The sequence below is a fragment of the Lytechinus pictus genome, chromosome 7 (genome assembly GCF_037042905.1).
Source record: "Lytechinus pictus isolate F3 Inbred chromosome 7, Lp3.0, whole genome shotgun sequence".
NCBI classification, from domain to species: domain Eukaryota; kingdom Metazoa; phylum Echinodermata; class Echinoidea; order Temnopleuroida; family Toxopneustidae; genus Lytechinus; species Lytechinus pictus.
The window spans coordinates 48,683,176-48,755,264 of NC_087251.1; the positions used below are offsets into that span (position 1 = coordinate 48,683,176).

Sequence of the window (72,089 nt, forward strand, 5' to 3'; positions counted from 1 at the left end):
AAGACGTAGTAGAAGTAGTAGTAGTAGTAGTAGTAGTAGAAGTAGTATTGTAATAGTATCAGTAGTAGTAGTTGTAGTAGTATAGTAGTAGTAGTAGTAGTAGTAGTAGTAGTAGTAGTAGTAGTAGTAGTAGTAGTAGTAGTAGTGTAGTAGTAGTAGTAGTAGTAGTAGAGTGGTAGTGGAGGTGGTAGTCATAGTTACAGATACTGATTTGAATGTGCATTGTTACAAGGACTCACTGCAAAATGGCAATATCGTGTAGCCCTTACACACTCTCGGATTTTTTTTGTTTACCACACCTATATGTTCGTTAAAATATGAACCTACCAACTCTTGTAAAAAACAAATTTGCATTCAAAATGAATTGGGATTTTTTTTCTAACCAACGGTTGGTCGGTTCATATTAAAGCAATCTTTGGGTTGGTTAAAAAAAAATATGAGAGTGTATGGTCCATCAAAGATAAAAACAAATATGCAAAGCTTCGTACCGTGCCGTTGTCCACCGAATAAAATGCCCGACGTGAAGTTGTAAAAAGTGACGAAAACAACCGTCCATGTTGTAAAAATTGTTACAAGAAGTAGAAATAATTTTTTCGTTGACATCATTCTCTCTGTGGTACTTTCCTGCATTTTCCTACTAGTTTCAGCTGTAGTCCTGAAAGTGATTTCTGCATACCACACTGGTATGGTTAGTATGTATTTGCATACCAATATTTCTATAGAAGTAAGGTGTGTACATAGCTTACGTGTCAAGCAAACTTGAGTATTCAATATTTGCATTTCGATATTCCACGAGACGAAAGGAAGAGAGACCCCACAAACAGCATTCGCTTTAACCCTAAAAATACTGGGCTATATTGAAGCCCAAGAAGACGGGGGAGGGCTGATTCAGCCCCCCCCCCCAACCCCACTCCCCTTCAGCGGCGTAACAGGGGTCGGTGGCCAGGGGGGGGGGCAAGAACAAAAAATTTCCCGGTCATATCATGGTATGAACAGACGTGATGGTGATGAGGTGACGATTTTGAGAGAGCCAGACATTGCGTATCATGCAGAATTTATCTTTTTAAAAAAAAGTTGCGAGCGAGCAAAAATTTTGACATTTTTAATACAAAAATCAAAATTTGTGATAGATTTTGACATGATATCCAGATAATGATTTATTTAACTCTTCTCTCTTTCCATTCCTTTTTTGTGGTCTGTACGCCACTGTCTTGACTGTGAACAGGATTCTTTGCGGCAGTAGCATGAATAGTAAAAAAAAAAACGAGGGGCGCAGTATGGCGCATGTGCTAAAAAGCTGCTTAATATAATATAAGTCCCGAGCGAGCGAAGCGAGCGAGAAAAAATCACCTTTTTATGAGAATCTATCTTTGAGATATTTTTTGACATTATATTCAGTAGATAAAATCATATCCTACACTTTTCCTTTGCTTTTCTTTCCTCCTTTTTTTCTTGGTTATAGAACTTTTGGGGACCAAGGCTCAACCCTTCCTTACTCATGTACGGCAGTGCTATGCGGTTGGGGTCCGGGGCGGAGTCCCGAGAACTTCTTGATATCAACCTCGCAGATTGCCGCTATTTTAATCAAATCGCGGGTAAATACAGAATATAGCTTTTATACAACACATTTATTCAACCCAGTTAAACCAAGTAGGTTATTTTGAGGGGGCAAAACAAAGCAATGTGGGAAAATTTGTAAAAAGTCGCCAGCGAGCAAAAGAAGCTGGAAAAAGGTTGCCTATTGAAATAATTAAATTCCAATTATGTGATAGATTTTTCCATTATATTCAGCAAATAACAAAATTCATTGTTTCCATTCATTTCATTATACGTTGTCTCCTACAATTTATTTATTTTCTCTTGGATGTGGAACCAAGACCCCCCCCCCCGCGCCTGTACGCCAGTAATTGAACGTAAAGCTTAATGTAGGAAGGGTCCCTACAGGGGGGGGGGCGTTATAGAGCCATTTGAATGTTATAGATGAAAAGCCCCTACTGCATGGGGTCTGGGGCAAAGCCCCGGTAGCTTATTTGCATAAATTTAGCAAGCTTATGGCACAATGTTGTATGCAGTCCATCTTTCTTCCAGCTCTTTATTTTCAATCCTCGGCAGCCCGGTCGTGTTATTTAGGTTTTGCTTGTCAATTTTCTTTGTTTTCCAATGTAGCTTTTGCTTTCCATTCTACCTTCATTTCCCGCTATTGTTTGCCATTTTGTCATCTTTTAATTTATTTCCCTTCATGCTATTGCATTACATATGCCTATTTCGGAATGATTTGTTCTTTCTTAAATGTTCTTCTCTCGTTCCTTTTCCCGCTTTCCCTCCTTTTCCATTTAAAAAAATCTTCGTTTTCTTTTCCCTTTCCCTTTTCTTTTCCCCTTTCCTCCCCCTTTCTTTCTCCCTCCCTTTTCTTTCCCCCCCCCCGTTTTTTCCCCCGGTGAAATCCGCTAGGGGAGGCAGCTTGCCCCCCTGCCTGTTACGCCACTGCTCCCCTTACGTTCTCAGCCATCAACCGAGCAATCGCGACGCTAAACGTGGCAAACGCGTACCCATGGCATAATCTACAAAACTGTAAGATCAAATTCTACGAAAAATCTCATACTAAGTAACTGTGTTAATTTATGCCTAAAATAAGAAGGTTGCTCTAATTCACTAGAATAAAGCCCCAAAACTGCTATTTTTTTATCAAGTTCACACAAGTGTGTATCAAATCAACTCTATAGTCAGTACTGTGTCTGAAATTATACATGATACATCCATACACTTCGGCACAGTATTTCATCTTTCATCGTTTTTTAATAGTTACGTTTCCTATTCCTCTTAATTTTTTCATTTTTTTTCCTGCGTCCTCTATAATTTATAATTTGTGGTTGATAACCTTCTTTTTTTTTTTGCTTGTCAAAAAAATGGGTGTGGTGGTCCCCCCTAAAATGTTGGCTTCCGTCGCCAACGCTCTTCATTCACCTTACCATTGATCTCGAGTTTAAAGAATTTTGCTTTATTATTTTGAAAGTTTGTGGGCATGTTGATAATTGTGATAAGAATATGATTATTGATCATGTATTTATTCAAACGGCATCTGTTTTAAGGACTTTTATGGTGACTTTATCTTACTTTTCCCTCAGAGAATTTGCTCATGTGTCTTCCATACGCGAATCGATAATCTGATTAAATGGATAATATATGATTTCCTATACATCCTCTTTCTACCATTAAGGCCAGGCACGGATCCAAGGGGTGGAGGGTAGGGGCGAACCTAATGGAGCTGCATGTAAAATGGGCGATTACCGAGAACGAGATGTCCATCATTTTAATGACCTTTTTGATTGTTTGTCATTTTTTTCACACACATTCGAATCCCGTTAAAGTTCGACTCTGGATACACGCCTGAAGTCAGTATGATGTATTTTCATGCCCTTCTTTCTCTGTAACCCCCTCCTCTCTCTCTCTCTCCCTCTCTGCATGTCTGCCTCTCTCTGACTCTCATTTTATATCTTTCCCCGTCCCCTCTCTCCCTCCCTCCCTCACACACACACACACACACACACCCTCACACATTTCCCTGCCCTCTCGGTCCCCTGACATTTTGCTCTGAAACAATTGCTTCTAATGAAGTTCGTAACACAAATGTTAGCGGTTAATCGTAAATTTGAAAGAAGAATTCTGATTGGTTCTTGGTCAGTCTATTGAGCAAAACGCGCATGCAAAAATGATCTTGATAGGCTATTTCATTTAGCGATTTAGCGCTGAGATCTCACCTCACGAGCCATTCAGAGTCTGCATAGCAGACTAGATCCGACAGTGAATACATCAACATAATCCGAAACAATCTAGAAAATAAAATGTCCGAAATTGCATTAACATCTTTATTTTCCACACTTACAATTCCAAAAAGAACAAGTTAGACATATATTAATTATCATTAAATATCATGCTTGATATAATATGTTCGGGATTTTTGCCTTTTGTACAAGATTTGTTTTACACTTTCTAGAAGACATCATTTCCATTTATCAATTTGGTGATTTGTTTTTTTACTTTTTTACTCCCACAACACAGTAATTCATCTCAAAATCATGACATTGATGTCACTTCTACATAGCATTACTTTACTCAATGGCAAATGTTACTAGTAGGCATTGAAATGCATTTTTTTTTAAATATCGTATGCAGTTTGCATGCAGAATAGGTTCACTTACCAGATTACATTACTATCATCATCGTTATAATCATTATCTTTATTATCATAATTATCATAATTACTGTATTTCATCACCATTATTATCATTATTATCAATCATCATCATCGTCATCATTATGACCATCATTATTGTTATCATAATCATCATCGTCAATATCATTGATAATCTAGTAATCTTTTTCTTACCTTTTTATCATCACAATCACCATTCATTTATAATTGCATAGTGATGTCACGGGTTGTGTTTATCATAAACTCATGTAAAAATAGTGGTGCATTCACATTCATCTCGATTCCCCTTTTTACCAAAAATATAACGACAATAGAACAAAGTTTGAAAGGTAGACATTTATGACAAATTGATTTTGCCTCATTCACAATAAGGATATAGTTGCATGAATACTCTTCTCACAAGTGTTACATATAAGAAGAATTGTAAGAAAAATCACATTCATTCATTTAGTTTTTTTCTCTCTAAGGATAATATGATTAAAGAATATTCCAGAATGTCTCAGTTAACCTTTGGTATGCATGTAGGCATGAGACAGAATTTTTGGTATTTTTGTAATGTATAAACGATCTTGGTAGACAATAGAGACTGCTGGCGACGAAAGGGACAATATGATTAGCTGTATTGTTTACATTGTTGAATTCACTGAGGTTATTCAAGAGTCTTCAAGAAAGAAGCAGATGCAGAAGCTTCAAGTATATTGGACATTTATATAAAAAGGCTGGCAGTTTCTTCAAGGATCATAACTCAGTTTCGAGTCAGTCTTCATGACAGTGCATACATGTAGTTCACCTCTACGCGGAATGTTCATATCATCAATGAACGGTTTGCAACTATTCTAGTGAGAGGAATTCTCAGTTCTCATCAAGATCATCAACCTGTTCTAGAGTACATTTTTCAACCCATGTATTGCTGAAATCGACTGTTTATCTTCATCAACTTCGTCTTCACAGAAGTTTTAACTCATTAAAATGACTTTAATTATCCATCGCATTTCAACATCAATTTCATCATCGCCAGCATTGAGGACTTTAACATAAGAACTCATTACAAGCCAATTTGCATTGTTTGGATAATCATATTTTTGGACTGACCAGAACTGACTCTTCAGGATATGTAAGATTACTTAAAGATAACTTATTATTTTGTTTTATTTGTGCTCTATTTCATGTTGATAAAAACTAAATTCTTTTTGTTATTTTTTTAAATATTTGTTTAATATCGTAACACAATAAATGATCACATTCAGAGGTAAAATCATAATCACGCATGCGCTCAATCACTGTTTTTATAATTTTGTAGAGTCAATGGATCTAATATTGTTTACCTACAAACAAAACTGCGGCAATAAGAACGCATATTTATTAATCTGAAATTTAATGTCCAAAAGAAGAGATCTTAAATAAGAAAAAATGACCTTGAAATTAGTTCACCACCGACGTTGAAAACTAGACTGAACATGCTAAATGGAAAGTAAGCTATTTCCAATCAGGTGAACAAAGCATGTAAACATTTTACAAGACCCAATCAGAGGAGGCGTACAGAGGGGCGGGTGCTTGGGGGCTCTTGCCCTCCCAATTTTTTCACGACCAAGAACAAAAATATAGAAAAGAAAGATAGAAGGGTGAAATATATTATTTCCTGAATATTATGTCAAAATTAATCTATCACAAAATTTAGTTTTTTTAATGAAAATGTCGAAATTTTACTCGCTCGTTTCGCTCGCTCGCAACTTTTTATAATTTTGCCCGATATGCTATATCTAGCCCCCTCAAAAGTTTTGGCTCATTACGCCACTGGCAAGACCCTATAAATTAACTTTCTGTTTTGTTGTGACACCTTTAAGTTTTCTATTTCTATTTAGAACGCACCCAATCAGTCGTCACCTTCATGTGAAAACATTTAAAAAATGTATCGTATCGTATATATAAATAATACATCGATGAGTAATATTGATATTATCATGTACAAAGAATAGATAATAGAAACGAATCTGGGATCGAGCCATGTGAAACATCGGCATTAGATATCTAAAAAGTAAGACACGATGAGTTTCTTATATACACAAATTAGCTCTATTTAAACCATCCCAGCAAAATATTTAAAAACAACGACTATTTCAAACATACTGCAAAGGTAAACTTTTCTAATGCCTCATGCAATTACAGAAAAGAAAAAATTCAGCTAAAAACAAAAGTCAATACTGCGAAGCCATTTAATCATCCAATTTAGCTCTTAAGTGTATAAGGGTGACAGAATTCAGAGAAGCGCGCTCTGAATAATATACTTTCGATTAATCTCCACGGATGATTACATTTAAGGAAATTGACAAAGGGTGAGATGATACTATTACATTAATTGATCTAATGCGAGTATTGATAGATTCAGGACACAAAATAAATTTACACTTGAAAGAAAGGAACCCATCTCGATTGGAAGTGCGCCTCATTTAGAAATAAGCTAATCTAAATAGCTAAATGTAAAGATATGTTTCAGTGCGACCCACTTGCCTCTATGAGAGCGATAGCTCTCATTTCCTGAGACTGTCAGAACGTGTTTTTTTTCTAACTATTTGGGATTTAAGTTTATTCAATTGAATTCCCAGCCTCCCCCCCCCCCCATTTTCAGATTTTCAGGGGTGGATAGTGTTTTGGTTCTCTTGTTGCAAGAATTATAGAAAGTACTTTGACATGAAGAAAGCCAGAAAACACATTGATAAATACTTTTGATATCATAGGCCCATATAATTAGTAAATAGAAATGACCGTAAAATTGAGCCCTTTGGAACATCGTATCAAATACCTATAAATGTAAGACACACATTTCCTGTATGTACAGATTTGGTATTGCTTAGTTGACTGACTCTCAACCTAAACCGGGCGCAAAACATTTAACTATATAAAGCACGTATGTTAAGGTCAAGCTGCAAGGTTCAACTTTTCGAACGCCTAGCGAAGTTAATCAAAACTTTTTAAGCTGACAAAGACAAAAGCCTCATTATGCGAAGCCATTAGTCATCTTATCAAAATGATTACAATAACCGGTAAAAGTGTGCCTTGCGATAATAGTCACGTGATTAATCTCCGTGGATGACAGCAATCATTAGCAAATTAACAAAGGGTGAAATTTTGTTATTACATTAAGTGATCTTTTGCCAGAAATGATGCACTCAGAACACAAAATAAATGTTTATTTGAAGGTAGAGAAATGATCTAATCTCAAAGCATCTAGTCAGGCTCATATACAATCACTTGCATTTACAATGTATACAAAGGTGTCAAGACGATCAACTGATCGTTTCTATGATGAACCCTGCTGTTTATGTTAATAGGTTTCATTTTCAGGTAGCAAATATTTGCCTGAGGCTGTTTCCGTATTTTTTTTTTGGGGGGGGACAGGGGAGGGGTAAATTATGATTTGCTTTTTTGTATTTTAATTGCAATATAGATAGTGCTCTGAAACAAAGTGAGTGAAAAAATACATTTGACTAATGGCCAATGAGATTTTGTTCAAGCGTTCCCAGGAGCAATTTGTATTAATTTTGAAAAGTGCATCCGGCGCTGAGGAAAGAACTTCTTTTTTTTTTAGAATATATTGTTTTGATGATAAGACTAAAAGTTGTTAAACTGTAATGGGTATCAAGCATAAATCTAGGTGTAGAAGAAAATCAAATAACTCTGTGATACATGATGCCGCAATTATACAACTCCCAGGAATGTTCTGTAATATGATTGGTCCAAATCGGACCACATGATATCCAGCGAATTTCATTATGGCATCCAAAATGCACTATCCTGCACTCTGACGTCATACCAAATGTACTATCCTGCACTCTGACGTCATATCAAATGCACTATCCTGCACTCTGACGTCAGAGTGCAGGATAGTGCGAGGTCATGAATTATCTAGAATTATCTAGAATTTAGATCAAATATAGCATTCGGAGCTACCCAGTAACAAGAGGGGGGTGTATAAAACAAACGATGTACGCATTCTTGTGCATAGAGGACCTAAATAATGAACTATGTGCTCGACTCGCCAGATGGAAATACAGCAGTCGGTCCTGCAGACCTCCGTCGGTGCGGTATATCCATTCCCGACCTTTCGTTGGAGAACGCGGACGCTTATTTGCGACGGTAGTTGATTTTGGAAGAAACTTTTGGGCCCGTCGTCATGGTCGTAAAACTCTGTCCTGCAATGCAAATTGTGTGACATGAGATTTTTTTTTCGTTTCGCATCTGGAACGGAAACATTCAATCTGCGTTTCGTGTGCAAAATTCTGGTTGCTACTATGGTAACAGCGATATATCCGATTTAGGACGACTTTCCAAACCAACATTTGGTTCCTCCCAGAGCTCGAGAGGCCGCCCGGGGGGCCCACTTCCATATACCAGGCGCGACCACGCGTAAAAAGGGAAAGAGTCGGCAAGTACGTTACGTATAGGCCTATGTTACGTTATAAGGGTGTCAAAAACGATGTTTAAAATACTGAAAAGGAGGGATATGTTTTCAATACTTAGGGTTTCACATGCTAAATACTTGTTAAGAGATGCATTTTCATAATCTGGAAAATCCTTGCTTCCCTTGTTTAGGGTGCTTTTTGAAACCGCATGGTCGTGCCTGGAATCCACTCATCAATGGAAGTGGTCCCCCCGGGAATTCGAATCTAATCCCCTTTTCTGGGGAAAGTAAAACATAATGCCCATTACATTGTGTGCTAGAGGCACATCGTTTGTGTAGGAGTAAACGAAATAAAAAATTCGGCTGGTACGTGTCCAACGTATACATGCTGTGTACATAATCAACGCATGCGAAATGGTTCCGGCTGGAGAGGTGATTTGACCCATGGAATCAATTGCCAGAGATCCAAAAATAATCCACATTAAATGCAATATCGATTCGATGGACTTTAATGATCTATATCTAAGCCTTATTTCAGTAACTTTTTCCTCACTCAATATGTACTCGATTTGTTAAAAAAAACACTTTCTTATCAATGTCATAATCTATTTTAGGTCCTGCATTTCGAATATCTCCAGCCATCAATCGTAATGTACAACATGTATGGTGCGGGTGTCGCGGGAAAGAATTTTGCACACGAAAAGCAGATCTGTAGGGCCTGTTACCCCCCTGTAACACAAAGCTTAGCATTGATTGTAGAGCAGTTTTCTACGTTTGATTCTATTGACTATAATGTACAATCAATCGTAAAAATCAAGTGTATGATTAAGCGTTAACTTTTGTGTTAGGGGACTTTAATATTAGCGTCCGTGAGGATTGCGAAAGGTGGCAAATGGCTCTTTTCGCACATCGTGCATTATTTGGCCCTGCATGCACTCACTTACGTGCATTATTTGCATACTATCTGATGCCATCAAATCAACTCAGACCAAACAAATATGGATTTTCAAGACTTGTTGATAATAATAATGAAAATAATAATAATAAAAGTTTTTTTACAGTGCGCGTTAGGAAAAAGAAAGAACAAAAGATTAGAGAAAGCTGCTGGTAATGCTATGATGATATTATTTTCAGTGAAATAAATATGTTTTCAATGCAGATCTAAATTGCCCGATTGTATCAACTTGCCCTTAATTGTGTGGGATACTGTTCCACAGTTCCGGCGCTGCGTGCGCAAACCCCGTTCACCATGAAATTTTGTCTTAACAACTTTATGTCAATACATAAAGATTATAATAATGAGCTAATGGTTACACTATAGTCCAGTCAATCTAGCCAGAATAGGGGGGTAACCCACCACTAATTGCAACACGAGATATTCCACTGAAATGCTTTCCAGGAAGGTCCCCTAAACAACATACTAAAAGTCCCAAGAAATCCGAGCAGTGGAAATTTATGAAATTTGCATATTATGCAAATTAGCCATGAAAAATGATATAAAGAAGGGAAATAATCCAAAGATTACAAATTAAATGTCCAAAATAATTTGATTTGAATGGAAATTCATGATAAATAACTGAATTCAATGTTTTCAATCAAAAGTGCAAAAATTTCTACCTCATTTGCATATTATGCAAATAAGCATCCTTATATGGAAAAAATGTCAAGATATTGTGATTTTTCTCATATAGACTGCTTGAAAACATTTCATTAATGTTGACATCAATATGATACTATATCACTAAGCACGAGAATTCATCCCAATGCCTGAAAATTAATTTGCATATTATGCAAATTAGCCATTTAAAAAAATAGAAAATGAGGAAATTAATCCAAAGATTACAAATTAAATGTCCACAGCAAGTAATTTTGAACATTATGAATAAAATAAGTTCAATGTCTTTATTTAAAAAAGCTAGCAAATCTGCCTCATTTGCATATTATGCAAATAAGTATCCTTATATGGAAAATGTCAAGAAATTTAGATTTTTATCACATTGACTGCAGTGAAAACATTTCAGTTTTTCAAATTAATATGCTGCTATCACTAAGCATTCAAATGTATCCTAATATGATTTATATTCAAGGAAAAATACTGGAAATATGTTCTTCGCTTCCTAAGCGTTTGTCTGACAAGATGATGGGATTGGCAAGAACAAAGCACAGTATTTGAATTGGTGTGTAGTTTGTTTGAGTTGACAACCCTTTCTTATATGGATTGTGGGAACGACTTAGACTTTCTTGAAATTTCAGCGCATAAACATGATAAAGGGAGGCCAGGAAAAGCAAACTTATGGCAGGTAAAATCTGATGAGTAGTATCATTAAAAAGTGCAGCAGAGATTCCGTCTGGCCTAGTAGCTTCATGCAGGTTGTTTTCTTTAACAATTTCTTCAGTAGTCTGGCTACACCTGCTTGACTAAACAATATGTTATCTGGCCATATCTGGGTCAGGACTGGGTCCCAGGACTTCAGCTTCATCATCATCATGATCAGTGGTGAATACTAAGACTAAAAATCTTCGCCTTCCTTTAATAATGATATTCCAATGTAGTCATAGCTATTGATATTAAGGGCTCCAAACATGCTAATTGTTACAGCCTGGATCATTGTCAATCCGGTCAACAAATTATGTATTATAGGCTTGTCTACAAACCCTCTTATGGTCCTCTTTAATGCATTGTAGCAATTCTGAGCTTTACCTTACTGATGCTTTTGGAGCTCTAAAATGTGCAAGCCTTCCTAGCCTTTCTCTAAAACTCTTGACATCTTCCGACACAACTTATGTCCATTCTCTCATTGAGACAACTTGTGTCGGAAGAAGACATGGTTAACGGTGTGTTCTTGTTAAAGTCCTCTTGATTGGCATTCAGTCTCCTATGCTCGACTTGTCAGATTTCAGTACAGATCTGTATGATTGTCCAAAGTACATCTGCATGACACTATTAAAGTCAGCATTCCTCCAGAAGTACATCCTTAGTCGTGCCATAAAATTTTATTCCTCTGGATAACCTCACAGTATACCCATGAGTAGCACATTGTGGCAAATAAATCTTGGAAGTGGTACACACTGTCTAATCAATGTTGGATGGTATTTGATGGTGATGTTAAGGGTGTTCCAAGCAAGTACTCATGTTCACCACCAAGACAAGTGATGATGATGATGGGTTCTTGTAAAGCGTCGGTATCCGCCTCAGCTGGGCGCTCATGGCGCTTGCTCAAAATAGGAAATATCTCACAAATTTCAATGTCTTCAAACAGTGCTTAGGATCACCATTCAGTTCAAATACTGTCCTAGTAATGCTACAATTGAGTTATTCTTGTCTTGGGATAATGTTGGAGTGGGGAACAGAAAGGTCTTCAGGTAAGACTCAAAAGTTTATTGGGTCTCTGCTCTCCTGATAAATTGGGGAAGGCTATTCCACAGCTTTGGTCCAGAGATGTAGAAGGCTCTGTCACCCCAGGTTGTGTGGCTGAGAGATTCCCTCAGCAATGCTTGAGCTGCTGATCTGAGACTGCGTGTTGGTCTATGCTGAGATAAGAGCTCTGAGATGTAGGGTGGAGATTTATCATTAAGCGCTTTAAATACAAGGACCCCAAGTTTATAAGCTAATTGGTGTGCTACAAGGACCAAATATTCAAAGCTAATGTGCTTTTATTTGTACGGGTGTGACATCTTGTGCTGATCACTTGGCAATCCAGGAGTTGCTAGCGTGGACTATACTCTCAAGAAACGCAAAGTCTCTATACAAAGTCAAGAAGAGAGCAAGACTTGGATGGAAATAATGAAACATTCAAGCAGTGGGATTCATGTAGAATGGACTCATCATTGTACAATATGAGTGGGGTAACTGCTCGTGACAAAACTCAATATCAACCAAGCAAGAAGTATAGGGAAGGCCATCATGGTTAATACACATAATCTACATGGAATTTTAGAGGAAAGTATCACTTATGTGTTTCCTTGAATATTTATAACATGTCGGATGCTTATTTGCATAATATGTAAATTACACTTCAGATATTAAGCTGATTATTAATTTATTTGCCATTCTTAGTGATCACATCATATTGATCTAGACTGAAATGTTTTCATAACTGTTTTTGTGAGAAAAATCAAAATTTCTGGATTTTTTTCCATATAAAGATGCTCATCATGCAAATGAGGTAGATTTATTTACGATTTTTTATATAAAACATAAATAAATTTGTAAAACTTATCATGGGCTTCAGTTCAATTCGTATTGATTGCATTTGATTTCCAATATTTGGATTATTTTCCTTATTTGTAATTTATTATGGCTAATTTGCATAAAATGCAAATTTTGTGATTTTCCTATATGCTTGTATATTTAAGGACTTTTAATATGGTGTTTAGGAAACCTTCCTGTAAGGTATTGCCATATTCCAATTTCAATAGATAATCTACTTGCATTTTTTTAGGGATGTATCACCAGTGTGTTTTCTTGAATATTTATAACATGTTAGATACTTTTATTTGCATAATATGCAAATTACACTACAGACACTAAGCTGAATACAAATGTATTCAACGTCCTTAGTGATAGCAGCATGTAAATTCCAACATTAATGAAATTTTCAAGCAGATAATGAGAGAATAATCACAATACCTTGACATTTTTCCATATAAGGATGCTTATTTGCATATTATGCAAATGAGGTAGATTTTTTGCACTTTTGACAAAAAACATTGAATACCGTTACTTATCATGAATTTTCGCTCAAATTGAATTGTTTTGGACACTCAATTTGTAATATTTGGGCTATTTTCCTTATTTTTCTAACTTGTTATGGCTAATTTGCATAATATGCAAATTTCATAAATTTCCACTGCTTGGATTTCTTGGGACTTTTAGTGTGTTGTTTAGGGGACATTCCTTGAAAGCATTGCAGTGGAATATCTCGTGTTGCAATTAGTGGTGGGTCAAACCCTATATTGACTGGACTACTAATTAGAACATACATGATGATCCCCTTACCCACCCTTTTCCAATTCCACCCCCTATCCCGGCATTCATGATAACAAAGTATTTAAAGTCCCTAATGTATTCATATGATTTATATAGTTTTCTTCTCTGCTCTTTGGCGATCCATCCTGAAACTTATCAAAAGCAGCATTTATGCTCTCATTATTCCAACACTTCTATTGTCTGGTCTTGAAGTTCAGCAAATTGTACACATTGGAGCAGTATAAACACGACTATTTCATTTTCGTATCTCGTTTATCTCTGATAGTTACGGTTGTCGTCCCTGTTCAATGTTTTCAGTTTTCCAAATATCTTATGTATTATATCATGACTTGTCTGAATCGTTTCATACACAGAATTATCTTGACATTATAATGAATGTCATACGTTGCAACATACACGTATTTACATATATTTGAGCAGGTTTATTGCATTTCGATTCGGATTTACCGGACTCCAACGTCACCGTTGCCATGATTTCCATTTGCTGTTGGTATTGGCTGGATAGAGAAAACGCTACCATTCCGTGGTCGACGACCATAGAGATCATGTGATCGCATGTCCATGGGCATCGATTGCCGTCTCCTCATCGAAATCGCATGGGCTTTCTTCGTCTCCGAGATGATGACGAAAAGCCTATAAAACTGAAGCAAGAGCAGCAGGGCGTTTTTACAAGTAAAGAAGATCATAGACTGGTCGAAAATGCGAAACTTGATGATGAGATAAAGTCGGATGAAAAGATAAGGGCCGTCTTGGAGTATGACGCTGGTCATTAGCGCCCACGTCTCCGTGCCGCAGCAGAAGATGTTCATCGCCGTCTGTTGCAACTTTAACCGCATCTTGACGTCATCGTCAGGTTTTGACACCTTTCCGAAGACGCGACGTTTCCTAGCCTTGGTGGCGGTCAGGCCAAGCGTGAACTGCAGAAGACTCCATGACCAGATTCCAAGGATGACGTAAAACATATCCGGGTGGCAAGCGATGGCGTCGAGTTTCAATGTCTCCAATGAAAATTCCAACATGTCGGCGGCCATACCGATGTAGACCAATAGGAGCTGAGAGAGCTGATCACGTGTTAGTTGCCCGCGAGGCATCATCCAGCGGCCAACAATGAGAATCAACATAAGAGTTTGTTGCAACGTTGTTGAGAAGAGTTGCTGCATGCCGTATACTTGCTGTAAGCAAAAAAAAAAATGGACCAAATAAACAAAAAATAGGAAGGGAAATCATATTAGCATGGTTGAATAAGATAACTGTTTAAAAGGAACACCCAACAATATAACTAGAAAAATGAATTCCCCCAAACTCTAATGGTTTACCGGATGTTAACAATTAAAGCTCTTTTCTATTTTACGTTGGCTATAGAAAAAATACTTTCGTAAAAATGAGACTTGTCTTTCTTATACTCTTCCTTCTTTTATCTTCTCATTTTCTCTACTTAAAATATAAAAAGATGGGGTATCCCCCCTCTCCTTGTAGCAGCGCGTTTGCATGATTCTTTTAATATGGCTAGTAAGTACTTTTTGGCACATTTTAGATGACAATAGGGAGTTTTCGCATCACGGCGCAAAACGAATTTAAGAATAGCGTAAATATAATAAAAATGGCTGTCAAATGACAATGAACAGCTGAGATCTTTGTCGAAATTTGGTGAACCGGAACAGCACTTTTGTCTTAAAGGAATGCTCCGGGCTGAAATAATATGGTATAAACAGATAAAGAAAAATCAGACGAACATAACACTAAAAATTTTATCAAGATCGGAAAATAAATAACAAGGTTATGGCATTATAAAGATTTGCATTATTTCGGTGAAACAGTTCTAGGCATGTATTCATGAATATTCAATGAGCAATTGATGTCATATCCCCACTTGTTCTTTTGTATTTTATTATATGAAAATAGGTTTACTCAATTTTTTTCTACCAAGAACTGAAAAAAATGGACTGGCAACTGATTTAATGCATCAGATATTCATTGCTGCAATTTATTTCATTATAAAGGAGGCATATTGTTCACAATGTATGAAAAAAATGAAACAATTATGATTTCACGTAATAACATAAGAAAAAGGAAAGTGACATCATCAGCTTACCAAATAAATATTCATGATGACATGCATATAACTATTTTCACAAAATATTGGTAAACTTTGAAATTCAATAACTTCGTTATTTTGTTATCCGATTTTGATAAAATTTTCAGCATTTTGCTCAGAGAATTTACTCTATTTATTTAGATATAAATATATTTTGCCCGGAGCATCCCCTTAAGTTTCGGAGCTGACGAAACATTGCTAATTTTTCGTTTGTCCAGAGTCCAGGACGAAGCCGCTGTTTTGATTCTCCAATTTTCGACAAAGACTTCTTGGTTGCTCTTTGTCATGATGGGCAATTCAAATAGATTTTCTGTGTTTTTGAAGGCGTTCTGCGTCGCAGTGCAAAAACTCCTGCACCGAACTATTACAATGATACCATACCTCGTCGAGGGGTGAGACAACGTCGGCAGCTGATGAAGAATCGTTATTAAGGCATAGAAACCCACTGATCTCTCTTGATGAGATGCTGGTTGGACAGCCAATACCGAGTCCGAGACGCTCTTTGACTTCCAGACGAAGTTTTAAAGAGCCCAATTCCATGAACCACACCACCGGCACCACTACAGCCATGTAAATGAGTGAAGACGGAACGAACCTGTAGAGAGTTGAAATTAGGGAAGAACTGATTCTAAAGCCATTCAAATTAGAGTTCAAGCCTGATTTATTGTCGTCAATACCTTATTCCTGTGAAACAGGAACGTTCATCATCCTTATCACCTTCAACAAAAGGTTTGGACTCTTCATATACCGATAAAAAGGGTTGGTATAGATTTACAGTACCTCGAGAGATTGGATAATACGTGATGCACCTTTGAAGGTGGGGTTAGCTTCATTATGCACTCTTAAGGGTGAAGAGATTTGAAACATTTTCGTGTAAAATGCCATCCCCATTAAAAAGGGCAACGTTGCACCTTTTTATGGCGCAAATGAGCATTTTTGGGTGCTAACAATAGGCCAACTCGGATGTCCATTCAGCGCATGATCAGAAAAAGGTAATTTGTACTAAAATGACATGGCGGTTTAATATCTAATGAGATAAGCACCAACTTTGATGTCTTGATTATTCTTTTGAATTCGGTTTTTTTTTATTAGATCCACCAAAAATAACAACAATGCGTCCATTAGCGACTGTCATTTCCCAGTTGGTCAAGTACATTGATATAACAACATGCTAATGCATTCATAGCAGAAATGCAACAAATACCTTCATAGAGTGTTCATTGTGTGCTATTTTAGTCACCTGGTCTATGCAATTTCTGCATTCTGCTATGTAAGGCATGCTTACATAATATCTTGCTTTGAAATCTGCTTATCATAATGAAATAAATGAAGGGTCATTTGACCAAAATTGCCCATGAGGTAACTCCGAACTGGTCTTTTCCAAAAAGGTACCATCAAATTTAAAGGAGAATCCAACCCAAATAAAAACTTGTTTTTATAAGAAAAAGAAAAATCAGACAAGTCGATAGGTGAAAGTTTGAACAATCTTGGACAAACAACAAGAAAGTTATGAATTTTTAAAAGTTGTAAATATCGGTAATCACTATACCCATGGAGACTTCAAAGTGGCCACATATGTGATGTCATAGTGACGTAAGGCAAGGACTACTCTTCCATGTACTCCAATACATATTATGGCTAAAATGTGATTTTTTTCCAAAAGTTTTATTTAAAATTACATTTTTCTTTCATGAGGACATAAAACAATATACTACCTGGGTTATATTTAGATTACTGCCCCAGGGGGATGGGTACTTAGGAGAAAACCACAAATCCCTGATAATAAAGTACATGGCCTATGGAAAAGTTGTCCTTGCCCCTTGTCATAATTTACTTACCCAGTTGCCAATTTGAAATCTACATAGTATTAGTGATCTAAATTTTAAAGCAGCTATAACTTTCTTATTGCTTGTCCGATTTCTTTCAAACTTTCACCACTCTGTTTAATTTATTTTTATCCTTCCCAACACAACATTTAATGGCCAAGGCTGGATTCCCCTTTAAGCTTTTACGTTGGTTTTACTTGATTCAAATAACGCCAAGACACTCTAAATTTTACATAATTATTTCAGCATTTTAACTCATAATTTATCATAGGAGAGCCTTAAACCTACAACTTAACTTTACTCTTTTATTCCAATCAATTTTAATTTACATGTAATTTGAACATGTAAAATGTGTACATACTGTATCGTAAATATCAAAATAGTATTGAAAGGGGGAAAAGGGGCGAGTTGAATTCAATCATAGTATGGAGAAATGCGAATTGATATATCTTCATCTGCACGTTCTCGCAAATACAGGCCATCCATCTTAATGAAACAATTGTAAATGTCAGTAAAACAACTGATTCAAATTTATTTCTCCATAAAAACCAGTTCATGGCAGAGTTGGTTAAAAGTCCTATTTCAAATTAATATCGCGGATGAGAAGCTTTCGTTGTAATATTGATCCATGTCGTCATGCAAAAACACAGGCGTCGGTCTGGGACAAAAGATATAACACCTTTGTAGAGGCGATGGTAACAAATATCGCTATCTTTCATATAGTCTCTACTTTATTGCTCATCGATTTGGATTCGGCAAGGCTTATTGAAAGGTTACTGTCTGTAATCCAAAGGACATGGTGGAATTAATAAGCAGCATTTGTATCATCCGAAGACAGCACTGTCAAATTGTCATTATTAAGCATGGCTAAATTAGCTGTTTGATTGAGATTATTTTGGGGTTTTTTTTCCAAACAGTATTGAGAGCAATTCGTCGAAATTCTTAATGATTATTTTAATTAATCACAAAAAGAAATCCACGGATCTTTAACTGGTTAATTTCTTTATTTAGTTCAGTGCTGGAGCTGACACTGTTTCAAAGCGGTATTTCTTGAAACACGCCTACCTTTTTGGCGCCAGGGAGTTGTCTATACACTTTACCCCCTTCCATTATCATGATTATGATATTATTACCATGACAATTTGAAGCCACCTTAGTCCAGTGTCACATATTTTTAGTGAAATAAAATAAATGTAGAGGCCATAGACGTATTTTTCTTTGGGTAAAGAAATGCAAAATGTTAAATTGTGTTTTATCTTCAAAATGTTCCATCTTAATTTTGAAAAGTATGGTGCCATTGTCATAGAAAATCGTCAAATGTTAATACTGCCATTTACATGCATTAACCACTTGAAATTCTGTCATTCTTATTTTAAAGAAAAATTGATTGATTGATTGATTGATTGATTGATTGAAAATCACATTTATTTCCTTCAAACAGATACAAAATAATATTTGACATAGTAACGAATGCAGTATATATTTCGACACAATTTTGAAGGAGGCGAAAACCCGGAAAGCAGAGCTTGAGTTGGGGCAGCCAGATACAAATAAATAACGAGTTACGTACTGTAATGACATCATATGTAATTGCATATAATTAAGAAAGTTAAGAGTAGAAAATAAACATACAGTAGATGGAGAAGAGGGAGAAGAAATGTAGGCATTAGAAGATAAGTTCATTTGAATAACAGAGTAAACTGGTCGCAATTACGTAACATTGGTACATGTATAACGAGCTTGACTGACATTTCTCTAGCATAGCAACAGGTAAGGCATGTGCATTAATTAACAATAGAAATGGAAGGTAGTTCAAGCATGTCAATGTCAATGATCTCTGTCAGTGACCTAGAAAATTATATGGTTAGTGGACAGATGGATGCATTGGCGAGATAAGACTGGTCAGTATCATAGAGGAATCATACATTTCAAATAGCTTTACATGAATTGAAACAAACTTAGAACTACTTTGCAATGTTTATTTTTATTCAATCGTGTTCCACAAATTAATCAAGTATTTTGTAAAATAAAATATCGTTCGCTTCCCGCAACATACTAATGCAAATCTTTGATTACTCTTCATGTTTAAAATCAGTTTTCCTCTATTCCTTTTTATCTTACATGCGTTAACTTTGATTTTAATGGAACATCAATAACCAAGTTTTGAAGTTACATCTTCTTAATTTAAATTGTTTATCTGCTAGTGAAGTGTTTACCTATTGTAAATAAATAATTGCCGGTCTAGGCATTTTGTAACCGTATTTTTTCAAAAACCAAATTTATTCATCTTGTATCGTGTATCTTGTATTCTTAATGTTAATGCCATATTTTAATACACATCTTTTTGTCCCCCGTCTTTTTTTTCATGACCTACCAGGATGAGGGATTTGTTTGATGATAAACTCACTAAGTGCTACTAGTTACATGAGGCAATTTGTCAAACTTCGACCAGTTTTTTTTTCTTTATAATTTTTTGAACAAGCCTTTTTTTTTACTTTAAATTAGTTTTGGATGACTCCCAGTTAAGCACAACAATGTAAGATAATTGTTTTACAATTGACAGTGACATTGGTTTAAAAAAATAACTTATCAATATGTGATGGTTTTTAAGTTACTTTATGACTTTCTTCCTTTCATTTTTTCCAGCTACTTCATGTAAAGGTGATCAGATGCAAAACAATACAAAGAGTAAGTCTTCATTCTAAATTATGTCTCCTTTTACAAGTAATGTGTGGATCATTGTATAGTAAAAAAAATCCTTTATAAATGACACATCAACTTACTCAGAAATATGAGTTTATTATTTTAATTGTAGGGCTTGGTACAACCACAATGCAGGATCACATATTTATGTATCTTTAGAGTAATTATGTACTTCTCACCTGCAATTAATAATTCACATTATTGGGAAAAAAACCTGTCGATTTTCCTGAACAAAAGTTTTTAGATTAGAGAAAGGGCAAGGTTGTTCCTTTTAACAAAGGCGTCGATCCGTGTGGCAGGAGACGATCGCCCCCCATCAAAATATTGGGGTGGGGAGAACATATCGATTTGCCCTCCCCCCAATAATATTAATAACTTGTATATAATTATGCAATGCAAATGTAGGTTTAAAAGGCATTGGGGAAACACTATAAAACCATGAAACCTGGAATAAAATACTACATACACAATTGTCCATTTAAAATTCTGTTTTATAATTGTAGCGCGCAGCGCACCAATTTTTATTTGTTTACTTTTTTTTTACTTTTGCCCCCCTTCCCTTCGGCCATATGATAGGGCGCAAACAAGAACAAAGGAGAAACGACATCTGCTCCGGCGACAATTGCTCTGGGCTTTATTTGGTCTAAGATATAGGGTTAGGGTTGTAGTATGGTTTATGTTAGGTTTAGGGCCAGGTTTAGGACAGGGCATAGTGTTAGATCCAGGGTTGAATTTGGCCATTCCATTAGTGTGTGAAATTTACAGCGGAGCAATTATCGCCGGAGCGAATGTCATAGGACTAGAACAAAGGGGTGCAATTTTGCAAATGTTTCACTTTAATTCAATCCCAAAATGCATTACCAGTGCATTAATTAGGATTCAAACTTAAATCCCTATTTCATTGTGTGAAGCAATTATTATATGGCGATTCCATGTTGTGTCTTACATTTAACTATGAACAATTTTGACATGAAAATAAAAGAATACTTTTTTTATTATTTCCTTGGTAATCCTAAGTACTACCAGAAGAGGTACAAATCTTCCAGACTTATTTTGAATCGATTACATAACCTCTGCAATTGAAATGAAAAATCATGTCAAACGCTATCGTACGGGACACAAAAATAACATAAAACAAAAGACAGGGACCTGGGAACGATTTTTTCAGTGGGGGTGCTGAAATCTCTTCTCAAAGGTGGGGGGAGGAGGGGACACAATTGAGTTTTCCATAATTACACACACACACACCTATAAGGGCACCACACACACCCACCAACCCCCCCCCCCACACACACACACACATATATATATATATATATATATACATACATACATATATATGACAGTCATTTCTTAGCTTTCTTCTTATAAAAGAACATAGATATATAATTAGATAACTCGAGCGTGAAGCGCGAGCTCTTTTTTTTTTTTGGGGGGGGGGGATTTCATGTTTTTTGTCCTGAAAAATTGAACATTTTGAGCAATGTTTGTGGTCCTGAACATTAAGATGCGTATGTAGCAAATAATAACTGCGAACGTGATCAGTGCGAGCAGATATTTTTGATATACGCTCTAGTCTGATCGAAAGGGAAGTGTTAAAGGACTGTTTGCAGTTACCCATTAAGGCGTTACATATATCAACAATCAAATAATGCGAGCGCGAAGCGCGAGCTGAAAATTTGACTTTCCGACCTAAATACTGGACATTCTAAGCACTTTTTGCAATCATGAAAAGAATAGGTATATAACTATATGATTGATGCGAGCGCGAAGCGCAAGCGGAAATAAAAATGAGATTTCAGACCTAAAAACAAGACATCTTAAGCACTTTTCTAATCATGAACAGGATAGGTATATAACTATACAATTGATGTGAGCGCAAAGTGCGAGCGGAAACAAAATTGAGATTTCAGACCCCAAAAACGAGACATTCTAAGCACTTTTCTAATAATGAAGAGGATAGGTATATAGCTATACACTTGATGCGAGCGCAAAGCACGAGTGGAAATAAAAATGAGATTTCAGACCTAAAAACGGGACATCTTAAGCACTTTTCTAATCATGAACAGGATGGTATATAACTATACAATTGATGCGAGCGCGAAGCGCGAGCGGAATTAAAAATGAGATTTCAGACCTAAAAACAGGACATCTTTAGCACTTTTCTAATCATGAACAGGATGGTATATAACTATACAATCGATGCGAGCGCGAAGCGCGAGCGGAATTAAAAATGAGATTTCAGACCTAAAAACAGGACATCTTTAGCACTTTTCTAATCATGAACAGGATGGTATATAACTATACAATGATGCGAGCGCGAAGCGCGAGCGAAATTAAAAATGAGATTTCAGACCTAAAAACAGGACATCTTTAGCACTTTTCTAATCATGAACAGGATAGATATATAACTATACAATTGATGCGAGCGGAAACAAATTGAGATTTCAGACCTATAATTGGGACATTCTATTCATGATTTGTAAATCAAGAAAATGATGGGTAATTGGATATATTCTTACAATGTGAGCGCGAAGTGCGAGCAGAAAATTTTTGACATTGTGATCTGAAACTCCACACTGAATTTAATATGGTATGAACAGATAAAGAAAAATCAGACAAACATAAGAATAAAGATTTGATCAAAATCCGACAAGGAATATCACAGTTATTGCATTTTAAAGATTAGCATTATTCCGGTGTTTTAAGCATGTCTTCATTAATATTCAATGAGCAAACTGATGTCATATCCCCACTTGTTATTTTGTATTTTATTATATAAAATTATGTTTATTTAATATTTTCCCTTCAAGAACCAAAAAAAGTTGAATTGACAACTGATTTAGTCCATTAGATATTCTTCGCTGCAACTTATTTCATTATAAGGGAGACATATCATTCACACTGGTATGAAAAAATGAAACAATTTTTATTCCATGTAATAACACAAGAAACATGATAGTGGGGATGTGACACCTTCAACCCACATCGGCAGAAATCACAGAGGAGACAGGGGGACGTGTCCCCCTACCAAAAATAGTAGGGGGACACAATATCAAATGTCCCCCCTACTATTTTTGGTCTTTCATGGAGAAAACTACATCACTACACAATCGAAATAATACCTTTTGGACTAAATGACCTTACATTTTGGGTGAAACACTTTTTTTTTCTTTGTTTTGCTTGTCAAATTTTCCAGGCCCTGGTCCCCCTACCTTTAGGGACAGATTTCCGCACATGTCAATCCACCTATTAAATATTCATGACGACATGCATATCACCATTTTCATAAATATTGCTAAACTTTAGAATTAAATAACTTAACTATTTGTTATCAGATTTTCATAAAATTGTATTTGATATAAATATTTTTAGCCCGGAGTAGCCCCAAAACAAGCTGCGTATCTGAATAAACATGCGCGCACGTGTTTAGAGTTAGACTTAGTATCTGGGCATTGTAAATATTTTTTTTATTATAAAAATCAATAATGCGAGCACGAAGCGCGAGCAGAAAATATTTGATATTCCGATCTCAAAATAGGTGAATTTAAACACTATTTTAAGTACTGTGTCAGACAATTTTGAAGGGGAGGAGTTCTACAAAACGTCGTTCATTTTCATTACATTTCTGTCATTTATCAACTTACCTCTAGATTTCGAGGAGGTGCTGCCTATGGAAAATAACACATGCAGCACCCCCAAATTTTTTGGGGTGCTTCAGCTTCCCAGGGCCATGGGGCAGGGCGAAAAAGACTGTGAAATTTGATTTCTATTGTCTGACTTGTAATTGTTTATAAAAAAAAAAAAAAAGCGGTCGGGCGCGCGCACACTTGATTGGACATAAAACCTGGAAGTTTCAAGTCCAACCACACCCATGTCCCTCCCTGCTATCGAGTAGTGTGTAAACTATGGTTATCACCACGTATCGCGCGCGACCACGTCTGTATCGGAGTGCCGGAGCTTGATTGAGTCGCGTTATACGAATATGTGAAAGACTATGTAAATGATTTGCGATTGTCGGATGGGGTAATTATGTCCATTATAACAAATATAAAAAAATACAAAGGGAACCTGATTTCGTGGGGGTGCTGCCTATGGAAAATAATACACGCAGCACCCCCAGGAAAATTTATGGGGGTGCTTCAGCACCCCCGCTTCCCAGGTCCCTGACAAAAGAGACAGAAAAAACGAAAGCATGGAATCACCCTTTAACTTAAAACAAAGTGCATCTCAGTTCGACTTCACCTCCATATTTACCGTTATCGCGAATAATTTCTAAGTAATTTGCTTATCCTTTAGCGATATACTTACCATTTCCATTCTCCGTCATCATTGAAAGAATACGTTAGAACCATCTCCATGGCAAGAAAGACGAAACCTATTGCAAGGAACCAGTAATAGGAGTTCTGTGACGTATAAACTACGCAAAATATCGCAGCCAGTCCGTGGAAAAGGAACGCGGCGCGTACAATAGAAGCGCGTATTCCTCGCTGGAGTTTCATGGAGCACACGTTTCTTTTTTGGCGCCATCTGGCAAATCGTCTGCTGATCTGTTTTTTCGAGGTTCCAGTGATTTCACTGCTTGGGTGCTGGTAGTGGTTTGGTTCTGGCGAGGCGTATCCGGATTCTTCGCTCACGATATGAGTACCATTTGCAAGCCTTCTCCTCCGATATAACTCATCGTCATCAAAACTTACAGCTTGAGTGTTATTATCGTCAGTGTCCAAGTTATCCATCTTGATTCAAATTTTATCAATGATGAAACTCCTCTTGGTCCGGCGTTTTGATGAACACACATATACTGAAAAAAACTTTAAATCAAACACACTATTCTTATTTTACGATACATACAAATAAACATTTAAAATCTCTGATGGGTCTGTGACACTATCCAGATGCATGCCTTGCATTTCACCAAATCATCATGATCAGAAGTCTTTGCAGCGTTTCGAAACAAATTTTCTTCTTAAAATTAAATCAAAACTTCAGAAGAATGTTTATCTTCAATCTGCAATATCCGTTCGATAAATCCATATCCACAAAACAAATGCGTTTTAAAGGTTTATGATTTATTTGTATCTCCCTGCATTCCGAATATAGTGAATTATTCCCAAATGAATTTCCCGCATGCCTCAGACACCATTTTCCTCAGATCAATCGGTTTGTGTCTGTGCCAGCTGACGCCCTAAAATGCAAGAATGGTGTTTAGCTCATCTGCCTCGCACATAGCATGCAAGCTATATACTGGCGGCTGCAGGGGATGCGCATGCACAGTAGATCACAATGCATCTTTTCATCTTCTCGACCTATCTCATGTTTCCCGTTTCATGAAGAATTGTTGAAATAACAAATGGAAAATTTCTGTAAAAAGTTTACTATAAGCCAATCAGATTGAATGATTTCAGTAGCTTTCAATTGTTATTATGAATTTGTTATTATAAAAGGTTTTATGAAACGGGCCCCTGATCGGTGGTGATATAGAAATATGTTTTAAAGTATGAAATTTGGACGATTAATGAACTTGACGGATGTGCCTTCCCAATATCAGAAAGCCGAGGAGACCACAAATTGGATAGATATCGGTTAAAAGAGGGAGTTACAAAATTTAAGCACGTAGGCCATATTTCATGGATTTGTGCTATCGGGGAAAGAAGCATTACTTTACTCCGGTGGCACCTCAAAATTGTTCCTCTCATTATGACATAAAACTTTCGCATCATTAGCTGTGCGATGGCAATGTATCGATAGATCTTATTTAAGATAAGCCAAAAGGGAATTTAATGAACGCCACTTCGTATGAGTGTAATATTTTAATCATTTTTGTTTTCAGAGTAATGAAGTTTTCAGTTGAGGAATGATGTTACAGTTATTAATGACTTGTAGGGATTATTACCAAGCAGTTAAAGATTTTTTGTGAATACGAGGCATTATTTAGTATACGTGTATCCATTCATCCCTTTAATATTATGGCAACGCCGCTATCATACAGCATGCAAAATATAATGGTGCTTACACACTCGTGCGTGCACGCTCTCACACACACCCTCACACACACACGCACACACACCCTCACTCACCCTCACACACACACATATATATATATATATATATATATGTATATATATATATTGTGAAAGAAATGGATGAAGAGAACACTTCGTATGTCATTGTTCAAAACCCACCTACACCCGACAAAGGAAATTATAATTGGTATAGTGTCGAAAATCTGTCTATCTGACGGTCAATCGGATCGGGGTCGCCCTAGCCACTTACCCGTCTCTGTGGTCTAGTGGTTAAGGCACCGGCGTTCAAAGCTGGTGGCCCGGGTTCGATTCCCGGCAGAGACATTTTTTCGGCATTACCAATTTTTCCAAAGGGCAGATAGCTCTGGGGAACCTTGATTTAAGCTACGCCTACTATTGTTCTCTTTATCCATTTCTTTCACAAAATATTTAAATAAAAGAGTTGCCAAAGCTGTTGTACATGTATAATTTCACACATTTATATATATATATAAATGTGAGAAATCATACATGCACAACAGCTTTGGCAACTCTTGTATTCAAATATGTTATGACTTGTGAAAGAAATGAATTTAATTTCTATCACCAGTCACAATATATATATATATATTATGGGCGGAAATCCCAGGGGGGAATGCGTCCCCTACCAAAAATAGTAGGGAGGACACATCAAACGTCCCCCCTACTATTTTTGGTCTTTCATGATGGAGAAAAATTTATCATTCACAATAAAAATAAAACATGTATTTTGGACTAATTGACCTTACATTTCGGGATGAAAACCTTGTTGTTGTTTTTTTGTTTTTTTTTGCTTGTCAAATTTTCCAGCTCCTGGTCCCCCTACCTTTTGGGACAAATTTCCGCCCGTATATATATATATATATATATATATATATATACGGCATCACCAATTTTTCCAAAGGGTAGATAGCTCTGGGGAACCTTGATTTAAGCTACGCCTACCATTGTTCTCTTCATCCATTTCTTTACAATATTTAAAAATAAAAGAGTTGCCAAAGCTGTTGTACATGTAAAACTTTACACATTTGTATGTATACTTTCTTCCATACATGTACTGTATCAAAGCAATAGCTTTGATCCAGCTGAAGCATGGCGACTTGTCATTGTTCGAAACCCACCTTCACCCGACAAAGGAAATTATAATTGGTATAGTGTCGAAAATCTGTCTATCTGACGGTCAATCGGATCGGGGTCGCCCTAGCCACTAACCCGTCTCTGTGGTCTAGTGGTTAAGGCACCGGCGTTCAAAGCTGGGGGCCCGGGTTCGATTCCCGGCAGAGACATTTTTTCGGCATCACCAATTTTTCCAAAGGGTAGATAGCTCTGGGGAACCTTGATTTAAGCTACGCCTACCATTGTTCTCTTCATCCATTTCTTTACTATATATATATATATATATATATATATATATATATAGTGAGGTCATGAGCCAAGGAGGGGTATCAGAACCTGACTGCTACTGTGGCGTTACACTGATTTACTAAGTGAGCCAGTACTGCCAGCAAACGCCAACGCCGAGCCCCAGGCGGCGGAAAATAACCTGGCAAACTCGGGTAACCTGAAAAGGGTAGTGGGACCCTGATGGAGGAAATGCCATCTAAAGGCGGAGGAATCATAATTGATCAACGACATCCACAACTCACCAACATGCAACTGTGGCCAGCATGGTGAGTCAAGGCCACACCCCCTTCAAGACTATGGCAGCACAAAGAAAGAAACGGCCCTCAGTCCCCAGCAGCTCTGGATTGCCCAGCTACGGGAGCGGTTGTGGCAAGGAAGGAGCAGAGGGTGCTAAGAATCTCTGGGCTAGGACAGGCTCCTTAAAGGATGTGACCATCTGTACATATAATGTACGTTCCCTTTTAGGAGAGGATAGGCTATGTGAGCTGGAAAAAGAACTAGGCAACATCACATGGGACATAGTCGGATTGTGTGAGGTTAGACGCCGCGGGGAACATCTACAACATCTGCTGTACACAAGGGGAAAGGAGAAAAGTAGCATAGGAGGGTAGGTTTCCTTATTCACAAGGCGATAGCATCCAATGTCATTTGCTACAAGAGCACTTCAGACAGAGTATCCCAGATCATCCAAAAAATCTCCAAGAAACAAACCATGAAAATCATTCAAGTATACCTTCCAACATCTAGCCATACTGATGAAGAGGTTGATATGGTCTATGAGGAAATTGCTAAACTACTTGATGAGGACAAAGCAAACTTTACTATAGTTATGGGAGATTTCAATGCTAAAGTTGGTAAAATGGAAGATAATAGCGAGGTGATGCTAGGAAAATTTGGCACTAGGAATGATAGGGGAGATCGTCTACTGGAATTTGCTTTAAGCAGAGGTCTTGAGGTAATGACCTCTTTCTTCAAGAAAAAGGAACATCGAAAATGGACATGGCAAAGCCCAAATGGCACCACTAGGAACGAAATCGATTTCATTCTAACAAACAGACCGGACATCGTAAAAGACGTTTCCGTGCTAAACCGCTTCAATACTGGAAGTGACCACAGGCTTGTGAGAGCAAAAATGCATGTTAATTTCAAGCTAGAAAGATGTAAACTAATAAGGAAGAAGAACGCCAGCCTAAATGTGGGCAAACTTAAACAATGTAAGGACGAGTTTCAACTACATTGTACAGCTAAGGAACAGATTCCAAGTGCTTCAAGATGAAGTAAACCAGGAAGATGTAAATGATATCTATGATAAATTCTATCACACTGTCCAAAATTGTGCTCTTGAGATGGCAGGGAAAAGGGAAAATCAAACAAATGACAAGATCACAAAGGAGACACTTGATCTGATGAGAAAAAGGAGACAGATGAAGGTATCAACACAGAAGGATAGCATAGAATATATGGAATTGTGCAAAACCATTAGAAAACGTATGAAAAGTGAAATTCGCAGCTTCAACATAAAAAAGTCCAAGAGATCATAAAAAATAATAGCAGCTACAAAGCCACCAAACGTAAACTCTCCAGTGGGAAATCACGACTGATAGCTATTAAAGGGGAGGATGGAAGTGTTATTCATGACAGAGACCAGATAATTAATCATGTGAAGGATTTCTATCAACACCTGTACTCCAGCAAGGTCCATGTTGACACACCAATCATTGCTCAAGATACAGATGAGGACATACCACCGGTAGGAGTAGACGAGGTTGCTAAAGCCCTGCAAGCAATGAAGCGTGGTAAAGCACCAGGTAGTGATGAGGTGCTGGTGGATGTCCTTAAAGATGGAGGTGATGTCATCCTGGAACAGCTGGCCAAGCTGTTTACACTCTGTTTAGTAAAAACACAAACACCAGACAGCTGGAACAATGCAATCATAATCCTCATCCACACGAAACTGAGGATACACAAAGGATATTAAAATGTATAGGCCAATTAGCTTACTTTCAAATACCTACAAATTATTTACAAAAGTCCTAACAAACAGAATCACTGGAACCCTAGATTTTAACCAACCGAGGGAACAAGCCGGATTCAGAAGTGGTTTCTCTACTACAGACCATCTTCACACACTTAACCAACTATTAGAGAAGACTTGCGAATACAGACAACCCCTGTGCGTGGCATTTGTAGACTTCGCACAAGCTTTTGACAGTGTAGAATTTCAGGCAGTAATAACAGCCTTACAGGTACAAGGTGTGCACCATAATTACATCAAACTCATTCAGGAAATGTATAGCCAAGCAACTGCAACCATTCACCTGCACAAAGACAGTGATGAATTCCCCATTAACAGAGGAGTGCGACAGGGAGATACCATTTCACCCAAACTGTTCAATGCTGCACTGGAGGAAATAATACGTAAATTAGACTGGGAAAGTACGGGGCTAAACATTGAAGGTGAGTGTCTCCACCACCTGAGATTTGCCGATGATATCATTCTAATCACTGATGATGGCCACAAGCTAGAAAATATGCTCAACGATCTCAACACTGAAAGTAACAAAGTAGGTCTGAAGATCAACATGAAAAAGACAAAAGTAATGTTCAACAAATTTGCTAAGGAGGAAAGAATCATAATGGATAATTCTGAAATCGAGAAAGTAGATCATTATATCTACATTGGGCAACACGTCACAATGGATCATGAACAACTGGATGAAGTTAAAAGGAGGACAAGAGCTGGATGGATCGCTTTTGGGAATTTCAATGACATTATGAAGAGCAATATGCCAATTTGCCTTAAGAGAAAAGTATTTAATCAATGCGCTATACCGGCAATGACCTATGGTTCTGAAACCTGGTCTGTAACAAAGAAAATGGAACAGAAATTAAAAACCACTCAACACAGTATGGAACGTATAATGCTACGGATATCAAAACGTGACAGGAAAACCATACAATGGATTAGGAGCCAGACTAGAGTAATAGACATAATCAAAGCAATTAAATCAACGAAATGGAGATGGGCTGGCCACCTTGCAAGATCACATGATAATAGGTGGACCAAACGCATCATAGAATGGAGACCATGGCTAGGATCACGAAATCGGGGTAGACAAAAATTGAGATGGAGTGACGAGCTCACAAAATTTATTGGCATAAATTGGATTGCTTCAGTACAAGACAAGCACCTTTGGCACCAACTTGAGGAGGCCTTCGCCTTGCAGTGGGCTGAACATGGCTGATATGATGATGATGATGATGATATATATATATATATATATATATATATATATATATATATATATATATATATATATGTGTGTGTGTGTGTGTGTGTGTGTGTGAAGTTATACATGTACTACAGCTTTGGCAACTCTTTTATATTTAAATATTGTGTGAAAGAAATGGATGAAGAGAACAATGGTAGGCGTAGCTTAAATCAAGTTTCCCCAGAGCTATCTACCCTTTGGAAAAATTGGTGATGCCGAAAAAATGTATCTTATATATACATATTTATAATTTCACCCTTCTTATCGGATATTAAAGGTCTGTTGGGAAAGTATACCTCAACCTCGTTCCTATTTAATTCCTCCTTTATATTCATGAAAAGCCAAATCCCCGTCAGAATCGGTAATGTTTTACTAATATCTTACTGTCCGATTTATCCACGCGCTGCATGTTGCTATAGTATCAAACTATAATCGACAGGTCAGCAATTTAATACGTGATTATAGTGTTTGACGATCGGTCGGTCACTTTCGCAGTCGAATTTGGTATGAAACGATCTATCGAATGCTTCACTTCTCTCACTGAATTCACTTTTTTTTCCTTAAAAAATAAACGAAAACCGACATTATTTGTATTTGGAAAGGGCAAATAAAAGCAATATTTTGTGAGTGGGCATATCCGTCATTTTAATAATATCATCGATAAGTGATTTTGAACTTTATTTACTATAACATTTAATAATAGACTAAAAGAAAGTGTGATTACGCCATTCATTTTAGACCAAAAAAGCAGAGCTGTGTATGAGAAATAGGGGGAGTCTAAAGTAGCATATAGGGCGGCCTCCCGGCATATGCTATAGCAGAATTTAAAAGAAAGAATGGGAAATAGGAAGACAGGAAGTGTATGAAAAAGAAAGGTCTGGGCCTGGTCAACTGAATATTGAGGGAAAGTATATGATGTGCCCCCCCCCCCCCCCTCGGCATCAAAATATCATGCGCTGGACCTGTAACTTGATGCCATAGAATCATAAATGGGTATGAATGCCAAATATTACACCATCAAGCCCCGTCTCACTCTTTTCCCCATCTAACTTTGATTACAACCACTGCACTAATTCCCCATGCATGGTTTTAAGTGCATTTTGACGGCATCATGAATTCATCTTCTTTTCCATCCTACATTCATTCGTGCATGATACACCCACTCACTTACACACACTCACGCCGTTTACTGCCCCTACAACTCATTTGCGGTAACACATTCACACATAATTTAGCGTTTCGTGGAAGGATCACTTATCGGATGTTTTGTCCGTCACTTACAATAGTAACAGTGCTTCTCCGCAAATCAAAATCAATGAAAGTTGTCTGATAAAACAGGGCTTTTTTGGTAAAATGTCCGACAAGTCTTTTCATGAAACGTTCATTAGATCACCTCTGTCACATTAAATTGCGTTGGTTTATTTTCTGCATGAGCTGTGTTTTATCAAATTTTATGCATCAATGTCGTCCCAATAATTATTCACCAATATTCCATATTGAAATTTAAATACTTGCTTTTCACTAGTCTTAACTTACAGAAATGAAAAGATGCTACTTTTAATAATAATATTTTTTTTTCTTTTATCCTCTTAATCGAGGGAGTTATTCACAATAACATGTACATATGTATACAAACAATTAAAAAAAACAAAATCAATTCACTTCAATAATGCAATATTTTTTTTAATATCACATTTTTTCAAAATTCCGAACTTGCTTTTTTGTTTACATAAACTTTCTAAATAAATAATCATAGTAAGCTTGAATTCAATCCTTAAAGAATTCGCATCATATCTTTTTCCTTTGAATATGCTTTTTATGTAATTTCGATAAATAACAAATTGAGCAATAACACAAAATAAATTACACATAACATTGCTGGAACTTTGCAGATCATAACCTATGATTAATGTTTTTCATCTATAGAAATAGTAATCTTGAAAATATAAAATACCAACCTTTCTATAATTTTCCAAAAAAAAATCGAACATATTTACAATACAGTATGAAATGAAAAGTGGTATCAACTTCTCCGCAAATGTTACAAGAGTTGTTTTCTACTACATGCCACTTAAATAAATTGTATCTTGAGGGTAAAATCTTGTTCAAAAATTTAAAACTAAATTGTCTAATTCTATTATCCACAATTAAATGCAACTTAAAATAAAATACATGGTTCCAACTAAAGGAAACTGGTAATGAAAAAAGATTAGACCAAAACGAAACAATGCCTGGTTCTTCCGATACCTCCGAACATAATAAAGAATATATCTTTCTTGTTGGTAAATAATCTAGAGTTATTTGTTCTCCACTTTTTAATGAAATTAAGATTCGTTCACTTTTTTTTAATTCGAGTGGATAATTTTCCTTAAACAACTTATTCAACCAATAAACAGGAAAAGACTTTTTTAATTTAGCATATTCTAAATCAAATAAAAGCTGAGAGGAATAGACAGATTTATTTAAAATATTTGGTGCTAACCACTGACGATTTCTTATAACATCAATAACTCTAATTATACCTGCATGCTTCCATTTCTCAAATACCAACATACGTTTATTAAAAGTAATATTGCTGTTATTCCAAATGATTTCATTTTCAATGTTTTTTACTCCAAATATACCAATATATCTTAACTTAGACCAGCTACAAAAAAAATCATGGTAAAAACTAGGTATATTTGCTTTTGTACAAAGAAAATTCATATCTTTTGTTGATATATTGTATTCAAAACATAAAGGAATTTCACCAATCTTTGATAACCAATAATTAAAAAGAAATTTCCAACTACTTTGCATTGTTTATTTTTATTCAATCGTGTTCCACAAATTAATCAAGTATTTTGTAAAATAAAATATCGTTCGCTTCCCGCAACATACTAATGCAAATCTTCATGTTTAAAATCAGTTAATAATAATAATAATAATGGTGGCTACTTTTATAGCGCACAGGTCCACCTTTCGGTGCTCATGGCGCTTCAAGGAAAATAAACACAAAACATAACAACAATAGAAAACGAAAAAGAATAGAATTTGAATTCTCCTGAATAAACACTATTATACTGTTAATGGGAGATCAAATAAGTTTTCAACTGGGACTTGAATGTTTCTGTTGATGAAATTTGGCGTAATTGGATAGGCAATTGATTCCATAGCTTTGGTCCTATAACAGAGAATGCATGGTCCCCCCAATTTGTGTTTTGTTCTGGGTGTCTGGAGCAATAGAGCATCAGATGATGAGCGGAGACTACGTGAAGGCTGATATTTTGAGATAGAGCTGCGGAGATATGTGGGGAAGAGAGTATAAATTGAATGATGTATTAGTAAAAGAATTTTTAAGGTGATTCGTTTATCAACAGGCAGCCAATGTAAGGACTGGATGATTGGCGAGATGGAGTCATACTTTTTAGTGTACGTTAGGAGACGGGTAGCAGAGTTTTGTAGACGTTGAAGTTTTGTCAAATAGTTTTGTGGGAGGTTACAGAACAATGAGTTTGAAAAATCTAAACGGGAGGAAATCAATGCATGGATAAGTATCTCGGCTGCAGGTTTAGACAGTGATTTTCTGATGAAACTCAAATTACGAAGTTGATTTCTGACATTTTGTTGGACTTGAGTGATATGATTGCGAAAAGTCATTTCCTGATCAAATATAACCCGAAGACTACGGGCTATTTTAGACGGAGTGATACAAGTGTTACCAAGATGGACGTGACATGACTGAAAGTCAATTTTCCCAAGCATAAACTTCGTTCCAAGTATTAAGAATTTTGATTTATCATCGTTCAGTTTCAGGCAATTAGATACAAGCCATGTCTTAAGTCTTGTAGACATGTCAGTGACGACATTGAAGGTTGAAAAGACAAATAGAGTTTTATGTCATCGGCATAACAATGGTATTTTATGCCATGTTTACAAAATATCTTGCTGATTGGTTGCATATAGAGGGAATAGAGCAGTGGACCTCCTACAGAGCCCTGGGGTACACCAAACTTCAAAGTAGTTAAACCTGAGATAGAGCTATCGATTCTAACATATTGAGATCGTTCTGATAGATAGGATATGAACCAAGCAAGGGCAGTCCCCTTGATACCTAATGAGTTAAGCCTTTCAATTAGGAGAGTGTGATCTACTGTGTCAAATGCTGAACTCAAGCATAATGAGAGCCGTAATGTTACCATTATCCATTTCTCTATAAATTGTATCTGTTAAGTTAACTAGAAGTGTTTCTACATTATGACCAGGCTTGTACGCGGATTGATGTGGGTCAAGTAACTCATTCTCTTGTAAATATGATGTTTGTTGTGAGAAAACAACTCTTTCCAGCAGTTTACCTTAAAAAAACAAGTTTGATATCGGGCGGTAATTTTTCAAACACTCTTGATCTAAGCCTGATTTTTTCAGCGTCGGATGGATGACAGCTATTTTACAGACCTGTGGTACAACTCCCGAACTAAGACTTGTATTTACTATTCTAGTAATGACAGGCAACAGAACTGTGGAACATTTCTTAACCAAATCCGTTGGGATTGGGTCAAGTTCACATGATTTGTTTGGAGAATTTTTGATAAATACTTCCATCTCACTGATAGTGACAGGTCGAAATTCCCTCAATTCTGACTTAATTTCGCTTACAGTGTCATTTGAGTGTAAGGCAGGAGTTTGGAAGCACTGCCGGATTGTTAGAATCTTATCTACAAAATACTGATCGAAGCAATTTGCAAGCTCAGCCTGATCACCATGAGTGAGATGTTCTGGTAAAGGAGATTTTTGTTTCCCGTAAAGCAAATCATTGGCAACTTTGTACATTTTTGTGTGTGTTTTTCCTTCAATCCTCAATCTTTTTCGAATGGTATTGTAACTTAGCATTCTTTATCAAAGTATTGACATGTTGCTTTTGGTCATGATATATCTGCTTGTGAATCTCCAACCTAAATCGTCTTTCTAATTGTCTTCGAATCAATTTTTCTTGAGTAATTTCTGGGGTGTTCCAATCAGTATTGGGGTGAATTGTTACCTTCGGCTGCTTCTCAGGTGCCAACTTTTTAAGAGCATAGCTGAGTAAGGTATTATACATATCCACTTCTTCATCGACACCGTTACATGTAAACAACCTGATATAAGAGACTTAACATGGGTGTCATCTGCAAACTCTTTGGGGTCAAAGGATTTCAAATTTCGTGTTGTTACTATTTTCTTCTGGTTTGTTTGTTTCGGAAGGCTTAATTCACACATCAGTGCTGAATGGTCAGATATACCTTCTACAACACAAATATTACAAAGGTTAACAGTATTCTCATTATGGGTCATGAGCAAATCTTGAACATGGCCACGGTTATGGGTTGGCTCATTAATATGTTGAACCATGTTGTAGGCTGTTTTTTGAAGGGGAAAACAGCTCCAGACTTCTTTGGAATGGGATCACTGATGATAAAATTTTCAGCAATAACTGGGAAGATTAAGTGAATATAAAAAAAAAATAGAGCTTCCCTCTTTTATTTATTTTTTTCTAGAAATTTAAACAAAAGTAATAGAAAGAGTTTGAGAAAAGATAGTATTCAGACTTGCTGTCTGTCTTAGAAAATTCGTTGCTTGAATGAATGATTTTCATTATTATTATTCAAAAGTCTATTGAAATCCATTCATTATGGATTTTCCTTTTAATGTCGGAGGCACATGAAGAGGCTTGTTTTGTTAAGAATATATTTTACACTTAAGCACAAGCATTTTCAAACAGTTGTTGATTTTATTCACGATAACAAATACATACTGGAACTATTTTTATTCTACTACCAAATGAATTGAGAGAGAATACAAATTCTAGGGTGAAACAAACACTGGCTTTCAAAAAATCATCGCCCATCAGAAAAAGGTTACATTAATTTTTTTATCATAATTCGGTGAAAGCATGGGCCACCATGCATCGTATACAGTGACGTTTGGATAAATTACGTGACTTAAAATTGATTGTTGTAACTCCTATCAGAGACTTAGTTCTTGCCCCATGCAAAAAAGAGACCTTAAGGAAAATTACGCAAATCAGAATAACAATTTTTTAAATATATTTCTCTGTCGATTTCGTGAAATGTCTGACTAAATATTGATTAATGTCATTAGTGTCTATCAGTTTTAATCAAGATTTATATTGAGACGATTTGTGTAGCTTCTGCTACAACATTACTTTGAAAGAATGCTCTGTCGTCTTATTCTTATATCTGCTTCACTGGACATTGGCACCCTGTTTGGCGCCCTCACTGGACTCCCATTGAGATTGTCCCCATCGCTTTTCTGATTTTCGGCAGGAACATCTGCCTGACTCGATGAATCGTCGCCGAATTTTCTTTTCATTTCTTCGTCAACAGCGTACGTAAACGCCTTTTCGTTCATCGTCAAACTTTCGGATACCAAACTGGTACCGTCGACCATCTCAATATTGTTATTCTCCACGTCATTTCCGTCAGTGTTGTTGGCTACAAAGAGGCTGCCTCGCTTCCGTTGCCTAGATTCCACTAGCATGGCGTACACGCGGTATATCTGAAGTAGGATAACCGTCAGGTTCTTCAAGGCGTAGAAGTACACCGAGGATGCTTCATCGCCAAGTATTGCGATTATGATCAGCCGAAACACCAAGAACGGTCCATCCTGTATTGTGATGGATATTATCGCCTCTCTGAACTCTGTCGATTGGACCCAGTCGTTCTGGCGGATGTTGGGTGCTGTCCTTCGACGTTGCATCATCCGACTGAGTGGTCTGGCCTCCTTCTTTGCAACGTAAAGGGATACATCACCGACAGTCTCACGTCGCTTTGAGAGAAGCTGGTTGACAGCATCTACCCATACATTAAGAATGGCTGTTTGTGAATATGCAAAAGAAAACAATAATACATGTATCAATGTTATGAATTCAACTATAATGCCTGCTTGAATATCGATCAAAATATAATTTAGGTATGTGGATAAACAATCAAAGTTTAAAGATACAATTACTATCACCTCAATTGTTTTATATAAAGTCAATGAGTTTACATTCAGGAAATCATGTATATTATACTATCTGCTTTTTGCATTACATGCAGCATATCGACCCTTTGTGTTTAAGTTGTTTATAATTATTTCTATATTGCATTCCTAATTAATTTTCATAACGATGTTATGACTCTCATAATTCCTAAATACCTTGAATACTCTTACTTCTATCTTTTTTTCTTTTCTTAGCACTTAGCGATTTGAAACATAACTATAAAACGCTTCATAAATGTTATGTATTATTATTATCATTACGATCAGGAGGCCGTATCAAAAAGTTGTCAACACGGACAAATTGTCTTCTTTTAACAATAACCTTAATAACAGTTGGAGGACAGTCCTTTTCAGCTACTCAAAACTGAGGATTTCACTAGATTGTTAGCGCTAACAAAATTTAGTCAGGTCTGACGATTTTAAATTCATGAAATGCTTCCATTTTTTATACAGTTGTACATTCATACAGATTTATGTGTATGTTGAGGGGTTCCCTTAAACATTACGCGCCTCTCTCTGTATTTATTTTACGATTTTCATGGATAAATGATCATTATCTCGCGGATTCGTTCGGCCTTACCGTTTTCCCGCTTCTCATCATGAACCCTGTTCCTCTTCTCCGGAATGGCGATGCTGAATTGGAAAACGGCTATACTCCACAGCAGGAGGACAATCGTCGTAATGGCCCTGCTGCACCCGAAGTGACCATTGGTGATGATGACGGCAACGAACTCGACGATGTCTTCACCCGCCCCAACCAGGACAAGGAGGAGCTGGGCCACCTTCTCGCGGGTGAAGTTGTCCCGTGGCAGGAGCCATCGGCAGAAGATGAGTACAAAGACTACGGAATATTCTACTACCGTTGTGAGACGCTCGTACTCCCTATATGTCTTGGCCACGAATGGCATCTGAGGATAACAGAGAGGGAGAAGTTTGATCAATATGATGTCCTGTACGTTTTATAGCCAAATTCCAAGCTTTTGAAAGGCTCTCAAACATGTCACAGCAAAGAGTTTCCTCCTTTCTTGCTTGCTCTATAGTATAAATGCATCAGTGAGATGCAGATAATTGTGGCTAAGTGGTAGAGCGCCGTCTCATGAACGGAAGTTATTGGTTCGGCCCACGAATGAATCATATCAACGATTTTGATAGGACCTTCTGTCTTCTAGCTTTGCGCTTGGCATTTAACCCAACTATAATGATGATTACGTATTTCGTTTTTAAGTTATTAGTATTTTGTAAGGCACAAAGACATTATCTAATGAAATATTACTTTCGGGTTGATCTTCACTTTGCTGAAAGATCGGATAAAACATACGCTATTCTTTTACAGCTGCATTATACAGATTAATATTGTTTTGTTCATTGGGGTTTCGTCAGCCTTACTGCAAGAACTACATAAAAATAATTTTCTTGTTAATTTTTCTGATGATCTAATGGAGAAATTGCAATAGTGTATCTCACATCTTGGCAATATGTGTTGATATTTTGCCTCGGGATTATGGGAGTTTGACAGACGTTCAGTTCAACCAAACATGAAACAATTCTTGACGATATCATTGCAATCTTAAAAGACATGACAATGAAATACCACGTCACACACGGCCTGAACTTGCACTTATTAATTCTGCTGTTTCTTGTAGTATGTTTTTTATTCACTCCCGGAAAACCATATGTTTCAACGTTTTTGTGCAGATCCTTCAAGAAAAAAAATCAGATTTCGAGTTTTGAGATGACGAACAGAGAAAGATCATTGTGAACGTGACTATAAAACAAATCATAAAATATCGAAAGGTTTTTGACTCAAGGAACTGGTTAACATTTTTCGTACTTGGAATCCGAACTATAACGCCCCAATTGCTACCTGTGTCTGTGATAATTATGTTGTAAAAATGAAGCCATGAAAAGAGTGAACCTGAAAATCATACTACTTTAAAATCGAAAATGCACAGGTATAAGAAGCATCACCCCCAATTATATTCAAAATACTACATGTTTTACAATTATTCTACCCAGCAGAGAATTTATTATTATGATATTCCGGTCACAGAATTTGATATTTGTTATATTTTCTCCCTGAGTCTTCTCAATTTTCATGATTATTCTTTCAAAAAGACTCCTTTAATTTCTTTAAACCTTACTGTCGTGTCATTATGAATCTGTTGATCGTAGACTGGATGGCTATAACATGCGCTGTAATTCTGCAAGCATGCATCGTATCCTTCTCTTTCTCTCTTGTTAAGCATCGTGATGTGGATAGTCCAGATGGCAGGAATCACGCTCATCGTATAGAGAGCTGTTGATGTGCAGATCCTGTAGTTATGTTCAAAGAAAAGATGATTGGTTAAGGAAGATGTTGGACAGTGAGTATAAGTATCATATCTATATATTACTATACTACACTACAAATCGGACGCATCAGAGAATGAATCGACAATGATACATCAGGTCTCACGATCTGACATGAGAGTTGGTAAACCATGTAACAAACTACTTATATCCCAACAAAATTTAAAGGTCTCCATCCTCTCGTTTTATGAGGGAGGCGCAACAAAAGTACATCAGAAATTACTTCTTTCTCACTACGGAAACAGTGACCAGCAAATCTCTTACTACGTTTAATTACTGTAATGAAGATAGGTGGAAGATCTCCATGAATTTCATCCTTTGTTTTGTGATCTCTCCAACTAATAGTTTGTTCCCTCATCAAAAGTCGAGTGTATGTGCCATCTAGTCTATCTTTTAAGGACTTCTTGATTGTCCATGTTTCTGAACCATACAAAAGTATACTTTCTACACATGCTTTCAACAGAGTCTTATTGACAGAGAAACATTTGATTTCCAAATCAAATGCAGCTTATTTCAAGCATTCCATGCAAGAGCTTTCCTCGATAGAAAGTCTTTTCTTGAGTCGCATATGAACCTAAATACTTAAAATCATCCAATTATTTAAGCTTTCCCCTTTCTTTGACAGTATTGATGCATGATCATGAGCTTCATTAAATGTCATGTACTCGGTCTTTTAGGAATCCAAGTAGAGGCCAAACTTTTCAGATGCATCCTCTAATGCAAGAATGAGTTCTTGTGCATCCTTCAAAAGAGCAGTAGTCAATGATATATCATCAGCATAATCTAAATCAGTTAAATATTTGTGTTGGTCCCTACTTGTAGATACAGGTTTGATGTCCATTCCTTTTGTTCGTAATCTACTACAATTACAAATAGATATTGTGCCAAAGTGTCATCCTGAAGAATTCCAGAAGTTGTCACAAACTGTTCAGTAGGTCCATCTACACTTTGAACAAAGGAGAGTGGATCTACATACATTACATCGATTGCTTGTATTACTTCATTTGGGATACTATAATTTGAAAGAATTTTGATCATATTAAAACAGTTAACGCTATGAAATGCCTATGTATATAGGGCTCACGGAAACCATGTATTCTTTTCGTGTTTGGTCCTAAAATGGACAATACAAACCTGACGTTTCGACAAGTATGTTATTGTCGCCTTTAGTTGTATATGGAAAAAATAGCATGATATTTTGACAGTCTGTTGCATTTTTTAGCTTATAATGTAAGGAGAATCCATAATCATTGATGGATTGTATAATTTTGGCCAAAACACATGGCAACATTGAAATGATTGCCGACATTTATAAAATTGCTTACCATTTCTTCTGTGAAAAGCCACGTATTTTGTACATGATTATTCCCTCGGTAGTAGAGATTGCTGCGTACACGATGCAAATACAGATGTAAGCCGCCACATGGACGTGTGCCAATGCAGCATAGAAGATGAAGAAACTATGGGCCAAAAGAATGACTCGCACCATCACTCCTTGAATCAGGAATCTCTTCTGAATACTGTCCAGGTCCGTCCAGGAGCAGCTGCAAGCAAAGCAGTTCGATTCGGACGTTGATGCTGTTGACTCGTTATCATGGTTATCATCTATAGACACGATGTCAGTGGGTTCTTCGATGATGGTCAGTCGTGTTGCTTGCTTTCGAAGAATGGATTTCGGCGTTGCCCATCTTGAGGGATTGTTCTCTGGTGTTTCGTCTCCAACAACAGGTTCAGCATTTCTTATGTTTTCTGTCGTCATCTTGATCAATTGTGTTCCGGATATTGAAATCCTTCCATGTACCAAGTTTTTACTGTATGATTTATCAAGGATTGAAGCTGTTAAAATGAAGTAGGACTATACAAAAAAAAACTGCATTTTAAAAGCAGCAACACAACTCCTGTTTGTTTATTGGTCATCGATAAATCAATCAAACAATATCCAATAGTCATGTTTAAAATGAACTGAAATGCACTGAATGACCAAGTTCAATACTCGGCCCCGTGCAACGAGGTGTTTACAAACCTTAAAACTTGTGCAAGAAGTTACGATCGCGTAAAAATACACTAGTCCCGTTATGTTGTCAAATATACAAACAGTGCTCGACCTGACATCAGATGTATCCCGAACACAATAGATGACCAAATGATTGTTCAATTATCTCGGGAGACTCCTTTCTCGTTGAACCAACGGTGCGTATACTTAAGAAGTGCCTTCTGAATGCATCATCGATTAAACCCCCAAGATAGACATTGTTCGTGTTTTCTATTTATCTCTCTAAGCATTTATGTGCACTGACAACGATGATTATAATTCGACACCGAGGGCTCACTCTCCAAAGTGGCTTATACCCACCCGTTCCAAAAACTGCATCTAAACGGCGTAATTAGGCCTATAACCAAATTTGTAACACTAAATGACGTAACCCAAGTTGCGTGGCAAGGAAATCCACTAACTTGAAAGCCTTAAGTGGCGAGAACAGGGAAATTTCAAAGTCGATACCCTGAATGGAAATGAGTATCCTTGTCAAACAAGGTAACCGTATAGCCTGGGTTCTCACAGTACTTTTGGTATAATCGTTGGGAACCCGGTTGTCAAACCCCCTGAACTTCTGTGACGAACATCGGAGCTATACAAGAACTCTTCAAACTTTACAGGAACACCCCTGAAGTGCTCTGAGATATTTGGCTTCGTTTTACTCTCCGAAAAGTGTCGAGTCTACTTGAATGATCAATATTTAAGATTCTCGCAATATATACAGTTTCATGTTCATTGTATGAAGTCGTAGAAATAAATGTAATGGGGTAATAACTGAAGGTGGGTGATCTTCACACCTTATTTGGATTGTCATCTTCCTCTATCGCTCTCGCGTGCGTGATTACGTTCTTATTAAGAAACCATATATGAATAACACTTCTCCAAGACCGTGTATCTCATAGATATCACTCCTTTAAACTTGTTAAGTAGGGAGTGTAATATCGTCATGTCGAAACCATACATGACGAGGACAAAGACTACGTCTGCTTTCGTCGTTTCATAACAAAATTAATATTTCGAACTACTTTTTATCACATGATTTAGAATAATTTGTTCTTGAATAAAAGAGGGGACAAATACCGGACAAATGGCACTCCATAGAAATTTGGGCCTATCAGACTGCTACACATTGTGTTTGGCTTCTTCATTTCACTCTTTTATATAATTTCATACTCCAGTCTGCAAGATGTAGGACAAATCGCTATCTTAATAGTTTTGTACCTTTTGCGATTAGGGTATCGCCTCTTTTCAATTAATAGTTTATCAAACAACCCACATTTTTTCTTATAGAAACTCGTATATCTGACGACTGTTCTGAGTATGTACTTTTCCATGTGCCCCCATATATTACTTCCTCCCCTTCTTCTTCTTCCTCCTCTTCTTCTCCTTCTTCTTCTTTTTCTTCTTCTTCATCTTCTTCTTATTCTTATTCTCCTTTTCTTTTCTCTTGTTCTCCGTCTTTTACTTCTTCTGCTCTGGATTAGTCATGTTTGCTGTAATAATTATTCTAAAATGTATAAAGTTTGATGTAACTGGGAAGGAAAACAGTTTCCAGTGATATGCAAGTGTCGCTAGCATCTGCAATCATAAGATTGTAAGAGGTCCATGGTGACCATGGACCTCTTCATACTTTACTTTACTTTTACTTTTATTTATTACTAAACTACTATAATAGGTCCATGGTCATACTTTACTTTACTTTTATTTTTCTACTACTGTAATAGGTCCTTGGTCATAGCTTATTCGTGTATCTTGGGATCAATGCTTGGAAGTCGCTGGTGAACCTTACTTTGCAATTTCTAATTATTTCAATGCAGTGTGCAATACAGGTAGTGCTATGTCTTGCCCCCTCCCGCTGCCTCCCTTTCTCTCCGGGGTAATCTCCCCTGTCTGTTCTCTCTGCACTTCTTGCCCCTCCTCTCTTTTTCTCTCTTTTTCTCTCTCTTCACACTGACACATTGTTTCACCTTCTTGTTGCATGGGTAGGCGCGGGGGAGGAGATGGTGCCATGTGAGAGTTTTCTTTTCTTTGTTGATATTATGTTTGTATATATATATTTTTGTAATGGTGCACTATTTCCTTATCATTGCCGTTCATACTGTTTCATGTCTTTCACTCACGTATTTTGAGATGTTGTCATGAAATGTATGTATGTAAATCCCAAAACAAATTTCCTTTATGGGCCTGAATAAATTGAATTGAATTGAATTAATAGGTTTGAATATAATAAATAATTTGATTATTTCGTTTTTCTCATGTTTATTTTCAAATTCGTTCATTTAATTATACATATCCTTTATTCACTTTAGTTGAATAACAAAGAATCTCAAACGTTGCATAATTTCGATTAAATAGCTGTATACTTGTCGTCAGGAAAGATTAAATGACACTTAGAGAAATCCTTGTCATTTGATAGGTTGGTCGATATCCATCATTCAGCCCATTTAACAATGACGTCATCAACCGAGCAATTTTAGTCATTGAGTCATTACGAATAGATATTAAATTTGCTTTTATTCTAAGAAGGATGATAGCATAGTCACAGATTTGAACATAGGTATTCGTAAGATGATTTCGAACATTACACAGTAAGATATTCCAAGTCTCAATATTAGCATCAAATTCTACTACGTATATTCCAAAATTGAGTCGCAGACCAGTCGTAAGGTGTGCGGTTGCCTTTACATGTCGATGACTTGATTGATACCTTGGAGAACAAGCGAGTTTGCACGTTTCATATTATATTTTGTATAATAAAAATAAAACCTATGTTAATGGCAAACATTGATATTGTATTAATACATCAAAACCTCTATCTTAGCCACTTTGGACAGCGACATCTCAGAACTTAAGGACGTCATTCAAAGCCGGCCGTGCCCAGGGCCGTAGCTAGAGGGGGGGTGTGACACCCCCCCCCCACATTTGTGGCCGTCAGTGGCGTAACAGGCGGGGGGCAGGGGGGGCAAGCTGCCCCCCCCCCCCTGGTGGAGCTCACCGGGAAAATAAATAAAAAACGGGAAAAATAAAAAAAAGGGGGAAGAAAGGGAAAGGGAAAGGAAAGAAAAAAGGGGAAAGGGAAAGGAAAGGGAAAAGAAAACTAAGAAAAAACATAAAAAAGGGAAAACAGAAAGATAACGGGAAAAGGAAGGAAAAAAGAACAAGTGAGAAAGAACAATTCGCCCCGATATACAAATACATTAACATGATTAGTAAGACAGGGAAATAAATTAAAGATGACAAAAAGGCAAACAAAAGCGGGAAATAAATGCAGAATGGAATAAGCCAAAATCTAAATTGGAAAATAAAGAATAGGGACAAGATAACGTACACTACCGGGCTGCCGAGGATTGAGATAACGAGCGGGAAAAAAAAATGGATGGTATATAGCATAATGTCGTATGAAAGTCTATCATAAACTTGCTAAATCTCCAAAGGCTTTGTCCAATTAAGAGTCAAGACCCCGTGCAGTGGGGGCTCTTCATCTGTAACCTTTAATGGGTTCTATAACGGGCCCCTATATGGACCCTTCCTGCATTAAGCTTTACGTTGAAGCACTGACGTACCGGGGGTGGTTCCACAGCCAAGGGGAAATAAAATAAAATAAAGGAGGCAGTGAAATGAGATGAATGAAAAAAAATATATGACATAATATTTGCTATAATGATGTAAAAATCTATCACATAATTAGAATTTCATTTTTAACAGGCCATTTTTTTTCTCGCTCGCTTCGCTCGCTGGCGACTTTTTACAAATGTTCACACATTTGCTATGGTGTGCCCCTCACAATATTTGGATGATTACGATACACAACTGCATTGAATGTATGTGTTGTGTTAAAGCTATATAAATATACACGCAATTTGATTAAAATAAGTGGCCATCTGTAAGGTTCAAAATGGCTTTGATATCAAGAGGTTCCGGGGCTCTGCCCTGGACCCCACCCATAAAGCACTGTTATATAGATGAGTTTGGACCATGGCCCCCAAAAATTCTACAACCAAACAAAAAAAAATGAGGAAAGAAAGGAAAGTGTATTATATTTTACTGAATATCACGTTAAAATCTATCTTCATGTTAGATTCTCATGAAAAGGTGATTTTTTTTATCTCGCTCGCTTCGCTCGCTCGAGACCTATATTAAGCTACTTCTTGCCAGAAGCGCCATACTCGACTCGGCCCCCTCGAGCATATAGAGCTTCGCCCTGATGCTCACAATCATAACAAAAATCCTGTTCACCGTGGCGTACAAAAAAAGAGAGAAAAAAGGAAAGAGAGGAGGGTAAAATATGATATCATCTTTTTAACATTATGTCAAAATCTATCACAAAATTGGATTTTTGCAATGAAAATGTCAAAAAATTTTGCTCGCTCGCTTCGCTCGCTCACTTATATATATATATATATTTGCCCGATACGCCATATCGCCCCCTCAAAATGTTTGCCTTATGACGCCATTGCCTGTTCCATGATATGACCGGGAAATGTTTGGCTCTTGCCCACCCTGGCTACCGACCCCTGTTAAGCCGCTGGTGGCCGTCGTCAAATTTATGTACCAGTTGGCAAAATTGAGGATAGAGGAGAAAAATAAAAAGAAAGAAAGAGAGAGAGAAAATATGAAAAATGAAAAGAAAGAAAGAGAGAAAGAAAGAAAGAAAGAAAGAAAGAAAGAAAGAAAGAAAGAAAGAAAGAAAGAAAGAAAGAAAGAAAGAAAGAGCCTGATAGAAGTACTACATGTAATTTCGAAGAAGAAGAATGTTCGAAGCTACTGGGCGCTCTGCCCCATACCCCACGCAGTATGGGCTCTTCATACCTTCAAAGGGCTCTGCAACGCCCCCCGTATTGACCCTTCCTACATTTAACATTTACGTTCAATCACTGGCCTACAGGGAGGGGGGGTCTTGGTTCCGAGGGGTAAATAAAGAAATTAGGAGGCAACGTTATGAAACGAATGAAAAACAATGAAATATGTTATTTGCTGAATGTAATGTAAAAATCAATCAAATAATTAGAATTTCATTTCAAAGGGCGATTTTCTTCGGGCTCGCTTCGCTCGCTGCCGACATTTTAAAGATTTTCCCACATTACTATGGTGTGACCCCTCAAAATATTTATTTCATTGAGCAATTGCGTTGAATTAATGTGTTGTGTAAAAGATATATACTGGGAATATATTTTATCTGCGATTTTATTAAAAATAGTGGCAATCTGTATGGTTTAAAATGACTTTGATATCAAGAGTTTCCGGGCGTTTCGTCAGACGCTCTTACACGATAGCCAATTTTCATTATAACCTGTCCGAGGTTGCAAAAATACCAGCACTGTCATGACTGTCTCTCAACGTCTTGTTATATGATAAGGCTCCGTTTTACAAAGAGTTGTGAATTTCCGTACATCGACGGATACGGACCTCTACGACGCAAGTTGATTTTGAATGAGACTTTTGGCCCCGTCGCAAGTTGTGTGACATGAGCAAATTTTAACTTTTCGCAGCCACAACGGGAACATTAGATCTGCGGTTCGTGTGCAAAATTTTAGTTACTACTATGGCAACAGCCATCGAGGGCCCCATGGGCGTCCTCGTAGAGCTCGAGAGCGCCTCTGCAATATGGAAGCAACAGTCAATCAGCGCGCCTGCATGTAGATTGATTCTTATATTCTTACACTCTGTACAGGCAACCAAAGCCCCCCAAAAAATTATTGATTTTCACCAAAATATAGGTCTATAAAGGATTCAGGTTTTGAAAATGAATAGAATCTGGTGATCATCACCACCTTGGTATAATTTCCTAACAATGTAAGAATCCTTTGAAATCTAATCCCCCATTTCGGGGAAAGTAAAGCATAATGCCCATGGGGCATATGCCTTTCACATGCATTGTAAGCCGAGCGAGATGGCTTGTCGTTTGTGTAAGTAATTCTTTCCCTTAATATGTACTCGAGTTGCTTGAAGAACCACTTTCTTATCCATGCCATAATACACCTTGTAGCGCTTCTCTGGACATGTCTAGCCCGGTGGAGTCCGGGGGTGTGGAGTGACGGGCAAGCTGAGCAGTAAAATGGTTATGGTACGGTATCGCATGCGTTGATATCTACATAGATCTTAAATCTGGATTTTTCTCTCTTTTATTGTGGCTCCTCCTACACAAACGGCAAGCCATCTCGCACACAATGTGAAGACCATACGCTCCATGGGCTTAATGTTTTATATCCCCCCACAATGGGCGATTAGATTTTAAGTTATTCTGACATTGATAGAAATTGTACCGAAGAGGTGTTGATTACTAGATTATATTTATTTCCAACAAACTGAATCCATGTTTATAGAACTATATTTTGATGAAAAAAAAATGTTGTTTTATTGGAAAAGTCAAGAATTCATTTTCGGTATAGATGTAAGAATATAAAATTATATCTACAGGCGTCCTGGTTGAATGCCTCTTCCATTATACAGAGGCGCTCTCGAGCTCCCATGTGGCTCTCGACAGTTGCAAAAAAAATCATTTCAAATCGGACAAGTCGCTGTTACCATATGTAGTAGCAACAAGAATTTTGCACACGAACCGCAGATCTAATGTCCGCGTTGTTGTGGGTGCGAAAAGTTCGGACTGAATCGATCAACCACAACTATGTAAAGCCAGCAACGTCAACATCAAAAGGCACGTTTAATATGTTTTATGGATATGAAGTATGCGCAGACATTCATTATTGTCTTGACAATTTGATGTGCCCTTCTTGGGTTAACAAAGGACCTTGCTTATGCAATTCCTTGTATAGAGAAAATTATATCAATGATAAATTCCCATATAGTTGAGGCTGATTTGATCAATCACAACTCTTTGTAAAACGGGGCCCAGGTGTACACAGACTTATCGTATTTGCACGATAATATCACAATTTCAACGATTGTGTTTTACATTAAAAAAAATAGTTCTACAATTTTTAATGGTCTTTTTACATTTCATCATCAAAGAAATTCAGATCACATCCAAAAGAAACACTTGTCTGAAATGGGATACAGGATTGCAAAGATTCCCTGTGATTACTAACTATTTCTTATATATGAATAATTGTGATGTAATGTGATAAGACAACCTTATTTGAAAATATTAAGAATTCAGATAAACATATGTATGAAACGTACATTAATCAGTAATAAATTATTTATAATACTTTATAAATAATTGAATTGATTTTGACTGGGTAATCATGATTTTATTTTCTTCTATTCTATTTATGCAATACTTGATACAATGTAATTTTAATTAATTTACACTCATGACTCCTTTACGTAATTTGATTTGTTATAATGAATATCTTTGTTTGTGTAATAATAATAATATGTCCATTTATATATCGCAGTTACTATGTGCATATACTCAACTACGCTTTGATACTTGGTATCATATTATTACCCTGGCTGTAGCTGAGTCGCCATATTAATAGGCGCTAAAGCGTTCAAGGAATAAATCCTACCGGGTAACCATTCACATCACCTGGGTCGAGTGCGGCACAATGTGGATAAATTTTCTTGCCGAAGGAAATTACGCCAAGGCTGGGATTCGAACCCACGACCCTCTGTTTCAAAGTAATATATGTATTGAATGCTTATATATTTTTTCTATCTACTCTTTTTATAATGTTTTTGTATGTTATTATGCTATGTAAACATGCATATTTCAGCCACTGGCTGCAGATCATGTATTATCAATAAACCATTTATATTCTATATTCTATTTTATTCATTGAATAGTATTTTGAATTATGAAATACAGGTTCTGGTCATCTGGTAAAAATATATATATATTTTCGGGTTTTTTTAAACAACGACTAACATCAGTACATAGAAACGCAATTAAAATGCATATCCTTTTCCACAATTACATAAAAAAGAGAATTTTTAGCAGATCATATTACATGAGTGTTCCAACACTGCATAATGCAACAAGTTTATGTATGGTAGATTTTCACTTTTTAAACGTCACATGGTTAATTCTGAAGCAAATTTTACAGTACACGATTATATGTCTTACTAATAAAATTTGGGCTATTTCCCATGGATAGAAGCTCTTATCTTATCTTTGTACAATATAATTTCAGAGGAGAAATACTATGAAAAGTAACCGGGAGAGATAACGTAGGAGAGTCATACGATATGCGATTAACGTAAATAATGCATAATGATTCACCCCAAAACAGTATCTTGTAGATAAATAGAATCATTCCTACCAATCTTATTCCAAAACCTGTTTCATATAATACTTTTACAAAATGAAGTTACCTATTAGCCGTGTTTAGATTTTTTTAAAGACAATTTATTTTCCTCTAAAACAATAAAATCATAAGATTTAAAAGTGGAAATGTGTTTAAAAACATTAATACATCCAACATGTCCAAAAGCGGTTCTCGTCACTGCATACAATTAGTACACATGTGGACACACCTAGCACCATCAAAACTTAAAGCTGATTGAACCCGTATATAAAACATAGTCTTTACAACGCTCTCAATTAGTAAAATATCAACGTTGATATAATTTTCAATATCACAGACATGATCTGTCGATAAAGCAGATTGAGCTCTTCTCTCAAAGTTCATCGTTTTGCAATGATTCATCATCTTCACAAATTTCAAGGGCCACTTCTTGGAATCCAGATACTGCTGAAACACCAGACTGAGCTCCCTCTTGTCCTTGGGGAACCTCACTGCTTCTGGTTTCTTCTTCAACCTGGAAAGCGTCCTCGCCTTGGTCTGTGGCGCCATCGTCAGTGTTATCACTTCCTGCTCGTGAGATAGTGACCACGACGCTTTCGGTGTTGGTTTCCCCTTCGCCCGTGAAGCCTCCATTTTGAAGACTTTTTGCATTGACAACCGGATGTGAATTCCCGGCCGGCAGCGTCGAATGGCGCTTTACAGAGAGGCCTTTGCGTCTCCTACGGAAACCTTGGTGCACCTTCACACTGACGCGGTACGACTGCAGCGCGACAATTAGTCCGTTTTTCGCGGCGAAGAAGATGAGTGTCTCCCCTACGTATCCTGTCGAGAACATGATGTAAAGGCGGAGGATCAAGTACGGGCCGTCCTGCATGAAGATACTCACCATCAGAGACCATATCTCGCTTTCGCAATAGCAGCAGCAGGAAGCTTTACAGTTGAATCCATTAGGTTTGCTCCCTTGGACTGCGGTTGAATCGTCGGAAGAGTCACGTGATTCGATTGGACCGGCGATGCGAGGTTTTCGCTGCTTCACCGCCGTTAACCCCAGGGGAATCTGTAGGAGGCTCCAGCACCAGACAGCGATGATGAATCCAACGTAGATTTTATCACACGCCACAGCCTCGATACTCAGACTGTCCGTTGCAAATTCCAGCATATCTAGAGACATTGCTGTCAGAGCCAATAGCAGGCTGGAGAACTGATCATGTGATAGCTTGCCTTTGGGTGCCATCCAGCGACCGAAGATGATGACTAACATCATGATTTGCTGGAAGATGGAGGAATAGCGCCGACTCAAATCATGTGTTGCCTGCAAGTGAAGCAACATTGGAAATACTGAATTATTAGTTTGTTCATTTATAAATCCGTTGATACTATTTTTACATGGACAATAGAGATCATTTCTTTCTACTACGTGATGAATGTAACATCTTTCGGGTTCATCCCATGATGTGATCGGTTTAAGAAAATTTCAGTAATGACGAATGGAAATGACTGAAACAGAAAATCGATCAAGAAATACTCGTGTTTGTAGGCATATGCCCATATTTCATTGCAGTGTAACCTAAATTCATTTTTTTTCTCCATGTAGTATTTTGAATAAGACTGCACTGTCCCAATTTGTGTGGAAGCTAAAAGTACTATCAGACATGGTAAAATCAAAGATACTACAAGGGGAAGATCGGAATGTACAAATAACGCGTAATGAAACGCTCGGGAAGAGCGCCCCACAGCGTTGAGTAAGTAACGACCTTTTTTACCTTTGCGTATCGCGAGATGGTTGTATACAAAACATATGAGAGAAATGGTGAAGGGTTGAAGGAATAGACAATTTTTACATTTTAATTTTCTTTTATTCATTTTTTTTTCTTAAATTAAAGATGAATATATTTCAGAGGTTTCTTTGTATTCCCATGTACCACCCTTGAGCCCTCTCCAGCGGCGTAACAGGGGTCGGTGGCCAGGGGGGGCAAGATCCAAAAATTTCCCGGTCATATCATGGTATGAACAGGCGTAATGGTGTAATGAGGCGACACATTGAGAAGGCCAGATATTGCGTATCGGGCTGAATTTATCTTTAAAAAAAAGTTGCAAGCGAGCGAAGCGAGCTAGCAAAAATTTTGAACTTTTTAATTAAAAAATTAAAATGTTGTGCTAGATTTTTGACATGATATCCAAAAAATAATATATTTCACTCTTCTCTCTTATGATTCCTTTTTTGTGGTCTGTACGCCACTGTGAACAGGATTCTTTGCGGCAGTAGCGTGAAGAGTAAAAAAAAAAAAAAAAACGAGGGGCGCAGTATAGCACATGTCCTAAAAAGCTGCTCTATATAAGTCCAGAGCGAAGCGAGCGAGAAAAAAATCACCTTTTCATGAGAATCTAACTTTGAGCTATTTTTTGACATTATATTCAGTAAATAAAATCATATCCTACACTTTTCCTTTGCTTTTCTTTCCTCCTTTTTTTTCTTGTCTGTAGAACTTTTTGGGGCCATGGCCCAACCCTTCCATACGCAGTGCTGTGCGGTTGGGGTCCGGGGCGGAGCCCCCGGAACTTCTTGATATCAAAGCCATCATAAAACATGTAAAACTTCACAGATTGCCGCTATTTTAATCAAAATCGCGGGCATATACAGAATATAGCTCTTACACAACACATTTATTTAACCCAGTTGCGTAATCACCAAATATTTGGGGGGGGGGGCAAAACATAGCAATTTTGGAAAAAATTGTAAAAAGTCGCCAGTGTGCAAAGCGAGCTGGAAAAATATTGCCTATTGAAATTAAATTCTAATTATGTGATAGATTTTTTCATTATATTCAGCAAATAACACATTTCATTGGTTCCATTCATTTCATTATATGTTGTCTCCTTTAATTTCTTTTATTTCCTCTTGGGTGTGGAACCAAGACCCCCCCCCCCCCCCCCCTCCGCGCCTGTATGCCAGTGATTGAACGGGGGGCGTTATAGAGCCATTTGAAGGTTATAAATGAAGAACCCCTACTGCATGGGGTCTGGGGCAAAGCACCGGTAGCTCATTTGCATAAAATTTAGCAACGTGACAGCACAATGTTGTATGCAGCCCATCTTTCTTCCCGCTCTTTAATTTCAATCATCGGCAGCCCGGTCGTATTATTATTTATTTTTCTTGTCCCTTTCCTTTGTTTTCCAATTTAGCTTTTGGCTAATTACATTCTACCTTCGTTTCCCGCTATTGTTTGCCATTTTTTATCTTTTAATTTATTTCCCACCGTGTTATTGCATTACATAGGCCTTAATGTTCTTCTTTCCTACATTTTCCCGCTTTCCTTCCTTTTCCATTAAAAAAATGGGATTTCTTCGTTTTCTTTTCCCTTTCCTTTTCCCCTTTCCTTTCCCTTCCCCTTTCTTTCTCCCTCCTTTTTTCTTTTTCCCGTTTTTCTTTTCTTTTCCCGGTGAAATCCGCCAGGGGGGGCAACTTGCCCCCCCTGCCCCCCCGCCTGTTACGCCACTGGCCCTCTCTAAAGTCCCCTCTCTCACACAGCTGCGTGCCGATGTGCCATGGTTTACTTACACAACGCTGTTGGGCGCCCTTCCCCAGGAGCATTTTTCGGGCGTTTGGGACACTGAACTGGAAGTGGTTTGGGAGCGTGTCAAAAATCGCCGAAGTGTCCGATCTTTCCCTTGTAGTATCTTTGGTAAAATTAATACATTGGGTATAACTCCAAAATAATGCTTCCAATCTTCCTTTGAAATTCGTTTTTTTACTACGAGTATGATTTAATTTTTTTCTCAGTACTTTCGTTGCTTCTATTACCAAGTCAACCCACCCGCAGTTTGAACCATCCCTATCAACCATATCATTATCAACGTTATCATTCTTATCGTCAAAGGTGTCGTCATCATCATCATCATTATTATTCATTTATTTATCGTTATTGCTATTATTATTATCATTATCACCCTCATTACTATTTATATATTATTTTCTTACAGATTCTACGGCTACCCACCGGATCGAGCACATGGTCAGTGATGTTGGCTCCGAGGAGGCTGTCAAAGTGCGTATCAGCCTCTTCCTCCATCGCCTCCACAACGGCTGAACGACACTCGTCATAGAACACAACAGGACAGGTGGTGGACATCTGCATGGCATCCACAACGTGCCTTCTGAAGTTGAGGGCGTAGATCTCCAGTATGATGATACAGGGGACAACCCATAGGAGATAAATGAAAACACTTGGTATAAACCTAGATGGGAAGAAGATTAAAAATATTATTATATTTATATTTCAGAATCATTTTGAGGAATCATAACCAGGGACTTGGCCATAAAAGTTTATGTATTATTACTGGGGGTGCTCTGACAATTTTCAGCATATCCAGTAACAATATAATGATCCTTCATGACCAAGTCCCTGTCATAACGTTACCATACATATCATTTTATCAACGTTTTAAGTACTTTGTGAACCTAACCCATTTGATTGAAATTATAATAGGCATTTGTATAGCGCCATCTATCTAGAAACAATTTATTCCAATGCGCATTGATGTTATTAGTATTATTACCCCGGCTTTAGCACGAGCTGCCTTTCAGCGCTCGTGCATTCAAGGAATTAATCCTGCCGGGTACCCATTCACCTCACCTGAGACGAGTGCAGCACGGTGTTGATAAATTTCTTGCTGAAGGAAAACGCCAACAAATTTTGTTTTCATGCACCAAGATAAAATCAAACATACCCAACGCACGTAAATCGTTTTCTTGAATAATTTAACAAAAAAAAGTAGAAATGGCGTAAGTCCAAAATGTTTGATTCCATGGAGTAAAACTTCCGAAAAAAGATGTATTGTCCAATTAGTCCTACTTTTCAAGAAATATAGGAAGATGATATTAAACTTCCTTCTTGTCCTTATAGAAATCCTTTTTTTTTAAAGTTCACTAATCTCCAGAAAACAGCGCTTTCATATGCAACTAGCAACCCTCATGGTGTGTTAACACCTTTTCCAAAGTATGTTTTGGTTTTTGTAACCTAAACGCTCCATAATTTCATTAACGATCTGAAAATGATTACGTTCATGGCCGTTCGCTGGATTTGCTCCTAGAGGGATATAAGTAAAATATTTAAAAACCGTAGGAAGAAATTCCTGGGCAGCGCAGCTAAATTGGTTAATTATAGCAGCGCTTTGTATCCTCAGGCAAAATGCGCTTTATGAATTCAACTTTTATTATTATTATTATTATTATCATTATTAAAACGTTTGGAAGCGAGGGGACAAAACGTCCGGTCTTCCCCCACTAAGCGTCTTTTGCATTTGAAAGATGGAATAGGATTTGGTGAATACTTCGCATATTTATTTAAAGAAAACTTGGACTAAATGAAATATTTTCGGAAAATTCCTGGGAGTGCGCATCTGCCCCCCCCCCCCTTCCCCTAATGATACGTACGGCCTTCACTTTTGGTACTCTCTTTCACTCTTTGCTATGGAATCAAACAACTGTTATAAACCATGAACTTAATTATCCTGGCTTGGAACAGGGTAATATCTTGTTGGGGAGGAGTGGATGTTATTGGCACGGATTTGTCATCGAGAAGGTGTCAGTGCTAAAAAATGAATGCTTCGTCATCTTTGTAAGGCGTGATCTTAAATCTAAGGCAAATTTCCTATGACTATCCAGAAATTTGCTTTCCACATTTTCTTAAACTCTTTTGACATTGTATTGCGTAGGCAGTGTTTTCAGTATCAATGTTCTGCACATTACATTAATTAGAAAGGAAATAGCGAAGAAAATGTTTGTGTCTTTAGTTCACCATGCAAATTTAGTTAGCCATTGAGAAGGACTATTAAGTTGGAGGAATGAAGATTATTAAGTGAAAATGAAGAAATTTTAGTGGAAAATGAGGTGCAAAGACTGGCAGTTAACTTTTGGATGATTCATTTTAGTTAATGTCCTTAATTAAAGCTTGACCCCTACCCCCCCCCCCATGAAATTTGTATATTCGATCAGCTTTAGGAAGGCCTTAAAACTAAAATATAAAGCGTGCGATTTTGCTATTTTGTTTACCTCCAACAAGGATCATGATGACATTAGCATCAATATCAACATTTGCATTGGCATATCATGTCATTTCCCTACTAAATCTTTCTTGATGGCTTCCTTCCTATTTTCACACCAATGTATTAATAACATATTATACAGATATTCCACATCAATGTATCAAATATAGTTTTAATTGTGAAACAAAAACTAGGAATTATTCGTCGCTGTAAACAGTATTTTGATAAAGCACAGTTGAACAAGCTGTATTTGGGCTTTTGTAATGCCTCATATAATGTATTGCTGTACCGTCTGGTCGGGAAGATCTGAAATTAATCACAGTAAGCTAGAGAGATTACATAAGAGGGCGGTATACATGGTGTCTAATTTCTCTTGGGAAACTCCATCTGAACAAATTTTTTAATTATCCTGGCCAAAAATACGCAATGTCTTTTTTAGAGCATCTTGTTTAATGGTTTACAAGAAGCTGCTTTGTGATAAGTTTATTTATATAGAAGAAGTATCCTCTGGAACAACAAGGAGCACAAATAAGATGAAAATCAGGGTGCCATATGCTCGTACAACCTTCTACCAGAAATATTTTTTGTCACAGGCCCATTGCAATGGAATGAATTACCCGAACGCGTCCGTTTCATAGAAGACATTAAACAATTTAAACGGTGAAATGGCAAAATGGGAAAAAACATTTGATATGTAATAGGGACTAATGGTGGAATCTATTCTATTCTTTCTCCTCATCTTGCACATGTCTTATCTCTTTGCATGTGTATATACAATTTTCGTTTACTTTTAGGTAACATTTGTACAGTATCATATTTCATTTTTTTTTTGTTATTTTCCATAGTTAATTATGATTATTTCATTATTTGATTTTTAATATTAGTATTTATGCTCTATTCGTTGTTTATATTTGAATATATCACCATGTTTGATATTGTGTTTGTTACGAAGTGCCCCAACGAAAACCAGCTTGTTGCTGATTGGGCTACCCTTCTTTTAAATATTTGAAATAAATAAATAAATACAATGACAAAACTATCACTGCTGTTTTATTACTTTACTTTTAAAAAATATCCAAATGAATTACAACTGTCAATAACTTTGTAAATTAAAACCCATGATAAAAAATAAATCCTCAATTAGATTATCAAGTATGTCTTCTTTTATCATGTGTGCCAAATTTTGAGGGGTAGATCAGAGCATTCTGGGGCTGTGGCGAAAATTGTAAGCAAGTGCATAATTATAAAACCACACTTTGTAGTATGTGTCATTAAGACTGTCACTTATGCTTTGTAGATGTGAATTTAATTCAGAATATCAAATTTTAACCACTTTTACTGACTGAGTGTTTCAGGATAAAGCACATTTTAAATTATGTTATGTACACCAACTATTACTTAAATGTAAAAAAAAAATGTTTCGTGTAACGTCCTCTTATATAGAAATATTTTCTAAGAGTATTATCATATCATCAGAAAGGGGGCACTTTTTTACTTTTAGACAAGAGGCAAATCCTTAAAAATTCTAAATGTTAAACCATTGAAAAGTCTTGATCACGTTGGTAAGAAGATATGTACAAAATTTAAAATGTTACATGACAACATTTCAGTATCGTTTAACCAGATTGTCGAGAAAACATTAAATAAAATGATAACTGCATTCGCTTGTCAAAATCCCTTTTAACAATGTCTTATTCAGAATATGGATGAATCCATGTTCATTTAAGGAGGTTATTATAGTTTTATCACATGAATCGATACCAGGACGATAATTGGCTGATCAGGGCATATGAAAGTTTGCAATCAATCACAAAAACACTCTAAAAAATATTGGGTAAAAATTCCCAATGAGGGTATTGTGTCCAACCAACATTGGGCATTTCTTTTGGGAATCCAGTGTGGTGAAAATTTGGCTCATTCTAAAGTAATTTCTGGCTTATTTTTTAACCTTACTGGACAATATGCTTCCCGCATTGGGTAAAATACTGCCCCAAGTTACCATCATGCTGGTTAAATTTTACCCATTATTTTTTAGAGTGAATTTGGGATTAAACGAAAGCTGTTTTCTCAGCCAATGAATTTGTACCATTTCGGAAGATTATGACAGTGTGTATTAACATCATTTGACCTGTGACTCGATTTCTCCAAGAAGAATTTTGAGACTTTTCTTCAACATATTAGCTACCATCCAAAAAAGATGCAATGGTTTACTTATAGCAGATTAAATTCCCCGACAGATGGCTATTTTTAGGGGTATCAATAAGGACAGTCTTACCAAGTCCACTCTCCCCTCCTCTTGTACTTCAGAGTGACGATAACTTCGATGGCTGATGGTATGAGGAGAGCGTTCAGGATGAAGACCCTGCCCTCCTTGATGATGTCGTGAACGAAAAATGTGAGTATAATGCCGTTGGCAGCGTAGATGAGCCGGACAATGAGAGCCTTGAAGGCTGCAAACAGTGAAACTTTTTTCTCGTTCATTGTCCTCGCGATGTTGACCTGTCATTCAAAACAAGCAGAAATCAGTTGTTAGATATTCCTCATTAACGATAAAAGAAAGAAAATGGACACATATACTAAAAAAAACTTACTGTCAAATAGTCTTGTTTTGGATCGAGTTATACCAATGTGACGTTGTTGCGTGTATATTTTCCCTGTGTTTGAATGTCTAAAGCTACATGCATATACATGTATGAATGGTGATTCCACTTCAGTGGATTTTCATTGAGACCCCTTCATTCTATAATGGCGAATACATGCAGGTCTGAAATAAAAGAAACTAGGATTTCCTAATCCATGACGTAATCTGGTTCTTTTCACGATGATCCATGTTTTGAGAGGTTTGAGTCACTGAATAGTAAGTAAAGTAATAAATCCTTGATTGACCAATGAATAGATGGACAACCCCACGAGCACTTATCAGTTTATGCCTTTTGTCCCTTTTTGCCTCCTGTCAACGAATGGTTGCCATGGTTGCGGATAGGACGGGTGCTATGTACCTCATTGCATAGTGTTCAAAACTCTTGTACTATAAAATTGTTTGAGGTTCAACGTTCCGAGCTTAAATGAATGGTAAGTATGGGCTTAGAGTCAACTGAATATAACATCAAGCCAATATGACGACACCTTGATACTACATTTTGATTGGCTCCTTACATTAACAAATAGCACATTGTTTAAGTATGTCACTCTATCAACAAATTGCTAAAACATTTTTTGTAATTGTTTAAACTTTTTTAACTTGTTTAAAAATTAAAACAATAGTTAGTAAAGTGATGGGCTTAAACAACGTGCTTAAAATTGTAAACAGCGTTTTACAGTACGGTGTAAAACCTATCTGTGAAATGACGAATTACACGAAAAATTTGGACTATAAAGCTTTGGTTTTGGCGTTACATTAAGATCGACCTGAGAGAACCTTGATTTATGCTTTTCAAATGTCTAAAAACTGTGTATCAAATCCTAAAAATAATTATATGAGGTCAAAATGATCATTAAATTAAATCTACAAAATAATTAAGCAGCTCTCACCAAGCTGTGAAGACGGGGTCGAAATGCAAAGTAAGTCACACCACACATGTATCACTGAGGAGTTTTGGCTGAAACGATTTTGCAATACACTCTTATCTTTTGGAAAAACGATGGTCAAAAACGGTGGTCAGCCCTTAAAATTATGCTTAATCAATCGTCATATTGAATAACTTGCCCTGGACTTTATGTCATTTTCAGGGAATCTATCTCCCGAGCAAAAAATAAAAGAATGATCATGTGCGCCACCATACGGTGCGCTGCGATGACCGATGACTGCGTGGAATAAACAAATGACCATATTTTCGGCGGGTGATGTGTCAAGCAAAACCGGCCCTGACAGAATAAATGATAGAATAGGTGGCATCTAAATATAGTATCAAACGATGTGAAACAGAAAAAGAAAGACTGAAGGGTTAAATATGATATTATACACTGAAAGTTTATCCCAAATTTAGATGTTCATTTAAGAAAAGATCAAAACTGTCATTCACTCGAGACTTTTTTTTAGATTGCGCTCTATACGTGCCCCTCCAAACGACTTAATTTGCCTTGACCGAGACCGATTCGCGCAGTCTGTGCTAACTCCAAACTTCACCTTCATGGGTGTAATTATTTTTCAAAAACTAACCAGTAGTTATTTAAATCATCTAAAAACGCTCGTAATTATTTATCAAAACACTAATTCCCCGAAGGACCGAATGATTTTCCTTTATGGGAGATTATGAATAAGAAATAATCCAAATTTATATTCATGTGAAGAAGAGTTCTCAGTGTGCATCGCAGATTTTATGTGACTTTTAAAAGTCTCTTTAGGCCTATGACGTCAATGGTACGGGTCTAAGATCTAAATATATATCTTGCATTGCTTCGAGCCACTAGTCCAATCTATTTACCGTGACACAGATTCACCATTTTCATCAGGCTGCGCTCCTCAGAATATGAATTTCAACTAGAATCTACTAACAGCTCTAAGCATATGACAAATATAATTGTTGTGATATATACAGCATAATACTCATTGGCACGACCAAGCGCTGTTTTATCGTCCTAATTGTCGTCCTAATTGTGTTTACTTGGTAACAAAAGTCATTCTACAGATCAACGTGCCCCTTTTACGTCATGGTGACATCATGATGACAAAAGCTTATGATGATATTAACGCCTCCCTGGCGCTAAATTATTTTTATTACACATTTTTTGCCTGGTACCCTAGAGTTTTCAAAGAAACGCAAATTATGCAGTCAAAAAGGATTTATGGTTATCTGGAATTTGATATAGTGACGAACACTTAGTCATACATTTGGCCTAATCCAGAGTATTTAGCCCAGATCATTAAATGAAAATGAAAATTCAATTCATTTCAATCTATTCCTTAACCATCAAACACAAAAACAATGCAAACAGATTGACAACAAAATTATGCGAAAATACAATGATAGTAAGGTGACCCCGGAAAAGCAAGGCAGTTGGCAAATTCGACGACATTCAAGTATTACAAAAATAATTTTTGAATACGGAGGGACAGCTAGGGCTATCATTTTAAACAACAAAAACAGAATGATTTATGAATTAAAATGTATTCGTTATGATTTTCACACAGGCTACCCCCATGCCCCTTTCCCGAGGAGACGTTTCATCACAAGCCTCATGCATGCGATGACTGTGTTGGCTATATTAGCTATTACGCCTATAGTGATAACATAAGCAATCGGACAGGTCGATGGGATCAATGAATATCGAACAAAATAAAAAGGTAAGGATTACTTGTTTCGCTCCGTTTGTCATGTTTATGAACTTGTCAACGTAACTTTCTTTTTTTTTCTCTTATTGCAAAATAGCTATCGTAGTATAATTGAGTCATTTCCCTTTGAGCTAACCTTGGCAGGAATTCGTGAAGCAGAGATCGGTGTAGTAGTCATTAATTGATTGTTGTTATCGGTCATTATTTTGATGTATACTTCCCTGTCCATTTCCACAAAAAAATATGTTAGCGATAATGGTACAGCGGCGATAGCCGAGTATTTTCTAAAAAGTTGAATTCATAGAAAAGTAAGATATCCTGTACTTTTACGAGAAACTTATTCAAAAAGGCTGACTTTAGTCATTACTTAAAACGTAATTAGCATGAATATTACCAAAGCAATATTATTTAATAATAGGAAAAAATAATTTTTCATTATTATATATGCGATATTAAAAGAAAGAAGATAATGTGAAATATGCCTGATAATTTGAAATTTGGTTTGATGTTCCGGCCGGGGGTAAATATTAAGATAGATTTGAATTGTATTGTAATATCATTTTAAATCATAATTCATACCTCTTGCCTTTAGATGGTGCAAATGACCACATAGCTACTGATCAAACATAAAGTGAATAGGGAAAGGCTGGACAATTACTGACCTTTACGTCACAAACTACATGGCACATTACCAAATAGATATCATAATCATACAAAGGGGTGTAGGATGTGTGCTCTGTTTTTTAATATCTGTACCAGAACATCCCTGATACCGAAGCGGGAATGGACCTTTCATATTAATACTAATCATGCAGATACATTTTAAGAACTGTACAAATGGATTTCTAGCCCATACACCGTGACAGACATTCAGAACAATGATACTATATAGTCTAAATCGAGAATGTATCGCCTACACCTTTTTTTTAGCTAAAAGTAAACGATAGATGAAATATTACACACAGTTTTATACCAACCTTTTATTACGAAGAAAGATCACTGTTGGGTGTCAGTTTGGTGGCAAACAAGTTGGAATATTCCCAAAATGTAAAAAGTGTCTTTAAAAGCACGAGTTGCATTATTCAGATGAAGACCTGAAGATTTGCTTAGACGTTGTTGCAGCAGGCCTCTGCTTTAAATGCAAAATGTGGAATATCGCTCTTAAATCCCATTTTCTCGTCTGCTTTTCGAAAATCTGACGAAAATAATTGCTTTCCAATGGTAGTTTGTTGCTGTTTAAATAGTTTTCCCGTCAGGGGAAACAGAATAGAGATTTGTGCACAGATTGACCTGGCATGAGGGTCTCAATTTCTTGGATTCATCATAATAAAAACTTAACAATAACCACCAAATACTCATCTGGCCGTTAGCCAGGATGCTTGTTCCGAAAGAGCCAGAAAATTGAACAGTTGATCTGACATGGAAGGAACACTCTTAACCCAACTTTGTAAAATATAGGATATCTATGTCATTTGTAAATGCACGATAGGGCAGTTATTGAGAAATCATCATTATTAAAACAGGGGCAGACTATAATTCCGGGATAGCTTGGTATTTTTTTTATTCCCTATAGATAACTGCGGAAATCATAACAATTGAAATTAATTGGATTAACCTCATGAGCGTGAGTCAGTGATTTCCCATTATTCGTCATATAGGGATTTTTCCAAGGCGCACGACGGATTCAAGAACTCAGTAAATGTATTGGAAAGGCCTGCCAAATGACAAAGATCAGCTAGGGGTCTTTCTCGAGAATTAGTGAACCAGAACAGCAGTTTCGTCCTGAGTTTCAGAACTGACGAAAAATTGCAAAATTATGTCGTTTGTCCAGAGTCCAGGACGAAACAGTTGCTTTGAATCACCAATTTTCGACAAAGACATTTTGGTTGTTCATTGTCAAAAAGAGCATAATTATGACAATACATTTTCAATGTTCTTGAATCAGTCGTGCGCTGTCGAAGCGAAGATTCCCTTGCACGGCCTACGTACCATGGGGCAAATTATTCGAGGCAATTACGCGTAACTACGCAGACCTGTTGATTTGGTGGAAATACAGAAAAAATACTTGAACTAATCGGACTCATTTTTAGTTGTTAGTATATTAAATGAAGCTCGAAAATGCCATGGGCAAATACTCCCTAGCTTTGATGAGCTCAAATGATTCACTACTAAGTCAGTCATATGTGCACCGTCATTTTTGTAATTTCAAAATGTTGGATTAAAGTTGTTGACGAGTAATTTTTTTCAAATCATTCGGAAGAAGCACCGCGCCGTTTTCTTAGATTCTGCGCGTGTTTGGATGAACACGATGAGTATACAGTAGCTTGTGTATACAAAATAAATCATATATATATAACAGGAACTTGTATACAAAATAAAACATAATAGTGAACAGTGAACAGCACATCACTAGAGGTGTTCAAGTCAAAGATCGAAAAGAGCTACCTACGATACGACTAAATATCACCGTGCCCTCTCTCACCCGCTGCATTCATACCAATTGGTCCAGCAGTGTACACATCCAGATCCAGATCCAGAGCAACAAAAACCGGATGCAGGAGAAGAGATACATAATTATGAACATCAGTTATGTTGTAAGTAAACATTTAATATGTTGATATTCTTGTATGATAGGAAAACCTCTGCCGTTGAAAAGGATATATCTTTGATGCGCTGGTGAATAATCTTAAAAAGGAAAGTATATAGTTAATATTTTCAATTAATATATTTAGTAGTAGATACAATTAATATTAAATTGTAATTAATAAATAAGCATAACGATCTAAATAAATGTTGGCTCATTGTTATTCATGAAGGTTCATCGGCATGTTTGTAATGGTTTCCTGGAATTGTTGATTTCCTTGTTTTTCTTTCCTGATTAGAGGGTCACATCATTCATGGACCATGGTCACGTGTCAAAACATGTACTCATCGGTTGTCGTTTACATGGCTTTATTCAGAGAATTACACGTTTTGTAACAATGACCCAAAATAGACCAATGTCCTCTAATTCCCTCAGTTCGGAATCCGTTCGACATTATTATGAAATAAGTCACTGTCATTTATTTCGTAAGTGCTGGTGGCATCTTTCCTCTCCCATTGACGATGTATAGAATCACCACACTACACGAAAAGAGAGATGAGGTATTCACGACAATGCCCTAAGTTCATATTGATTTTATTTCATGTTTTTTCTTCACTTTCTTTATTCAAACAATAGTATTGTAATTCAATCTTTAATCGTTTTTTTTTTCTTCAAATGTGCATATGTGCTTCCAATTACATTTTAAGTGACCATGTAAAAAATCTGCACATTTGGTATTCCAGACAGTGTTTTTATTTTCTGCCATGTTCCAAATTTCATGTCCCTTTAAAATTATTATTATATCCAAAACTAAGACCCAATAGCTAACCTTGGCCTAAAACCATGGGACTGTGGGCTATAGCGCCAGTGTCAAAATTTTGGGGCGGGAAGACGCCCACCCGCTGTTGCTATATAATGGCAAAAAATGCGTGAAAGGAAAAACAGGAAGAAAAAGAAACAAAATAGAGAAAAGCAAAGGTTGCCAAACCAGAAGCGATTAAAGAAAAGACATTTTTTAAATGGTTGTTATGGTTGTGTTTTTTAAGTACAAGTTGTCACTCTATCAACAAAACTGTTCGAATACAAATGGCGCCATCTTTCGATCAGATTTCGTAAACATTCGTTTTTGCAAGATTTAAGATTCTTCTTTTGCTCATGGTGTCACGAGCAGGAAGGCAAAAAATATTCATTCGACCAAACCCATTCGATTTTTTTTTTATTTGATATAGCTGACTGACAAAAGTGTATGAATATGATTGGCCATCTAAAACTGATTCTAGGATGGGCAAATAATGGATTTCTTTTTCCCGAATTAAGAAGAAATATCATTTCACTTTTAGAACTTTTTGACTGGCGGAAGATTTCATGCTATTTTACTGGTTGAGGTGATGAATTTGATACCGTCTTCATATTCTTTTTGTAAATGAGCCGGTCGGGGTACCCTTCTCTGGTCAGATATGGAATTTACTTTTACTAATCATTCGATCCTCTATTTTCACCTTTATTTTGTAATTTTATGGGGAATAACATCCAATACGATATGGCGTGCCAGTCACTAGCGTACTTTTTTTTTTTTCTTTTTTTTTTTGCTTGTCAAATTTTTTTCTGGTACGAAATCCTTCATTTGTGATTGAACTTTTTTTTTTTTTTTTTTTTTTTTTTTTTTTGCTTGTCAAATGTTTTTCTGGTACGAAATCCTTCATTTGTGATTGAAGACCTTTTTTTTTTTTTTTTTTTTTGCTTGTCAAATTTTTTGGCGGACGGTTTTGCCCCCCCCCCCCCCTGTGAAAAATCCCAGGTACGCCACTGGTGCCAGTATAATGATTCATTGTCTTTTCACACTTTAGTCCAAAGTAAAACTCAAACATTACAAAAATCGTAATATTAGGGTCTAATGGTCACAATCATTCTATGAGAATGACAATATTATGTCTTAACATGGGTTCTTCGCATTTTTATTCATCCGTAATATCTACGACACACGATCCACTAATCAAGTCAAGCACGAGTTAATTTATCTTTTTCTTTTCACGTTAAATTGATATTTGAGTTGGGTATTAAAGGGATCGTTTAACATTGTGAGAAGCTGATTTAAAAAATTCTCAAATTAAGATGAATTATGTTTATGAGTTTATGTACTTGTTCTAAGAAACCCTGGAAATCATCTTTATTTTGAATGAAAAGTTGTTAGAAGGTAGGTAAATGTGATTATATTAGAACTCGTCTACTAGACGATCTCCCAAATTACTGTGACATCCCGATTTGAAAATAAAATTGTATGCCTCCCTCTGCGTTGAGATCGTAACGGACACGCAAGCGAGAACTGTCAATCAACCAACAGTGAATGGGGGCAAGGCCGCTCCGGCCGGCATGCACTGAGAATTGTAAACATTACATGCAGCGCATGTTCTCTGCTCGCTCGTTTATGTGCCTTGACGGTTCTAGTCGAAGCAGAGAAAGTATTATGAAAGAAGAAAAACAGATTCTGATAGCGCAACGAAAGATATGTACAGACCATCTAAGATAAGAAAAATGCAGACTTACTGACTCCTCGCCGGGATGGTAGTAATGTGGCAAATTTGGGGCGATGTACTTTAATATTACATGAAGATAAAGCGAAAGTGTAGCACCAGAATAAAATATGTGCGATCCAGAACATCATACATGTACTTGAGAATAGAATAAGAACATGTGGTCTCTCGAGCTCTGCGTGTGTCGTGAGCTGAGGCATGGACCATGGCTAGCTGAGGGAAGGATGGCTTTATCCCATGCGTGAACGTTTCGTTGTTTATGTGGGTATGCAAATGACTTGGTATTACGTAAGACTCTTCCCATATCGCTCGAAAAATGAACATAATACAGGACATTCATTTTTAATTGTGCAGTCACATGATTATAACATTTCATTTATTCAAGACTGTTTCTCTAATGGGCCGAGCACCTTTTTGAGAGCAGTAATCAAAACTGTAGTAAATCTGCCATATTTTATTCACGTATGCACTCCCTTCCTTTGAACACGAGGTCCTTTCTTCTTCTTCTTTTGCTTGACAAATTTTTGGCGAAATACCTTTAGATTGTAAATTTTTAGATGAAAACCTTTTTTTTTTTTTTTTTTTTGCTTTTCAAAATTTTCTCATGAATTATGCCTCCTCCCTTTAGAAAAACCTGGATCCACCCCTGCACAACGTAAAGCTGTCCACCCCCCCCCCCCTCCAACACATAACTGCACAGCCCAACAACCAATGTAACGAACATTTTTATAATAATTATATAAAAAGATTTGGTGCAGCATAAATTATATAAAATATAAAGGTATATGCTGGGGATAAAAAGGACATAAAAATAATTGCATTATTCTGTGGCCGGCGGCGAAAGCATAAAAATATTAGATTCTGGATTGGCGGTGTTCCGGCGGTGTTGAAGCATGATCTTCCGCCGCCAGTGCCAGAATGTATATTTTTACGTACTTGGGGGGGGGGGGGGTAAGAAATATTTCCATCCACATTTCTTCCACATCGGCTGATAAATGCTTAATTATTATCATTTAGGGGGGGGGGGGTGTCCCATGCAACTAAAGTCTGAATTTTTAAGTACATCGTAGCTTTATTCTTACAATCATGGACCTACTATGGCCTAAATTAATGATGCGAGCGCGAAGCGCGCAAGGTAATTTTTATTTTTATATTTCGCCTTGAAAAGAAATATAGGAGCGCGAACTTTTTTTATGAACATGAACATCTTAAACGGGTCATTCTACTCACTTTTGGTAATCACGCAGGGTATGTTCATCTTAAACAATTCGATTTGATTTATTGTTCTCGTAAATGCGTATTAGCATTTTCATAACAAAAGAAACATAATATCGTTTAAAATTTTGGCATGAATAATAGAGTGTACTTATTAAAAATATGATTCAACCCACACACACCAAATGATCCACACCCAACATATTATGATATTAACAGGATCGAGGATTGTCATTATAAGCACATTGCTTGGAAAAAAATAACTGAAAACCCGAGATTCAAACTTATTATATTGCATTGATTATACAACAGAATGGTGCGAGCGCGGAACACGAAGAACGAGTTGAAAATTATTAATATTTTGACATGAAGAGCTGAATCGGGTCATTCTAATCAAATACGGTCTTATGGTAAGTATAAAGTTTATACGCCAAGCGGGCTGATATTTGTTGAAATTAAGATCTTAATACGAAACATTGTATAAACTGTTTTGGAATATTGCTGCATATTTTCCTGAATAATGATAAGAGCGCATGTAAAACACAAGCTGATTTAAAAAAAAAGTATATTCGCGATTGATTTTTTTTGTATAAGGATTTCTACTTTTTCTGTTTTCAAATCGTTCCTCTTTTCTTATTTCATTCACTTTTCTTCTTCTTATATCCTTTCTTATCGTTCCTCTCTATTTGCCCTTTCTCTAGGCATAGATAGCAAAGCCCCAAGAAACTCCAGAATCCTGAGACGTCCAGATGGTATTTTGTACAAAAAAATGAAGTCACCAATCTAAAAATGTCACTTTAATCCGATTTTAAAAAATGTGGAAAGACACATGCAGGGTTCGGCGACAGGGCATATAAAGTTTAGGAATAAAATAGAGAAATGCCAGTAAACGCAAAGAGTTGAATTTGAAAAGTTTTTCGATTTTATATTAAAATCCTACATTTTTATTTCAATAGCATGTTCGTGATATTACTTATAACCCCTTATAACATAGCATTATGAAGGGTTATATATAGATATTCCCGTGATGCACATCAGTGTTTCCACTCCTCCCGAAATTCCGAAAATTTCGGGAAATTTTACCTTTTCCAGGAAAGGTTCCGAATGAAACAAATCCATGCAGGAAATTTCGGGAAATCCAAAGATTACAAGTAAACAATAATTAAACATAACAACTGTCAACATTCATGTTATATTTTTTTAATTGTTTGCTGAAAGTTTCGGCTGGCTACATTTTTGTACAATTTTTGTTAAAATCAAACTAAAAATTCTAGGAAATGTCTATAAATTCGAGAAGTTTGTTTTGGATCTGTGGAAACACCGATGCACATGGCCGTTGTAAGCGGGGGTGCTAAATCACCTCCAATATTTATATGGGGGTGATGTACAGGTTTGATCCAAACACCTTCATTTTGGTGCGGAAAACAAACTTTTTATTTTTTATTGTATGATTATTTTGCTTTAAATTTTAAGTATTTTCCTTTGTCAAAACTGCTATTTTGGTATTATTGGTTTTAGTAAACATGTAATATTCATCTTTTTCTTATTTTTATTTTCACAGTTTTCCTTTCTTTTCTTTTTTCTTTCTTTCTTTCTTTCTTTTAAGGGGGTAACTACCCCACTTATCTAAAATTTAGGAGGGCGTGCCCCTTCCCCTCGCTTCCATTTATCGCTACCTTTCCCATTCCCTTCGTTAGTCTGGTAACCTTATTTCGACGTCAAAGAGTCCACTCTATTGTTCTACAACACAACGAACATGACTAAAGAAAGAAAATTGGGAGAGAGAAGTAAAATGAAAGGATCTGAAAACGAAAATAAAACGACGTGTGACCAGGTTGAATTCTCTTATTCACAAAGTGCAACACTGGACATGGAGGAATGGGGGGTCTGAACATGTGATTTTTGAAATCTTGAAATGAAAATCATTACATCATTATGGAATATAAACAGGGGAAAAGACAAACAAGAACATAGCAGACATTTTCGTTTCTAATATTAAAATGTCCTTTATTTTTTCTCCTATTTCTTGTCTTGTCCAAGGTTGGAGGTTGGTTGCTAGCGACCCCCTCCCTTCACGCTAGCGCATTTACACACTGACGAGGCGGATCGGAGAGATGAAATCATATATCTCCAGAATGGACGATGAAAAAAAAATTAAAATTATTGAAAGGGGGAGCGGGAACGCTATAGATTATGCCTATACCTGCGGCCCCCTAAAAAAAATGTAGACGAGGGAAGTGGAAGGGGCGATTAGCGTATAAGTTCTAAGTAATGATAATAATAGTAATAAAATAATATAATATTTGTATAGCACACGTGTCCATCTTTTTAGGTGCTCAAGGTGCCCATGTATTATTATCACTGCTTGATTCGTGTGATCAAAACGAACATACCTATAATCCTTTATTTGAGCCCCTCCCCCGCGCGAACGAAAAACACTACGAACTTCCACAACCATGCAAGGGAGAGGGGGGGGGGGGGGAGAAGTGGTGTTCATTTTCAAAAGTGATTATATTATTTTATTTTTTGCTCACGAGCTACACTCCATCGTAAATGTTCAAAATGTTTGTCGGTATAGCCCTTGATTCTACAAATGTATATCGGTAACGTGTACCGACGTCAGCTATACGACCATGAGTCTTGGAAGTGTTCAACACTCTCCTCAGTCACATTTTCTTCCACCATACCCAGGGCAGTACAGGCTTTCATCAGTTAAAGGTAGGGGTGGGAATTATCATTCACACTTTCCCGATAGGCCGCCAAAATCATTTTTTTTTTTTTTTTTTTTTTTTTTTGGGGGGGGGGGGCATTATTCACGTTATTATTTATTTATTTATTCATTTATATATTAGAGGGCTTGACCTAATTAAAGATCGAAGTTCTAATACAGTCTTATCTTACCTTATCTCATGAGGTCTAAATATATCACATGCAAGCTAAATTTATTGTATATTTTTATTTAGAACTGAGAATTGAATATTCTGGGCAGTTATTGTAATCATGAAGAAGATGCGTATCTAACGAAAAGATTCGTGCGAGCGCGAAACACAGAAGTAATTTTTAATATACTCACCTACAAAAGTATTCGTTTTGCAGTGACTCATGAATGTACATGTAATACAAATCTCACCAATCAATAAAATGCGAGAGCGAGTTGTACATTTTCAATATCTGGGACAGAAAAATGTATATTCGAATCACATTTTCAACCATAAATTGGATGGATATATAAGCATAACTTTATGATGCGAGCGTGCATGAAGCGCGAACAGAAATTCTAATTTTCCGCCCGAAACTCGGACAATCTAAGCACTTTTTCTGTCATGTACAATATGAGTATTATTGAGAACTGAACATGTTAACCACGTTTTGAAATCATAACCAGGATGAGTATGTAATCAAACAATTAATGCGAGCGCGAAGCGCGAGCTGATTATTTTTTTTTTAAATTCAGATCTAAAAACTGGAAAGTTCAAGTCCGTTTTTTATTTAAAGAAGAAACGTCATATTAGAGAATTAGACGCGAGGTGATTTTCCCCCTGGATTTAGACCTAAAACAAGACATAAAAAGCAATGGAACCATGAACAGAATGGCTATATATATATATATATATATAACTCAACAATCGATTAGAGCGCGGAGCGCAAGCTGATATTTCTTCCGACATGAAAAGTGGACTTTATTACATGGCGTATCTAGCCGGGGCGGCAATGGAGGCACGTGTCCCGGGTGCTACTTTCAGTGGTACAAAAACGGGAGATAGATGCAAAGAAAGAACGGAAAAAAATGAATAGAAAAAGCAAAGGAATTAAGACGCTGAACAAAGGAATACCGCTGACGGTAATACCCCCGTTCTCTGTACCATTAATGCACTTTTCAACATA

At 36.8% G+C, this 72,089-nt stretch overlaps 4 protein-coding genes across 5 annotated transcripts; 1 reads left to right on the forward strand and 3 right to left on the reverse strand.

Annotated features, from left to right (window-relative positions):
• Nucleotides 1-14,024: 14,024 nt before the first annotated feature.
• Nucleotides 14,025-24,891, reverse strand: LOC129265650 (transmembrane protein 26-like). Its single transcript, XM_054903620.2, has 3 exons — nt 24,538-24,891; nt 16,079-16,292; nt 14,025-14,774 (listed from the first exon to the last, which is right to left on the reverse strand). The coding sequence occupies exons 1-3, from the start codon at nt 24,726-24,728 to the stop codon at nt 14,046-14,048; spliced, it is 1,134 nt and encodes a 377-aa protein (XP_054759595.2). The 5' UTR covers nt 24,729-24,891; the 3' UTR covers nt 14,025-14,045.
• Nucleotides 24,892-27,934: 3,043 nt separating this feature from the next.
• LOC129271950 (craniofacial development protein 2-like) lies at nt 27,935-29,649 on the forward strand. Its single transcript, XM_064101533.1, has 3 exons — nt 27,935-28,278; nt 28,419-28,787; nt 29,364-29,649. The coding sequence occupies exons 1-3, from the start codon at nt 27,935-27,937 to the stop codon at nt 29,647-29,649; spliced, it is 999 nt and encodes a 332-aa protein (XP_063957603.1).
• Nucleotides 29,650-32,526: 2,877 nt separating this feature from the next.
• LOC129264278 (uncharacterized) lies at nt 32,527-44,550 on the reverse strand. Its single transcript, XM_054902127.2, has 4 exons — nt 41,638-44,550; nt 40,105-40,276; nt 38,544-38,871; nt 32,527-37,794 (listed from the first exon to the last, which is right to left on the reverse strand). The coding sequence occupies exons 1-4, from the start codon at nt 42,069-42,071 to the stop codon at nt 37,121-37,123; spliced, it is 1,608 nt and encodes a 535-aa protein (XP_054758102.2). The 5' UTR covers nt 42,072-44,550; the 3' UTR covers nt 32,527-37,120.
• A 4,730-nt stretch (nt 44,551-49,280) lies between these two features.
• On the reverse strand, nt 49,281-60,410 carry LOC129264276 (transmembrane protein 26-like). 2 transcript variants are annotated; one of them, XM_064102983.1, is made up of 4 exons: nt 60,134-60,410; nt 58,878-59,101; nt 54,556-54,793; nt 49,281-51,869 (listed from the first exon to the last, which is right to left on the reverse strand). In XM_064102983.1, the coding sequence occupies exons 1-4, from the start codon at nt 60,179-60,181 to the stop codon at nt 50,931-50,933; spliced, it is 1,449 nt and encodes a 482-aa protein (XP_063959053.1). In that variant the 5' UTR covers nt 60,182-60,410; the 3' UTR covers nt 49,281-50,930. The 2 variants fall into 2 exon arrangements, with proteins under 2 accessions (XP_063959053.1, XP_054758101.2); XM_054902126.2 differs by lacking the exon at nt 60,134-60,410 and adding an exon at nt 59,194-59,723.
• Nucleotides 60,411-72,089: the final 11,679 nt, after the last annotated feature.

What these genes read in the sequence shown, in the direction of transcription:
- LOC129265650 (XM_054903620.2), bottom strand. Translation starts at nt 24,728, where the DNA reads ATGAAACTCCAGCGAGGAATACGCGCTTCTATTGTACGCGCCGCGTTC. An exon ending in GATGACGGAGAATGGAAATG is followed by an intron (nt 16,293 to 24,537) that starts GTAAGTATATCG and finishes AACTCTCTACAG; the next exon opens with GTTCGTTCCGTCTTCACTCA. An exon ending in TTGTCTCACCCCTCGACGAG is followed by an intron (nt 14,775 to 16,078) that starts GTATGGTATCAT and finishes TTTTGCTTACAG; the next exon opens with CAAGTATACGGCATGCAGCA.
- LOC129271950 (XM_064101533.1), top strand. Translation starts at nt 27,935, where the DNA reads ATGGTGAGTCAAGGCCACACCCCCTTCAAGACTATGGCAGCACAAAGA. An exon ending in GAGAAAAGTAGCATAGGAGG is followed by an intron (nt 28,279 to 28,418) that starts GTAGGTTTCCTT and finishes TCCAACATCTAG; the next exon opens with CCATACTGATGAAGAGGTTG. An exon ending in AATACTGGAAGTGACCACAG is followed by an intron (nt 28,788 to 29,363) that starts GCTTGTGAGAGC and finishes CCTGTACTCCAG; the next exon opens with CAAGGTCCATGTTGACACAC.
- LOC129264276 (XM_064102983.1), bottom strand. Translation starts at nt 60,181, where the DNA reads ATGTGTGGTGTGACTTACTTTGCATTTCGACCCCGTCTTCACAGCTTG. An exon ending in AGGAGGGGAGAGTGGACTTG is followed by an intron (nt 54,794 to 58,877) that starts GTAAGACTGTCC and finishes CTTCCCATCTAG; the next exon opens with GTTTATACCAAGTGTTTTCA. An exon ending in CTGACCATGTGCTCGATCCG is followed by an intron (nt 51,870 to 54,555) that starts GTGGGTAGCCGT and finishes CTTCACTTGCAG; the next exon opens with GCAACACATGATTTGAGTCG.
- LOC129264278 (XM_054902127.2), bottom strand. Translation starts at nt 42,071, where the DNA reads ATGACGACAGAAAACATAAGAAATGCTGAACCTGTTGTTGGAGACGAA. An exon ending in GGCTTTTCACAGAAGAAATG is followed by an intron (nt 40,277 to 41,637) that starts GTAAGCAATTTT and finishes ACATAACTACAG; the next exon opens with GATCTGCACATCAACAGCTC. An exon ending in AGATTCATAATGACACGACA is followed by an intron (nt 38,872 to 40,104) that starts GTAAGGTTTAAA and finishes TGTTATCCTCAG; the next exon opens with ATGCCATTCGTGGCCAAGAC.